The sequence below is a fragment of the Martes martes genome (assembly GCF_963455335.1).
Source record: "Martes martes genome assembly, chromosome: 2".
NCBI lineage: Eukaryota > Metazoa > Chordata > Mammalia > Carnivora > Mustelidae > Martes > Martes martes.
Genome location: NC_137889.1, coordinates 47,298,048 through 47,369,805, shown reverse-complemented (window position 1 = coordinate 47,369,805; position 71,758 = coordinate 47,298,048). Strand labels below are relative to the sequence as shown.

General features: G+C 47.7%; 2 protein-coding genes across 2 annotated transcripts; both read left to right on the top strand.

Moving 5' to 3' along the window:
- Positions 1-25,945: 25,945 nt before the first annotated feature.
- Positions 25,946-29,730, top strand: NKX2-6 (NK2 homeobox 6; the record flags this gene model as incomplete). Its single annotated transcript, XM_080797302.1, has 2 exons — positions 25,946-26,228; positions 29,105-29,730. The coding sequence occupies 2 exons, from the start codon at positions 25,946-25,948 to the stop codon at positions 29,728-29,730; spliced, it is 909 nt and encodes a 302-aa protein (XP_080653428.1).
- Positions 29,731-57,467: 27,737 nt separating this feature from the next.
- Positions 57,468-59,254, top strand: NKX3-1 (NK3 homeobox 1; the record flags this gene model as incomplete). The annotated part of the gene is made up of 2 exons (XM_080797643.1): positions 57,468-57,744; positions 58,836-59,254. The coding sequence occupies 2 exons, from the start codon at positions 57,468-57,470 to the stop codon at positions 59,252-59,254; spliced, it is 696 nt and encodes a 231-aa protein (XP_080653769.1).
- Between the last annotated feature and the right edge of the window lie 12,504 nt (positions 59,255-71,758).

The following is a 71,758-nucleotide window of genomic DNA, read 5'->3' as shown; positions in this document are numbered from 1 at the left end:
GAAAGCTCTACATAGAATCTATAAATTTTTTAAAAAATTTTTTTAAAGATTTTAGTTATTTATTTGACAGAGAGAGAGCACAAGCAGGGGGAGCAGCAGGCAGAGAGAGAAGCAGGCTCCCTGCCCCAGGATTATGACCTGAGCCAAAGGCAGATGCCCAACGGACTGAGCCACCCAGGCACCCCCATAGGATCTACAAACATTTTTTCAAAATTTTTTCAAAAATTTTTAAAGGTTTTATTTATTTATTTATTTATTTATTTTATTTATTTATTTTATTTATTTTATTTATTTATTTGAGAGAGAAAGCACACATAAGCAGAGGGAGCAGCAGGCCAAGGGAGAAGCAGGCACTCTGCTGAGCAGGGAACCTAATGCAGGACTCAATCCCAAGACCCTAGGATTTTTACCACATTTGCTTTATTCTTTTCTCTACCTGTATGTGTGGGGGGGGGGGGGGAGGGGGAGGGGTGTAGAGATAAATAGAGAGGTAGGTAGGTAGGTAGATTGATATTTTTTCTAAACTGAGAAGTTGAAGACATGATTCCCTTTTCTATGTAAATACTTGAGTATATATTTTCCAAGTACATTCTTTTATAAAACCACAGTGAAACTATCAAAACCAGGAAATTACCATTGATATTTTATTCAGATTTCATCAACTTCAACTTTCCCAATAATACCTTTTATAACAAAAGAAAACCCTGGATTGTGTTTGCATTCAGTTTTCATGCCTTTTTAGTCTCTTTTTTTTTTTTTTTTTTGAAGATTGTATTTATTTTAGAAAGAGAACAAACAGGGAGAGGGGCAGAGGGATGAGCAGACTCCCCACTGAGCACGGAGCCTTTCACAGGACTCTGTCCCAGGACCCTGAGGTCATAATCTAATCTGAAGTCAGACATTTAACCAAATGAGCCACCCAGGGGCCCCTAGCCTTTTTTTTTTTTTAAGATTTTTTTATTTATTTGACAGAGAGAGAGATCACAAGTAGGCAGAGAGGCAGGCCGAGAGAGAGGGGGAAGCAGGCTCCCCACTGAGCAGAGAGCCCGAGGCGGGGCTCGATCCCAGGACCCTGAGACCATGGACCTGCCTGAGGTGAAAGCCGAGGCTTAACCCACTGAGCCACCCAGGCGCGAGCCCCCCACCCCAGCCTTCTTTAATCTAGAACAATTATCCAATCTTTCCTTGACCTTCACAATCTTGACAGTTTTGAAGATTACAGGTCTGCAGTTGATTACGTTTTCCAAAAATGATGACAACAATATTCCTAGTCCCACGTGCTCTTCCAGAACCTTCTTACTACTTTCCATAGAGAGGTGGAGTCTATTTCCCTTCTCCTTGAACTTGAATGTGGTTGTTCCTTCTTGAGTCGCTAAAGTATAGCAGAAATTATGCCGTGTAACCTCTGAGGCTAAGTCGTAAAAGGATATGGTTTTTCCCTGTTTCTCTATATATATATCTTTTTTTTTCCTTTCTATCTATCTCCCCAATTACCCTTGGAACCCAGCCAAGAGGCCGCATGGGAAGACCACATACAAGTATTTCTGCCAGCACCCCCAGTCAGAGTCTCAGCTAACAGTCAGCATCTACACCAGGCAGGAAAATGAAGGAGCCTCTAGAAATGCCCAGCCCTCAGGCTTGGAGAATTCTAACTGAGACCCGCACATCATGGAAGAAAAATAAACCATCCCTTTTGTGCCCTTTGTGAATTCCTAGCCCACAGAAACCATGAGCATAATAAAGGATTATTTTACACCACAGAGTGTTAGGGTTATTTGCAACCACTGTAACCAGAACAAAGCCTGTGATTTTAATTTTTTTAAAAAATCCTTTAATTTCTAGTTATCCAGTGTCAGATCTGTTTTTTAATATTTCTATTTTTTTAAAATATCACCTCAGAGGTGCCTAGGTGGCTCAGTTATTTAAGCCTCTGATTTCAGGTCATGAGCTCAGGGTCCTGGGATGCAGCCCACCGCCATCAGTCTGTAGGACTCTGCATTCAGTGGGGAGTCTAATTCTCCCTTTGACTCTACCCCAGCCCCCACTTGTGCATGCATGCACTTTCTCTGAAATATATAAATAAAATCTTTTTAATTAATTAATTAAATGTCTGCTCAGATTCAAACACTTTAAAATACAGTGTGGACCACACAATGACTTTTTAGATAAGACCACCGAAAACACAATCCATGAAAGAAAAACTCATTCAGTTGGAATGGACTTCATTAAAATTAAAATTGTTGTGTGAAAAACTCTGTTAGGAGAATGAGAAGACTAGCCATGGACTGGGAGAAAATATTTGCAAAAGACACATCTGATAAGGGGCTTGTATCCAAAATACACAGAGAACTCTTAAACCCCCACAACAGGAAAACAAACAACCCAAGGGAGGTGGGGGGTTGGGGTAACTGGGTGATGGACAGTGAGGAGGGCTCGGGATGCAATGAGCACTGGGTGTTACATACAACGGATGAATAATTGAACACTGCCTCTGAAACTAATGAGGCAGTATATGTTCGTTAATTGAATTTAAATAAAATACGTTAAAAAAAAACCCAACCTAAAAATGGACAAAAGATCTGATCAGATGCCTTACCAACGAGAATAAACAGATGGTAAATAAGTATATGAAAAGATGCTCCATGTCCTCTCCCATTTGTGAATTGCAATTTAAACCAATAATCATAATACCAGTAGACTGGCTAATTGACGAGAATGAGATACTATCAGAATGGGTAAAATCCAAACTATTGACAACCCCGAAGTCTGGTGAGGATGTGGAGAAAACAGGAAATCTCATTCACTGCTGGTGGGAATGCAGAATGGTACTGCCATTTTGGAAGACAGTTCAGGAGTTTCTTTTTTGTTTTTTTAAAGATTTTATTTATTTGAGAGAAAGAGTGAGAGAGAGAGAGAGAGAGAGAGCGCAGAGAGGGAAGCAGACTCCTTTGCAGTGCAGGGACCCCGGCTGGAGGCTTGATCTCTGGTCCTGGGATCATGACCTGAGCCGAAGGCAGATGCTTAACCGACTGAGCCAATTGTGCTCCTAGGTATTTACCCAGATGAGTTGAAAATTTGTGTGTGTACAAAAACCCACACAAAGATGTTTATAGGTGCTTTATTCATAACTGCCCCAAGCCAGCGGCAACCAAGGTGGACATCAATAGATGAACAGATAAACTGTGGTACCTACAGACAATGGATTAACATTCAGCAATAAAAAAAAAAAAAAAAAAAAAGAGCTATCAAGCCGTGAAAAGACATGGACGAAACTTAAGTGTATATTGCTGTAAAAGGAGCCAACTTGAGGGGCACCTGGGTGGCTCAGTTAAGCATCTGCCTTCAGCTCAGGTCATGATCCCAGGGTCCTGGGATTGAGCCCCACATGGTGAGGGGTGTCCCTGCTCAGCAAGAAGCCTGCTTCTCCCTCTTCCCCTGCTTGTGTTCCCTCTCTCACTTTCTGTCAAATAAATAAATAAAATCTTTTTTTTAAAAAAAGGGAGCCGGGGCGCCTGGGTGGCTCAATGGGTTCAAAGCCTCTGCCTTCAGCTCAGGTCATGATCCCGGGGTCCTGGGATCGAGCCTCACATCGGGCTCCCTGCTCAGCGGGGAGCCTGCTTCCTCCTCTCTCTCTGCCTACTTGTGATTTCCGTCTGTCAAATAAATAAATAAAATCTTTAAAAAAAAAAAAAAAAGGAGCCAACTTGAAAAGACTACCTACTGTATGATTCCAGCCATATGATATCCTAGGAAAGGCAAAACCGTGGAGACAGTAAAAAGATGAGTGGTTGTCAGGGATTCAGGGAAGGGAGGGATGACGGGTGAACCACAGAGATTTTTAGGGCACTAAAACTATTCCATACGATCCTATATGAGTGGATCCATGTCCTTATAAATTTGTCCCAATCTATAGAATACGCTACACAAAGATGAACTTGAATGTAAATAATATAGTTTGTTAATAATCATACATCCATATTGCTTCATGAATTATAACAAAGGTACCACACTAATGCAAGATGTTGATAACAGAGGAAACTTTTGGGGGGTAGTAATTAATATAGGAACTCTGTACTTTCTGCCCCATTTTTCTGTAAACCTAAAATTTCTCATTTAAAAGAAGTCTATTTATCTAAAACAAACAGTGTGCATCAAATATGCCATCTCTGAAGGACCAACATTTAGTAAACTTTATTTAAGAAAAAAATGAAGGGGGATGCCTGGGTGGCTCAGTTGGTTAAGCGGCTGCCTTTGGCTCTGGTCATGATCCCAGTGTCCTGGGATCGAGTCCCACAGCAGGCCCCTTGATTAGTAGGGAGCCTGCTTCGCCCTCTGCCTCTGCCTGCCACTCTGTCTGCCTGTGCTCGCTCTTTCTCTCTCTCTAATAAATAAATAAAATCTTTAAAAAAAGAAAAAAATGAAGGAACCACTATGTGCAGATGACTCCTATTTTCAGAAAAAAAAAAAAAAAAACAATATAATAAGTGGCCATTACAGTAGTTAATGGTTGAGTCAAGACTAGATTTTAGGCCTCTTTGTCCATTTCCAAGTTCTTTCCAACCCACCTTGCTGCAACATTTGGGTCCTCACCCGAAGGTAAGGCTTAAATAAAATCGGGTTTGCTCTGAGCTATATGTTATTACAGGAAAAACTCCCACCTAAAAGAATGAGCACCATCTTCAAAAATGAACTGTTACAAATTCTAATAAAGCACCAAATACAACGATCAGTATGATCAAGAATGCCTTCCCACGACCAGATCTGGGGGGTGTATCCTGGCCCCTGAGTAATCCCACCCTAATATGACATGTTCTCCTAAGGTTGGTGTGAGAAACACAGCTAGCAACGACCTCAGAAACAGTCATTTTTCTTTCTATGCCTTTCTCTAGGAATCTTGATAACTCATAAAAATGAATCATGACCCTTAAGTCATTTCAGAGGGAAGAGCGTAGCTTTTGCTTTAGGATAACAAAGCTTTGGTGCATACATATACTTTTAATATCCCTTTTATGTGTGTGTTTGACCACATCGATCTACTTTTTGAAAAATTACTGCAAATTCGTGGAGAATAAAACACCAACCCTTTATATACGGCCAGGGCTTTAAAAAAGAAAAAAATGTTCTTAAAAAAGAACATTTATGGGGGCTACCCGCCCCTCCCCATGATTTTGCATCAACCCAATGGTAAATTTCACTGTGCCCATTTACAGATGAGGAAACAGAAGTTCAAAGAAGCTGTAGGACTTAGCCAAGTCCCTACAGTAGAGTGTAATACAAATGTATGGCTTGGTCTCCAAGACTCGACTCTTCACTACCTACTTTATTGTCTTTCTAATCAATTCATTAGCAAAAGACCTGCCACGGGCCAAAGCAAGAGGTTGCCCAGCCCCAAATTTTCTGCCCCACCTCCACCCCCTCGGGAGCCAGCCTGGCAAATCAGAAATCCTTTGGACCCTTACTACTCAAGGTGTGGGTCTGAGGTTTCACAACATCAGCATCCCCCGTGAAGCTGCTGGGACGTGTAGAATTTCAGGCCCCACACCACTGAATCAGAACCTGGCATTCTGATAAGGTATTAGGTAATTCACAGGGACACTGAAGTCTGAGAAACTCTGGGACAGACACTCAACCCTTCGGGTAAGCCATGCTCTCCAGTCAGAACTGCCCTTCGTCAAGTGAGCATCGGAATTTGAGAGGCAGTTTGGGCCACACAGCTAATGCCATCAAATTAGCTTGCTGCGTTGTTTTGCGGGGAAGGGCGGGGCATCTTGTGGTAGGAAACAGAGACAGAGCGCAGGGAGGTTGGGTGCTTGAAGACCAGCTCCACTGCTCCGAAGAGTGTGGGGAAGCTTTTAATGCGCGAGGGTAGCGCTGGGACGGAGGTGAGACGCCATCGAAGGACTAGAGTCAAGACAGCAAGCAGGGGGTGCCTCGGCGGCTAAGCGTCTGCTTTTGGCTCAGATCATGATCCCAGGGTCTTGGAACCGAGACCGCATGGAGCTCCCTGCTCTCCGGGAAGCCTGGTTCTCCCTCTCTCACTCCCTCTGCTTGTATTTTCTCTCCATCAAATAAATAAAATCTTAAAAAAAAACAAAACAAAAACCAGCAAGCAGGCCAGGAACCGCTTCCTAAATTTGTCTACAAAACACTAGATTCCGTCTTTTGTGTGCGACCGGATGGCAGGTAGATGGATGGCCTCTTACATGTCCTTCCTACCCCACCCCCCGCTCCAGGGCTGGTGGAGCAGGATGCTCAGTCCGCACACCCGGACGAACTAGAACGCTAGAATGGAGCCCTTCAGCGGTCACCGCAAGATCTGAACTTCCTCGCGCGCGGGGGCGGGGCGGGGCGGGGCGGCCGGAGCGGCAGACCGTGCAGCCGGTGCGCGTTTCTATCCCTGAGAAGCTCTCTGCGCACCTCCACTGTGAAATGCAGCTGTTTTTAAATTGGGGGGCGGGATGGGTAACGTAAATGGTGTCTCTTCTAGAATGCGATGTGCAAATCTCAGATGGTGTAAAATGAGAAATCGTACAGGGACAGAGTTTTTTTTTTAATTGATTATATATTTGGCTAATACAGAGATAGCCCTTCAAACCTTGCTTTAACGGATACTACTATCTAGAATCGGGTTAAAATAAATATTTACGTTTCCGGAAAGTGGGTCTAATTAACATAAACTCTTAAGTAAATAGTAGTACCGAGGGAAACCGGATACTAGTGGGTAAAAAGGACGGGATCGGAGAAGGAAGCTTCGCCCACAGTGCCTTTAAGTGCCCCGGGAGGGAGCGCGCTACTAGCCAGCTTCTCTCCTTCTGGAGTCTGGAGAGGGCCCCCGGTGGTTTTGCGGCTCTGAGGCTCCAGTCGGAGAAACAAGGCGCGGGAGGCTGGATCGGCTCCGCGCGCCCCCCGCCCGGCTCCCCCGCCGCCGCCCCGGGGCCCGGGCGCTCGCCGCCACCCGCCCGGCGCCGGCTGCCGTCAACGGCGCGAGGTGTCGGGTTGCGGCCGGGCTCAGGGCCACAACGGGAGGCTGCTGGAGTGACAGTGACGACCCCCAGGTCGAAGGAAAACTGCCCCCCCCCCACACACACACACCAGTCCCCAACCTGCCGCGCGAGGAGCAGGAGGAGGCGGGGCGCGGCGCAGGGACGCGGACCTCAACCCGGCTGGGGACAATGGGTCCAAAAGGAAGCGGTCCCCAGGGAAAGCGGGCGCCACGGTCTCACCCTTCGAAGAAATGCCGAGTGAGGTGGCCATCATTTCAAAGCGGTCCCTGAATTTTTTTTGTACCGTTCCTGACAGTATCCTATTGGCCGCATCGCAAACTTCGCCATCAGGCCACCGGCACCCTCCCCTCTGCGGGTCTAAGGCCGAAGCCCTGGCCTCCGGCTTTTCTCCGGGCCTCCTGTTTCTAGAAATCTACAGGGTTGCGATCTGAACTGGAAGGAGGGCATGGGCGGGAGCCGGCCCATTTGTTTGGGCTTCTGTTAGGTTCCTATTTTCTCCTGGGTCGGAGGAAGCTAATTAGTGCAAGCCCTGGGAGTGGGGTGGGCGCCCCCCCGTCACGGGAGGAAAACTATAGGTGACGGGACTAGACCTCGCAAACTCCATATGCTAGAGTCGGAAGCCACCCACTCCGCGGACTTCTGGACATCATTCTGGACCGCTCCAAGGTAGTGCACTGTGGCCTTCAAGAACTCAGCTCTGGAAGTCTGGCCGACTGAAAAGGCAAAGAACTTAGGCTCTCCGGCCTTAGTTTCCCCAACTGTAACGTGGAACGTCCAGCTCAAACGGTTCGGAGTGGGATTAAAGACACCAGAACACCACCAGGCACATGTAAAAACTACTGTTAGCAGGAGTTGAAGAGCAAGTTTCTCTAAGATTTATAAAGTAAACATGTCATTTTCCTACAGAACGTTTGTCCATATTTCAGTGTGTATTTCAAGATATGTACTTTAAGGTATAGCTACTCTGTTAAAATGATAATAAATGAAATCTACATGTGAAATTGCAAGCTGTGGGCAAGTTTTATACAAATATTTTTGCTGCCACAACTACCGCTTATCTTAATTTTAAAAATCAAATCATCTAGTAAGTTCTGCCTTGCTGGGAGCCCACTTTCTACATTTTCTGATTCCCTGTCCTTTTGTAATTTTGCTACAGAATTCTCTCCTGGCAAATAGGTACATTCCTAGTAATAAGGCTGCTGTTAAGCAGTCCCCTTAGCTGAGGTTTCCCTTGGAAAGAGGGAGAAATGGTTTGGACAGTCTCCATCTAGGGTTCTCCTGGGTCAGAGGCTGGAACCCAGACAGACAGCTGGCCTCCTAACTCAAAATGCACATGAATAGGGACCCAGGGTGACTGGGTGGCTAAGTGGGTTAACCTCCTGCCTTAAGCTCAGGTCATGATCTCAGGGTAGTGGGATCGACCCCTGCATGGGGCTCTCTGCTCAGAGGGGAGCCTGCCTGCTTACCCCACCCTCACACCCCCACAACCCTCCCCCCGCCTCCCTCTCTGCCTACTTGTGATTTCTGTGTCAAATAAATAAATAAATAAAAACTTTAGAATAGGGACTTATTCAGTCAATGCAAAGGAATAATTAACTTTTTTACTCCGTGAGCTGCTTTAAAATAAAAGTGAGGTGCTGGGGCACCTGGGTGTCTCAGTCCTTAAGCGTCTGCCTTCAGCTCAGGTCATGGTCCCAGGGTCTTGGGTTGGGCTCCCTGCTCAGCAGGAAGCCTGCTTCGCCCTCTCGCCCTCTCCCACTCTCCACTGCTTATGTTCCCTCTTTTACTGTGTCTCTCTCTGTCAAATAAATAAATAAAATCTTTTTTTAAAAAATTGAGGTGCTCTTTTAGGCTAAGGCTTGATAGGTTCATTGCAATCAAATTAAATAGAAATTACTGCTCTTTCCTACAGAATTCAAGTGAGACTTAAGGAATCTCCACTAGGAAATTATGCGATGTCCACAATATGAGGATATTTTGCTTTATTGTGCCTAGCTGAAAACAGCAAGACTTTATCTTCTCACTCCCCCATCCTTTCACAGAAATTAGGGAAGCTCCTCCCCAAATCCTGCCTCAGACAGTCTCTATCATTTTTACATTGGGGGGGGTGGATATAAAAACATGCCCCCAAAAGTGTATTTAAAAACGTGTCAAGCCTAATCAATTGTAAAACAAACACTGGGATAATAGCCAGCCAGGCCAGACTCTCTCTCAGGAGCTCTTGCCAGTCACTTCCGGATCATAGACCTCTCCCACTCCCTCTCTCCTACCAGCAAACACTATCCTGACTTCTTTTTCAAGGTTCATCTCTTGGCCACATATATATTTGTATTACCCAAGGATGCGTGCCTAAACAATATACCATAGTTAAATTTGGCCTATTCTTAAAACTTTGTACAAATGAAATCACTTACGTGTGTGTTCTGTTGTATCTGGCTTCTTCTGTTCAATATCATGTCCTTAAGATTCATCACTGTTGTATCTGTGGTTCGCTGATTTTCATTGTTACGTAGTGTTCCATACCTATCATTTACTTATTACTCCATACATACTCTTCTAGACCATTCCATACTGTGACTCTAACACTGTCTTCGGATGTTTGAATTATTTCCACTTCGGACCTACTACAAACAGAATTGGTCTGAACATTGACAGGTTTCTTATGTTTACTGGCCCTTTGGATTTCTTCTTGATTAAAAGAAAGTTATTATTGATCTGGAAGAGCTTGTCCTGGGAAAATGGCTCAAGATGGCTTGCCTTTTCACTAGATCACAATTGGCTTTGAATGACCAAAACGAAGTCCAATTTCCCAGTCTTTCCTTATATAGATTGTTCATGCTATTATAAGAAACCTCTCCCCACCCCAAAGTCATCAAAATATTTTTCCATGTCATTTTTTTAAGTATTAACGCTTTGCTTTCCACGTTTAGGAACAGCGATGAGATTTCTGAGTTAGTGCTTTAAAACGGTACTTGGCTGGATGTCCTTACGTGTGGCAAGACAAATACCCTCAGGATTCTGGTTACGGCTGCTGTAACCATTGGTTTTCCTTGGCCCCAGACTGCCCTAAGTTCTGGGAAAGGCCCCGGCGGCCGAGCACATCTCATTTTCGAAACTGCAGCGGTGGCCATACAGTGCTCTGCTCTCAAAGCCAGATGAAGCTGACTCTGGAGCTCCAGGGTATCCCCTGGCATATCCCGGGCAATTCTCAGCCACGCTGGGGCCCAGGGTGCCCCACCCGCCGCGCTAGGGTTCCGGATGAACCTGGAGGGGGTGAAGGGGGTGTGGCCATCCCTGCTGCAGGCTGCGCCCTCCGTTCCCAAAGGCAGCTTTCTTCCAGCCCCAGCAGCCCGTTGTAGACCAGGGAACTCTTTGGGAACCTGAATTGTGACCCATCCAAAGCCCACCCTCCACTGTCACTTCTTCATGCCTTTGCTTCTCTCCCACGGGATCATCTCCAAAACTGAAGTCTCCCAGGAGACAAGGAGAAGGAGGAGCCCCAGGAGAGAAGGAGCCTGGTGGTGAGCGGTCCCTAGAGGCAGGCACGCACCCAGAACCTAGTGCTTTGGGACAAGCCCTAGGGGATGGGCGCGGCGGGTGGGGGTGGGGAGCGGAGGTGGGTCGCCGACTATTCTAAGGAAATCTCCTAGTGGTTTCCATTTTTCTAGCAGGATCCGCCACCACACGCCGCCTTTCTGGAAGAACTAATGCCTTCCTTCCTCCCCCGCTCTTCCGCAAACATACTTCTTTTGCCCAGAGAAGAATCTGAGAGGCATGGAGCACACTTATTAGAGGAGTATTTCTAGCAATAGCACTTAATGGGAAAACTTGGAAGAAACCTATATATCCCACAAAAGATATGCAGCTTTAAAAATTTGTCCATATCCATAGAATAAAATATACAGTCATATTACAATTATATAGTATTTACAGTCGATATACAGGATAAACAGTCACTCATATCACGTTATAGAAGTTGTTTATGATGTGCAAAGTTTTTCATAATATAACGTTAAGAAAAAAGCAAGTTAGAAAACCGCACATCCAATCCCTATTTCTTTAAAGGGAGTTTATCACACATATATGAAAAAGAGTAAATAGAGAAAAGTTTTTCTGTGAGTAGAGGAATTAGGAGATCTTAGGTTTTGTGCGTACTTCTTTATTTTCCTTTATTTTTGTTGACTGTATGCTACTTTAAGAATCTAGCTACGTTTGAAAAAAGGTGGGAGGGATTCAAGAAGTTTACAAACCTGCAGTGGCTTGTTGAGTGTGGGGAGGGGTCTGTCATCAAGGCTGGTATCCAGGTTATCAACAAGCGGAGGCCAGAGCTAGCTACATCCCTAGAAAACTAAGTTCAGGCAACTTCTGGTAAAAGCAAAACAAAACCCTGCTGCTTCCTGTTTCCAGAACATGGGAATTTGCCTTTCTCATCTTAACTGTCCAAATATCAAGCCCACATAGCACCAAGATCTGGTGCTGCCCAGAATGGTACAAACGAAGGAATCAAATAAATGTCCTCTTTATTCTAGTTATTCTGTTTTTCCTGCTCAGCTTCGTCCATCTGAATAAATGCATTCCCTACGAAATAAAAGGTAACCCCAGTATTGACTATACTCAGAGGTTGTTTGACACCCTGCCACCCTTGAGAGAAAAATACCTAATCTGCAGGACTACAGTCTAGAGCCAGGAGCCTCCCCTTTCCTGACCTTCTCCCCCTTCCTGGGGACAGCCTCCTCCCCCCAAGCCTCTCCTCCAACTCTCCAAGGCTGGTCCCGGCATCCAGATAAGCAGTCTCTCCCTCCCTTCCACCCTCCCCTTCCCCTCCTCCTCCACCTTCCTCTCTCCCTCCTCCCTCCCTCTCTCCTCTCTGTCTCTGTCTCTGTCTCTCTCTCCTTCTCCTGGAAGCCCAGTCAGAGGGCTTAGCCAGCAGAGGCAGCAGTCACCTTTGAGCTCTGCTCAGCTGTCCTGCCAAGGTCACCACTGATACCGGTTTTAGATCTAAAAGTCACTTTTGTCACTTTACCTGACAACAGAGTTGCATTTTACATCGTTTATGTTCCTTCTTGCTTCATCCACTTCCTCCAGGTGGCTTCCAGGCCAAATGCCCAGTCTGGTGTTTATGCCTTTTCTCTCTGATCTCTCCCTTCTGGTTCCTTCACTTCCTCCAATCTATTTTCCTGTGGCTTTTTTTATGTTGAAATTTTTCAAACTTACAGAAAAACTGAAAGAGTAGTACAGTGAATATACACATATCCTTCCTTTAACTATCCCACCAACCACCGGTAACCCTTACCATTCTGTCACATGTGAACCTTTGCAGGCATAAATTCATTCCAAACACTTCCAACAAAACCACTCTCCTATGATCATGTCTAAGAAACTCACCTTAATTCTGCCATAACATCAAATACCGGTGCAAATTCAAACCTTCCCCCATTGTTCCAAAAATGTCTTTTATGGCTTCTTTCTTACTCAGTATCCAGTGGAAGTGCTGAAATGTACTTGAAATGTACTTGCTGAAAAGTACTGAAATGTACACCAAATGTAATCTGGTGCTAATGTCTCTTTCTTGTCTTTTAATGGAGAACAGCCCAGCACATTCTTTTTTTTAAAATGACATTGACTTTTTGTAGTCTTGCTCTGAATTCCTGACCGCTTAACTGTTGGGTTGCCTGAGAATTTGGTTTTGGACTTCTTTTCTTCTCTATTTACATGCATGCCTTTGGCAATTTCATCCAGGACTGTGATTTTGGATAGCTTATTTATCCCAAATGTATCTTCTCAGCCTGGGCCTGTCTTCTAAACTCCTGACCCCACCTGCTTCCTACTGGTCTCACAGACATTTCAAGTTTTATAACTGAACTCCTGGTCTTCTCCTAAAAATTTCCTCTGCCTATAGTCCTCCTCTTTTGAATTGATGGCAACTCTACCTCTCCATTTATCCAAGCCGGAAAAAACTTAGTATCATCCTTGATTCTGTGTCTCACAGTGTCTTACACTCCACATCCAGTTGTCTGGAAACCCTGTTCACTCAACCTTCAGGATATACTGGGAACCTGACCAGTTTCCCCAACCTCCTTTGCTTCCACCCGGGTCCCCGGTCTCCATCCGTGGTCTAGATTTCCAGCTAACAAGTCCTCCTAACATCTCCGCCACAGCCTAGTCTGAACACAGAAACCACGCAGCTCCTTTACAAACTCAAGTCCCATTATATTACTCCTCTACTCAAAACCTTCCGATGTGCTCAATTTCTCTCAAAAATAAAAGCCAAAGTCCTTCGCTAGCCTCGAAAGTCCCCGTTACCTCTCTGACCTCATGCCTAGGGACCCCTCTGCCCCCTCCCTTTCATTCCTGCCTCTCCACCTGTTCTCAGCACACCAAGCCTGATCCTGACTCAAGGTCTTTGCACTGGTTGTGCACGCCTTCCAGATCCGCGGGACTCACTCCCTCGCCCGTCTTGGGCCCTTGCTCAAGCAGCATCTTCTCAATGAAGCCTATTCCAACCACCCTTCTCAAAATTGCAATGGCCCCCCTGTGTGTGCCAGTTTCGCACACACAGGCACACTTCTGATCCTTTTACACATTTGTTTTCTTCACACCTATTTCCTCCATATTGTATATCACCTTCTTTTTAAAAAAGATTTTATTTATTCATTTGAGAGAGAGAGAGAGAGCACAAGAGCATGTGTGCACAAGCAGGGGGCAGGAGAGGGGGAAGCAGACTCCCTGCTGAGCAGGGAGCCCAATAAGGGATTCAATCCCAGGACCCTGAGATCCTGACCTGAGCCAAAGGCAGACACCTAAGGGACTGAGCCACACAGGTGCCCCTGTATATCACCTTCTAACATGTTCTACAATTTACCAATGTATTATATTTCTTTATCTTCTCCACCCTTCCCTGAATGTTAGCTCCCTAGGAGTGGGAGTGGAGGTGACCTGAGGACCTGAGCAAAGACCTAAAGGAGCCATGAAGACATCTAGAAGAGGACAAGGGGTGGGGGTAAGAAACTGTACACATATATAAGAAAAGCCCATATCAGGAAAAGTACTGGCAAGCACTGAGTATTTAGCTATTATTAATATTTGTCCATCCTTCATTCAAAGTAGAAAAAATGATACTGAGAATATAGTGAATGGTTTATCATTAAGCCAGCTATAGTTCTTAAAGGCTACTTGGCAAGGAGGCACTGGATAAGGGGGTAAAGATCACAGGCTGAGAGTCCACAGACATCGAATCATATCGAGTGGATTCAGTCAGGTCTCTGGCTCTCCCAGGCTGAGCAGAAGTCCTGCCCTCTTGCTTCTAATACGTGTTTGCAGCCACAGTTTTCCTGGGTTTATCTATAAAAATGAGGGAGGTGGTTGATAAAAAGAACAGCCTAGAGTTTACTAAATTAATGGTCAGTTAGCTTTGGATGCAGGGACCCTCCTGGGAATTGGACAGAAAATAGCAATGACTGTTAGGACTGGCAGCTTCATTCTCTTTGTCAACTCAGTTTGACACTGTCTGCTTTGTATTATAACAAGCACAATTTTGGCACCTTCCTCCTGTCTCTGATGCTGGACTCCCAGAGAGATCAAAAGGAAATACAAAGCAAAACTTTTCAAAGATTTGGATATCTAACAGTCTCATTTTAAACATTTTTTTAAAATATTTTATTTATTAATGAGGGAGAGAGAGAGAGACAGAGGGAGAAGCAGGCTCCCCGCGGAGCAGGGAGCCTGATGCGGGACTCAATCCCAGGAACCTGGAATCATGACCTGAGCTGAAGGCAGACACTCAACCAACTGAATCACCCAGGCACCCAACAGTCACATTTTATATCCTTTTTTAAAAAAAATCTCTTGTTCTTCAATCTCTCCAAATTGCCTGGACTTGGAAAAGGAGAATGTATTACCAGCTTCTCATGGGATAAATTTATTTCCCACACATCCTCTACTTTATTCCAAATAAGCCCAGAACCCTCTGGCTACAAATATACTCCAGCCCTGCTCCAAGCAGGCAAGGAAGCCCACAGTATCCAGGTCCTGGAGAAAAACCCAAACGACAGCAGAGGGCAAAAGGAACCCTGCCAAAGGACACTGGGTGAAGGGCTCTGGGCACAGTGACAGCCTTCTGGGCATATTCTCCTATGTAAAGTAGACCTGCTTAAAACATGAGACCTCTCCAAAGTCAGCTTTAAATGAGCCATCCTACTCTCTAATGCATCGACCCAGCGTCAGACTGTCTGGGGGAGAGGCGGAAGGGGAAGACGCACTTGGTTATCGGGATAATTTATCTACGTGGCACCAAATTTCAACATGCTGGCTGTGCCTGTGTGCTCTGTCTTTGTCCAGGCAGCTGTCCCTTAGCTGCCACGTATGTATGGAGAATGCCCACTGGGGAAAGGGTGATGGGCTGTGCTCCTGCAGCCCCAAAGATCCTTGAGCTCTCCCCCCAGCACGTGTACCCTTCTCCTAGGTTCTGAGGGAAGTATCCACAAGTTTCCTTGGGGGAGATCTCAAAATATTTTGCATTTTCTTTAGCATCCACCCTGGGCTAAGAAGCATGGAAATCTGTAACTGTATTACAAATCAAGTTCCTTATATGCAAGGCACCCCGCAGGAGCAGGCGGCCCTACAGATATCTGCGGACATGGCCCTTGCCTCAGGGGGAGACAGATGATGAATGTCTTAGGACTCAATTCTAGAGAGGCAAAACATTCTGAATGACAGCATGGTGCCCATTCACATTTCCATTCCAGCAGAAGCCGGAGAATCTGGGACTGATGGTTTTTGTTTTTTTTTTTAAAGATTTTATCTATTTGACATACAGAGATCACAGGTAGGCAGAGAGGCAGGCAGAGAGAGAGAGAGAGAGAACGAGAGTGGAGGAAGCAGGCTCGCCGCTGAGCAGAGAGCCCGACGGGGGGCTCGATTCCAGGACCCCGGGATCATGACCTGAGCCGAAGGCAGAGGCCTTAACCCACTGAGCCACCCAGGCACCCCCTGATGGTATTTAACTATAGGCTCACACCACAACTATTTCCTTCTGGTCTAGTCCTTACCCGTCAACACCTTAGCAGGTTGCTAGTTTTTCCTAAAGGAAGTAGTCCTTCAGGGTGCCTGGGTGGCTCATTTGGTTGAGATACTGACTTTTGGTTTGGGCTCAGGTCCTGATCTCAGGGTGGTGAGATGGAGCCCTCCTCCAGCTCTGTGCTCTGTGGGGAGTGTGCTTCTCTCCCTCTGCCCCTCCCCCAGCTCTCTTTCTCCTTCTAAAATAAATAATTCTTTAAAAAGGATGTGCTTAAATTGTCTTTTAAAAATTGTACTCATAAACCTAATTCATTTATCTGGGCTGGCTCTTGCAGGCAATAGAACACTCCTGGAATAGGGTTGAGCAACCTGCAATTACTTTAAGGAAATAACAGGTTTAGGCGTTTTGTGAAGGTAACTTTTTCGTAGAAAGATTCTGCTTGGAATATTTACCACTTTGGACACCCCACATACATACCTTCAGAGAACAGGTGGCCCTATATTCTGTCTGTGCACATAGAAATGTTGACATCTTTCACGTTTGCAGAGAATAACAATAATGAGTAGAACATCATTTATGGTTAATTTGCACGTTGGCAACCTCCTAAGTAAGATACGACATGGAACCCTGGCCTCGGCCCCCAGAGTACTGAGTGCCAGGTCTGTCACTGCCCCCTCACTAGACGAATGACTATAAACAATTAGGGGGACCCCTCCGCATCTCAACATCCCATCCCTGGAACTGAGATAATGACATCTGCTTACTTATCTCAAAGGGACATCAGTGAGATCATGGATCCCCAAGCTGAGCAAGACACCAGACACTAAAAACTGCCGAAACGGGTCTGTCTGACCCCCAGGGTCAGTGTGCGTGAAACTCCTCTGGGCAGGCTCTGGGGACGCTACGATGCATCTGATCCCAGCCCAGGTTGGAGGCTATCGCGAGGGCTCATCGAGACGACGGGCTGCCCGTTTATGACAGAACAGCTGCGGTCTGGCGGTGCGCGTCTGGGCCGCCTGGGCTGCTCCCGGGCTATCCGGCTTCGCAGTACCCGGCCCCGAGCCGGCAGGAGCGGTCGCCCCACCGCGCCACGGCGCAGCCCCGGAAGACCCCCTCCCGGGCGCGGTATTTCTTTGAGTCTGATCCCGGCAGGCCCTACGCACACCCGCATGCACAGACGCGCGCACGCACGCAGAGTTGCCGGGGCCGAGCGCGTATTTTTCCGGCGGCGGGGGGTGGGGTGGGGCGCTGTCAGTCTGCGGGCGAAGGGGCTGTGCTGGGTGAAGGGGGCGCGCCGGCGGCGGGCGCCGGAATGTTGATTGAAACGGAGCTGGCAGCGCGGCGCTGATAAGTGTCGCCGAGCAGCGCCGCGGCCCCGGAATCTGTGCGCCCGCCGCCCGGCCCCGCGAGGCCCGTACAGAGGAGCCCCCCCGACCCCGGCCCCAGCATTCGCCGCTTTACTCCGGACGTGTGGCCGGCGTACGGCGGCGGCTCTCGGGCCCCCGCGGTCTGGCGGGGAGACTAAACTGCCTCCGCCGCGGAAAGGCGGAGACGGGCGTGGTGGGGAGACCACCCGGAGAAATCGAGAAGCTGGCTGTTTTGTGTATGATCAGCAAAAGACAGCTCTTCGCCCTCTCCCCTCTCCGCTCCACGCAGGCTCTTCCCCTAACTCAGATTTTCGCGCGGGTGTTCGGGGGTTCGCGGAAAGCGTCTCTGAAAGTGATCTCGGGCGGACCGTTAACGTCGCCCCAGGATAGCCGTTTGGGAAAAGATAGCGTTCGATCCTTAGCTCACGCTGTACACTCGAAATACACACTCCAACTAGATCGAAATGTAAATGAAATTGTGCAAGTACTAGAAGAAAATATGGGTGAATTCCTCTTTAATCTTGGTGCAGGGAAAGGTTATCTCACTTTGTCTCAGATCCAGAGACAACAAGAGATAAATCGCAAACGATTACACATTAAAATGCATGACAAAAAGCACTATAGAAGGAGTCAGAAGACCGCTGGCAAACAAGAATAAAATATTTGCAGTATGTAGCACAGATAACCCAGATCCATGACACATAGAAAACTCTCAAAAATTGATAGAATAGGGGCGCCAGGGTGGCTCAGTAGGTTAAAAAGCCTTGGCCTTCGGCTCAGGTCATGATCCCAGGATCCTGGGATCGAGCCTCACATCAGGCTCTCTGCTCCACGAAGAGCTTGCTTCCTCCTCTCTCGCTGCCTGCCTCTCTGCCTGCTTGTGATCTGTCTGTCAAATAAATAAATAAAATCTTTTTTAAAAATTGATAGAATATGGAAGAAAGATACAATTTAAATAGGGGTGTGTTTTTTATATTTGTATATCGTTCATGCATATATATATCTACATACATAGACATGTAAATATCTTTTAAAAGATAAATAGATGTTCTGTCTCATATTTAGAGAAATGCAAATTAAAACAACACTGAGGGGCTCCTGGGTGGCTCAGTGGGTTAAAAAGCCTTGGCCTTCGGCTCAGGTCATGATCCCAGGGTCCTGGGACCGAGCTCCCCATCGGGCTCTCTGCTCAGCAGGGAGCCTGCTTCCCTTCTTCTCTCTCTGCCTGCCTCTCTGCCTACTTGTGATCTCTGTCAAATCAATAAATAAAATCTTTAAAAAAAAACACTGAGATATCATTTCTCACCTATCAGATTGGTGAAAATTAAAAGGTATAATACATTCAGTTGTCCAGGCTGGTACCAGAGAGGTAGGCACTCTCATACACTGCTTGGGGAAGACGAGCCTGTGCAACCATTCTGGAGAGGAATTTGACAATGCCTAAATAAATTATATATGCATTTACTTTCGACCCATAATCTACTTCTAGATATATCTCAGAAGATATACTTCTAGCAATATCAAAACGCATAGCAACAACTATTACATCATTCATAATGTAAACTATTGAGAAAATCTAAATATTCACAGGAAATTGGTTAAATAAACTAAGGCACATTCACATACAATGAATGACTGTAAAAAAGAATAAGGACAATCTCTCTGAACCAGTAGGTTCAGGAGTGTGGTCTCCAGGATATACTGTTAAGCGAAAGGAGCAAATTCTAAGAGTATCTCTAAGAGGAGATGGAAGCTGGGAGCACCCCTGGTTCTGGGGAGGAGTCTGTGCTAAGAGGGATCTTCAGGTGTGTGGCTGCAGGTGAGGCTGTGGAAAAAAGGATGCACCCATCATCAACCAGCCTCTTAAATATGACAATCGGATTCACATCATAGATCTTGAGGATGACACTAGAATTAAAGTAAAAAATGTCTTCCTTCATCAGGCAGGTGAAATTAAGCCCATTAATGTCAGTCCACCAGATAAAATTGTGCTGGCAACATTCTATTATAAAAGTTCACTTGTCTTCTCCCCTACTGGACCGGATACTCCTGGAGGATTCTGGAATGTGTGCTATGTATCTTTGTGTCCTAAGACGTTGCTAACTGCCTTATATATAGGGTGACCAAATGTTGTGGTTTGTTTGGAACAATTGTGGTTTGTGCCTGACATCCCATCCCATGAGTGTTTCCTTCTTTTTACAAATGTCCTTGGTTTGGAAGATTGATTTTATGATTACCTTCCCTTATGTAATAGGCACTCAAAGAATATCTACTGAATCGAATAAAAAGGATTCAGAAAAAACTGAAGTAACAGCTTCAGTGAAATTTTAAAATGTGTAGTGAATTTTTCTTAGAAACAAGGGTGCTAAGAAGACCTGAGTGAAGAAGTAGGGAGACACATAAGAAAAGACGATTACCAAACAACTGCGTCCGTCTTAGCACGTGTGCTCTAAGGGAAAAAGCTCCCTGCTGAAAATGAGATATGTGTGGCCCCAAACAGATCTCTTAACCTTTCTTTGTCTTGGCTTTCTCTTTTACAACCTGGAAATAATAACTGCTTTACACACCTCTCAGAGTTATTTTCAGAATAATCTGAGTTATTTTTCAAATCTTCATTCTACTCCGGGGGAATCCGAGTGTGCGCAAGGAGAGAAGAGGTAAAGGGCAATAGTTTATGTTTGTGGCGTGGCTGGCCCTGTGGTAAAAAGACCCAGGATCTCCCTCCAGAGAAATCTGGATCCTGCCCAGCTGTTCGGTAGCTGTGTGGTTTGGCACCATAGGTAACCTCGGTGTTCTTTACCTTGTAAAATAGAGACTATTAAGTTAAAAGAAAAAAATGAGAAACAGTCATTTTTTTTTTTTATGAGAAAATTTAGGAGTTCCTGGGTGGCTCAGTGGGTTAAGCCTCTGCATTCGGCTCGGGTCATGGTCTCAGGGTCCTGCGATCAAGGGGAGCCTGGGGCCCTCTGCTCAGCAGGGAGCCTGCTTCCCCTCCCCCTGCCTGCCTGTCTGCCTACTTGTGATCTCCCTCTGTTTCAAATAAATAAATAAAACATTTTTAAAAATAATAATAAAAATGAGGAAATTCAATGAGTTGTTTTGAAAGGATTTGCCTTAAGACCATAGTTATGCAATCTGTTGGCGGGGGGGGGGGGGGGGGGGGTAGGCTATGAAGATTTGCACCAACAGTCAGGAATAGTGTGAGATTTTCAGTGTCATGGGAATATTGTAGACATGGAACAGCTTATTTTGAGCAAAAGAAAGCAGGTAGAAATGGCACAGACACTGATATTACAACAAAGACATCCTGTGTATAGAGCAACAGCCACCCACGGGTAGCAATGAGAAGCATAATATCAATACAAAAATCTTGTTAAGTGCCACTACCTCATAGCAACAAGAAGGACTACCCATATTATGCTACCTTGTCAGGTAAAGAAGGGAAAATTTTTTTTGAAAGAAATACATGTATCTGATCATTTATGGGGGGGTGGGGAGCACAAAAAAAAATATAGTGATGAGATCGCAAGTGTGTAGGAACCGGGGAAGGATGGTGAGTGGTCATGAGAATAAGACTAGAAAGGGTAAAGGTGTAGTGGTCACATCCTGGAATACACATTTTTGCATAACTCTGGCTTTTAGAATTATGTTAATGTTTCACATATTCAAAAAATAAAAAGTACTACAATATTTTAAAATGCATCCCAGCGAAAGAGACAGTGGCAAAGCAGAAATTGTAACAGTGGGCAACTCAGTTTCCCCAGCCCTGGGTGGGCCTGATACCTCTGGACCAGTCCCCAGAGTATGCTAGAGACTATCCCCTGCAAACAGGGCAGATTTCTTTATCCAACAAATGTTTTTTGAAGACCTATTAAGTATACAGTTACTAGCCTAAGCCCTGGAGGCACACTGTGGAACAGACCTAGACCAGAGCCCCAGTCTAGTCTAGTCTAGTCTAGTGGGGATCCAGCTCCCCTTGAGAAACCTCAGTTGATTTCCTGCAGGCCTTCAAGGCCCCCAGCACCTGACTTCACTTGGAGTTGCCTGTTGTATATAGGATTTTAAAGATAGAATCCCTTCATTTTAGGAAGGTCTGAAAGAAACTGGTGGTGGAGGGCGGGGCGGGAGGACTCTTTAACTGTGGATGGAAAGAGGTTCAATATACATCATACACAAATGTTCTATGATTGTGCTGAGGATCACACTCCATGGAAATAATTTAAAAGTCTGGCTCCTGTGCAAGACTGGGATGAGAGAAAAGGGCTGAGGCTGCTCATTTCCTTAGTGTGCTCACAGCTTGGACTGAGCTGGCCCAGGATATGCACTTCACACATGTTTATGGACCTAGTTTGGTTTGCTAGCATTTTATTTATTGTGCAACCTAAGTGTACTAAGGCAGATCCTCTCACACCCCTGGCATGGCTGGCCCCATTTCATCTTATTTTATTTTATTTAAGATTTTACTTATTGGGGCGCTTGGGTGGCTCAGTGTGTTAAAGCCTCTGCCTTCGGCTCAGGTCGTGATCTCAGGGTCCTGGGCTCGAGTCTCTCTGCTCAGCGGGGAGCCTGCTTCCCCCCTCTCTCTGCCTGACTCTGCCTATTTGTGATCTCTCTGTCAAATAAATAAATAAAATCTTTTTAAAAAAAGATTTTACTTATTTATTTGACAGAGAGAGAGTACAAGCAGAGGGAGTAGCAGTGGGAGGGCGAAAGCTGGCTTTCCGCTGAGCAGGGAGCCCAACTTGGGGCTCCACCCCAGGACCCCCTCCCATCATGACCAGGCCAAATGTAGACCCTCAATCTCATTTCAAGAATAGAGATGAGGTGAGGCGCCTCGGTGGCTCAGTCAGTTAAGCATCAGACAGACACTTGATTTTAGCTCAGGTCTTAATCTCAGGATCTGGAGTTCAAGCCCCTACTCCTCCTCCCTGGGAGGCCTGAAGCCTACTTAAAACAAACAAACAAATAAAAAAAAGAATAGAGATGACGACTTCTCTGCTCTTGAGCTAGGAACGGGGACACACACACACACACACACACACACACACCACCCCCAGCGCACTGTCAGGACTGTGCCCGGCCCAGTCTAAGAGGCTGGGAACTCCCCACATTTTCTGCTCCTGACGCCCGTCCTAGCTACTCCTTGCCCCTCCCGGATGCCCTCGCTTCGGCCTGTGGCCAGATCGCTCGCGTTCCCCTTTCGCCGCGGGGCAGTGGTTATTGAGGCTGCAAAGGACCGAGCAGGTAACATGAACGTTACGAGTTCCACTCTCCCGAGGGGACGCTCCCAGTGCGCTGTAGCGGTAGAGGAGGACGAAGGGGTGACGCCGAGGCCCGGGCTGTTTACCGCAGCGTCCCGGTCCCGGGGCGGGGCCGTGGGGTGTCCTGGAGGTGACTTGGGGAGAGCGAGACCCGGGCGAGCCGAGAGCAAGAAAAGCGGAGACCAGTACGTTTGCTCCGGCCGGGCTGCGCGGCGGGGACAGGCGAGGCAGAAGGACAGCCTCTCTCCCCACCGCAGTTGGGCAAGAGCCGTCCGCACACCTCGGTCCGGGTTTGCTTTGAGTGTGAGGGAGCCTGAGCCCAAGCCGCTCTTTCCCTAACGCAGACTCGAGTCTGCACGAACTGCCAGGGATCAGAAAGACTGTTCGTGCCCCAGATCTCTAACAAACCAGGAGGGGAAAACAAAGCTGGAACCCGAGAGTAGGATTTGAACTCAGGGCTTTTGATGCCAAGACCCTCTCAAGGTGTCTTTTTTTTTCCCCTCCAATGTCCTAGAGCGTGATAGTCCACCGGGAGAATTCCACCCTGGAACAATGTGCTGGCCGGCGGTCTACGCTTGATGTCTTTATCCCAGGTCACCCCCAGCCCTAGCTTGAGAGGACACCACTGAGCAAAGCTGCTGGAGCCGAGGGGGCGGTGAAATGTTGTGAACATGGAAATGTTCTAAATTCACCCACTTTCGGGTGTCTGGGAAGTCCCAGTAAATAGCTGCAGAGAGGAGGATGCGATCATACTATTTTTTTAGGAAGTCGTGGGATATGTTTCATGAGCATTAAAACATTTGATTCATTAATATTTGTTCTAGGTATTTATCCTGAGGAGATAATCCAAAGCGTTGACAAAGTTGAAGGCATGAAGTCCTTCTCTGAAGCTTTAATGAGTGACAGAAAAACAGCAGATACAATCTAAAACTATAAGCACAGTCTATTATGAATCATCCATAACATGGACTATTATATTGTAATTTTAAAACACATTTGTAAAAAACTCTTTAATGAAGTCCTGGACATGCTTACGATGTAAATTTAAAATATACAAATTCGCATATAGCCTATGCAAAGATATAGAAAGAAGGAAGAAGGTCACCTCTGGATGACTCTTGTTTTCTTTTCAACTTTTCTTATTTTATTTTCCCCCCAAAGGGTGAATAATGACTTTTATAATCAGAAAAAACAATTAAAGAAACATATGTGTTATCACAAGATTTCGAGGTCTCTGGGGGGTAAAGCCATATCTCCTTCAGACAAAAAGTTGGGGGGTATACTGTTTCCGCAAAACCAGATTCCTGGTGCGCCCTGCTGTTGGAGAGCTGGGCCACCTCAGAGCTGCTTAACCTCTCTGATGGTGACTCCTCACTGAAGATGACAAGAAGGAAGAAAGGAAGAAGGGAGGAAGGAGAAACTGGGAACACTTGGCGTATAGCTTTGATGTAAAGACTAAATGAAATGATGTATAAGAAACCATTAGCTGGTTGTGCTGCAATTTCGTGAGAAATTTTGTGCCCATAGCCTAGGGAGATGAGTTCAACTTATCTGAAATTTCAGGTAGTAATAAAGCCCAGACCGTTCTTGTAATATTGAATTCTCTCAAGAAGATCTATTTAAGAAATAGTTGATCTGAAATCCCAAAGAAGAACTCTAGTGAGATCTCATTTTGATTAAAAGATATTTTTAAACTCCCTAGAGTCTGTGCTAAGACTGCCGACCTCAAATCATGTTTTCTTAACTGAACCAAGGTAGCATGAGCAATAGCAGTGGACAGCAATAGCAGTGGACAGCCATTGGATAATGTGGTCTCATACACATTATCTCCGTTCTCACAATCATCCTATGATGGGCTTATTCTTATCTCCATTTTAAAATTAAACCCAAGTTGACAGAGGTAAACTTTGGCGGAATCCCACAGCTGATGTGTTCCAGAGCAAGGGCTAGACATTTTGACTCCACCCCCACGTTCATAGCCACTGTACACAGTTTCTCCCTTTCTCTCTCTTTTGAAAGATTTTATTAATTTATTTATTTGACAGAGAGATAGAGAGCCAGAGCACAAGCAGGGGAGCGGGGAAATGGCAAAGGGAGAGGGAGAAGCAGGCTCCCTACTGAGCAGGGAGCCCCAAGCCAGCTGGACCCTAGGACCTGAGGTCATGTTTGGAGCCAAAGGCTGATGCTTAGCCCACTGACCCACCAAGGCGCCCCCACACTCTCTCTTCACTGGGTGCCAGCCTTGTGAGAGGAGGTTTTCTGAAGATCTAATGCTGGTCAAAACTTCCCACCCCTTGGGGGTGGGGGAAAGGGGACACGAGGACACACACATGCTCGCTGAAAACAATCAACTTCAGGGAGAATAAAGAGGAGGGAGAGAAGGAACTGAGGACAAGAAGGGCAAGGTGAGCCCCTGTCTGGCACCTTCCAGAGGGCTGGGGCTATTACCTTTCCGCATCCAGCCGTAGAGCTGGCAAAGAGGCGCCCCCCCCCCGCCAGTATAGCTTCCTAGCCCTTTCTTCACCCCCCAAGCTGAGAAGCTCCTCCTATGAAATGGCTGATCTGGGATCCCCAGACCCAGATTCTGCTCTAAGTGAGACGTTTCCCGCTTAATATAGGCATCGACGGTGAAGACTAGCTTGTCCGCCGCCCAGCCTCGGCTGCCTGGACCCGGCTTCCCGCCGCGGGGGGGCCCCCACCATGCGCCCAGTAAGACTCCAGCATGTTCCTTCAATCCCATGGGTGCCCAACTGTCTCCACCTCAGTTTTCCTCCATGGAAGATTGGAGAATTGAGTTAACGCCGGGCCGATGGGTAGGTTTCGGTTGTAGAGCAAAAGTTCCACCCCCCAAGCCCTTAAGTCCTCTAGGAGAGCCCCCTTGGGCAGGGGATTGACCACGGCCGCTCCCACCTGAACCGTGTTCACCTAGAGTTGGGCCGCGCACAGCACTCTCTCCTGTTTCCCCTGCTTTTGAGAGCCGTCAACACAAATCAAACCTTTCCGAGGGTGGCTGGGGGTTGGAGTGGAATTAGTAGGGCTCGGGAAGAAAGCTCCTGGGGGAGGAGGGTGCGGGCTTGCACGTGGTTTCTGCCCGGACCAATGAGAGTCGGCAATCTCGTCACTTGGCCTCGGTCACCCCGTCTGCAGGGATGGCCCAGAGAAAGGCGCAGTGCTGGATACTTGGCGTCTGCCCCAGACCTCGGGTCTGCGGTGCCTGCAGCGACAAGACGGGGTGCTCCGGGCGCTGCGCTCCTGGGGGACGGGGGCCACCTCACCCCCACCTCCTCCGCCTTTGGAATGCTGCCGAACCCTGTCGCCTCCACCCCCTTCTCGGTCGATGACATCCTGAGGCTGGAGCGAGAGCAGATTGATTCCGAGTCCTTGCAACTCCGGGGGACACGGAGGATCCCTGAAAGCTTTCAGTGTCGGCGATTGGTTCCAGAACCGCGAAAGGCAGAGGTTCCCAGCACCTGCAGGGCAGGCGGCGGCGGCAGCGGCAGAAGGCAGGACGAGTCGGGGTCTCCTGGTGGTCCCTGTGAGACAGTCACGGACATGGACGCAGAACGGGTTGGGGAGCCAGGTGAGTACGTGTGCTCAGGTCTTGGCTCCTACAAGGAGATCATGGCTGTTAGGGGCATCAGCACCACCAGCTGACGCCTGCGGGTTACACGCATCTCCGGGTCTCTTCTGCTCCAAAGGCCTAGCCCCATTTTCTCTTATTAGAGGATTCCAAATGGCAGATCTCTCAGACCCCTCTTCCCATCTCCTCCAGACACCCAGTATGCTTTCCGCGTCCCTAACAAAATAAGTCCCGCATCTTAGGGGTTCATAATTTCCACAGCCTGTCCACTGATTCCCAAAAAGGCATCATGTCCTTTCGCAGCCAGCCACACTCCCCAGAAACTCCAGCTCCTCTTTCTTACAGCGAAGCCCTCTACAGTATCTTAGCTGTGCTCCACCACCACCAGACTTCCCTGCCACGTCCGCGTCTCTCTACCCTAAAGCGTCTGCCAGAACTGTAGCCATCACAGCAGCCGACCGCCTGGGAGTGGAAACTCCACCGGCTCCGCTGGGTCAATCGCAGCCCTTTCTTGGGGCTTGCTAAGTGGCCTGGCCAGCGCAGTCAATCCTCCGCCCGGATTCCTGGTCCGGACAACGAGAGTGGCGACCAGATCAGTTAATATCTGAGTCCCTAGGCCTGGAAGGCCAATCCTCTGCGTCTGGGAGCATAGAAGGGGAGCTCCGGTTTCGCTGCTCTGGGAGAGTACTCCGGGGACTCTGGGCACCCCCTCTCCGAAAGCACAACCCCGGGGGCACGGACAGCGAGCTCCAGGCCCCTGCGTCCATCCGCAGGAAGGGAAGGAGCAGGCAGTGAGTTGTGTTGCCTTGTGTCCTGCGACCCAAGAAACTTCCGCAGGGGAGTCTCGACATTCGGAGGGATGAAAAAGCTACTCTACCTCTGGACAAACCTCTGCACCTCGGTCTACAGTCTCCTGGTGCCGGTTGGGGAGCCCCACGGAGGCCTCGCAGATCGGCCTTCCCCTGCCAGGCTGTGCCACCGCCCATCCATTCAAGGCGCAACAAATAAGTAAAGGGGTTAGTTTGCAGTTGTTCCTCAACTAGTAGCCTCGTTATTCATCAACTGCAGGAGCCTGGAGAACATTGGACTTTGCTGTGTTCGCAGAGAAGTCTGGGGGTGCTCTGCCATGGACTGTAAACATTAATGCCTTCGGAGATGCTCATCCAGATCCGCATTCACTCTGGCCTTGCTGAGAAAGGGTCACAGTCCTCGGCCCACAGCTGTCACCTAGCAGCTGAAGGCTCACACAGCGCCTTCCTCCTCTGGCGAACTTTGGGCAGCAATTCTTAAGCGGATGCCCGCCCTGGACACCTAGAAGGGACCCACGCCCAGCTCCAGAAACCAAGCCCAGGGCCACCGCAATGATCGAACCTTCCTGGTAAGCAATGCACTCATCTGTTCCCAGCCAAACCACCTTGCTTTCAAGGACACAGGGCGAGAGGGGCTCCAGACAGTGATCAGGAGGGCGCCCCATGGCCTGCCTGGTCAGCGACTCTCAAATGGGATCCTGCTAGTTCCAAAGACTTGCTGAAGGTCAGCTGTTACTTTTCCATTTGCTAAGAATAAAACCCCAGTGCGTATTTTTCTTCTTTGAGAAAAGAGATGGCCTCAGTTTCTCTGAGCACTGGCTTGTCTGAAGAAAGTTTTCATTTCCTCAAACTTCAAATACCAAAGAGCCCCATCACCTGCTCATAGGAAATTGTGCCACTGGGGTTGGGGATTTGAAGTCAGGTTCCAACCCACACCTTCTCTAATTAGGTGCTTCACCTGACCATGAACTTACAGCCACTCCACGTTCCTGGTTTCTCCTGGCGTGCCTTCCCATGAAAACTCAGCGTTTCCTCTCTACCCACCCTTGGGTTAAAACACAGCTTAGCTAAGACAGAAGAGAGGTGGGAAGAAGGGAAGGAAAGGTTGTATTTCGGTGGGCTTCAGACACAGCCACCTCGGGGTGACCAGGTAGGACACCACCTCAGGGAAGAGGAAGTCAGCGAAACCAACGCCACCTGCTTACCAAAGACAACCCAAAGGAGAAAGAGGCTGCTTTTTCAAAAGCCAAATGTGGATCTAAACTTTATATATGCCTCCAAGGGACACTCAGTTTCTGAGCCAAGAATTAGGAGTCAGAAAAATATTTCGTTCACCTTTATTTTATTTTGCTAATTTGGTTTACAGAGCATCACGTGCAAGAAAGATGGGACGGGTCCCTGGTGACGGTGCACTTGATAACCAGAAAGACAAGGGTGTGTGCAAAGGTGGGGTGAAGGTGGAAGATACTCAGGACACCCACTCCTGAGCTTGGATGGGAATACCTGGTGATGCGTGTGGGACCACCACAGATAACCAGGCAGACAGGAACCCACGGGCAAGGGCGTCGCCAAGTTTTAGCGCTTTCTCTTTCTATCTCGATCTCTCCCCCTTTCTACACCCCTTCTTTCCACCAAGGGCAGTCCAAGGTCAATTTCCATCTAAAAGTCCCCCACATTTGCACTCGGTCCTTGCGGCAAAAGCTCTCCCAAACTCGGCCACACTTTAGAATCGAATCACGGCGAATCAACCCCACCCCACCTATACACATAGATTCTAAGAAGAAAATGAAGTTGTTTTAGATCAACTACCTTTTGGGAAACGGCTGCACACCGGAGACCCTAGAATGTCACAATTTACGTATGTGCCTGCAGGGACAATCGTGACAGGGCTTGGGGGAAAGGAACCTACAGACCCTCCTGGGACGGGGGGAGGGGTCAGCAGAGACGACCAAAGGGGACGCGACGCGAAGGCTACCAGGGGAGAGGGGAGTCCCTGAAAAACGACGCAACACTTGCTCAGGTAAGCCTGAGGCTGGGCGCTGACGCTGTTCCTTCCTGTGCTTTTAGAGCCGGGCCTCAGCGCAGTCCCGCCCCTCCACGGCGGGACCAGGGGGCCGGAGCGCTGCGTTGGCGACGTTGGCATCGGCACGCCCGGGGACAGCACCGAGCAGCCCAAGGCGCGGCAGCGGCGGAAGCCGCGCGTGCTTTTTTCGCAGGCGCAGGTGCTGGCGCTGGAGCGGCGCTTCAAGCAGCAGCGGTACCTGTCGGCGCCCGAGCGCGAGCACCTGGCCGGCGCGCTGCAGCTCACGCCTACGCAGGTCAAGATCTGGTTCCAGAACCGGCGCTACAAGTGCAAGAGACAGCGCCAGGACAAGTCCCTAGAACTGGCGGGCCACCCCCTAGCGCCGCGCCGGGTGGCGGTGCCCGTGCTTGTGCGGGACGGCAAGCCCTGCCTGGGCCCCGGCGCGCCGGCCTTTTCCGGCCCCTACAGCGCGGCCGCGGCGCCCTATTCCTGTTACGGCGGCTACGCGGGCGCTGCTTTCGGCGCCGGCTACGGTGGTGGCTACGCGGGTGCGCCCCCGGGTCCCGTGCCGCCCGCACCTCTGGCCCGCGCCGGCTTCGCTGGGGGTGGCCCCAGCGCCAGCCCGCAGAGCCCTCTGCCCGCCCCGCTGCAGGGTGTCAGGGCCTGGTGAGGCGCCTGCGCTCCGTCCGCCCACCGTGTCCTGGGGCTCCGTCCCAGCCTCTCCGCACACCGGCTTCGGCCTGGATGAGCGGCGGCGGCGGAGGGAATAGGCGACCCGATGGTACTTCTCCCTGAGCAATCCCTGAACTGAGAATTGCCCCCAACAGGCCATCCCGCTGAGGCACTGGGGACATTCCTCTCTCCGGGGACCTAAAGTGCGCGGGGCAGCAGGGGGAGGAAGGAAAGTCTATAGGATGGTTGGCAGTTTCGGGCGTCGGAGCAGTAGCGAGGCAAGTGACTGTCGGGCCTCAAACCCAGGGTTTGCTAATAGGCTCTTTAATTTGTGTGCAGCAGCCTGGGGGCCTGGCCCGGGGGAGGGGGGCTGTGAGTGGGGGTGGGGCTCCCTAGAGGCCCACGATCCTCCATTAGAGGCAAGAGGTTGGGGAATGAATGTAAAAAGTAGCGGAGTGAGGTGTGGGAGCTGGAGTGAAGAGCGGGCGTGGGGCGGGGGGAGAGGATCCTAGAGGTCTGGGAGAGAGACTATTGTGTGAGCCGAGCCCTCCCGGGAGAGTAAGCCGCCCCTCCCCCCTCCTCCCCTTTCCTCTCCCCCTCCCGCCTTCCCCTTTTTCTCCCCCACCCCTCGCCCCGGGGCCCCCAGGCTGCTCTCCGAGAACTCCGCCTTCTTTCTCCCGGGACGCCGTTGCTCTCTGGGAAGGCATCCTGTACATTCTGGTCCTCCCCTTCAAGGTCACTGCATTTTACCCCGTGTACACACCTCAGCACCTTGGGTAAATATCCTACATGTATTTGTGTGTGTCCATGTGTGTAGGCCACTATAATTTCTCCACCTCTACTTACCTCCTACACGACGGCGAATTAAAATAAAAAATGAAGCCCAGAAGTTCTGACTCCTCGGGACACATCGGATTCCCTAGGGAAACGAAATGGCTGGAGCCCTGGAGATCCGTTAGCTGATTTCTTCTCTCACAGCCCCCTCTCCCTCTGTAGGGTTTCTTTCAAAACATAATCCTTGTCTTAATTGCGCATCAGGAAAGGAGGCCTCCCTGTGTCCATATGTCAAACACCAGGGGTAGGAAGCCTGAATTTTAGGGGAAATTATGACTTCCCTCCCCAAATATGTTTGAAGTTATGCAAATTGAAGACCGAAAACAAGCTCATTTTATTAAGGGAAACAAGGGATCAAATACATTAATCTTTGGCAGGCACTAGTAGGGAAACCAGGCTTTTTTTTCCTCCTGGATAATATTTTTAGATGATGAAAACTCTGGTTCTTCACCCCTCCACCACTAACTCACCAAAAGGTAAATTCTATTTAATAAATTTGAATATTTAATCAAAATGTACTCGTCCCGCATTTGCTCATTTCTGAATATGTCCTGGTTGTTTTCACCAATGTGGGAAAACAGACTCCTTGGTTCTTTGTAAACTACACCTAACTATGGAAAGCTTTCATCTCTTAAATCTACCATTCTTCTTCCTTAACTACCATTTCCTTACATTTCCTCTCCTTTTCATTCTCACCCTTTTCTCTATTATTTCTCTGTCTTTGCTGTTAATAAAAATATGGTTAGAAATACCCCTACAGTGTCTTGCAATTATAGTTAGTGCTATGCTCCTGAGGTTTAAAAGGGCAGTATGTAGACTTTATTATTTTTTAAAAAGATTTTATTTATTTATTTGACACAGAGAGAGAGACAGTGAGAGAGGGAACACAAGCAGGGGGAGTGGGAGAAGGAGAAGCAGGCTTCCGGCAGAGCAGGGAGCCTGATGCAGGGCTCAATCCCAGGACCCTGGGATCATGACTTGAGCCGAAGGCAGACGCCCAACGACTGAGCCACCCAGGCGCCCCAGTATGTAGACTTTAAATCTGGAACTCTCAATAAATATTCCTTCGTCAATTAAGATAAGATTTTTTTAAAAAATAGTGGTTATAGTTAAAATCTCCATCACGAGGGAAAGACCATCCCTCTTTCGCTTTGAGATGGCATTCCTTTTTTTTTTTTTAAAGATTTTATTTATTTGTGAGACAGAGAGTGAGCAAGTGAGAGAGACAGTACAAGCTGGAAGAGGGGCAGAGAGAGGGAGAAGCAGGCTCCCCACTGAGCAGGGAGCCAGATGCGGGGCTCACAATTCCAAGACACTGGGATCACGACCTGAGCCCAATGCAAAGGCTTAAGGACTGAGCCACCCAGGCGCCCTGGTGTGTGTGGGGGGATATTCTTTACAAAAGGAAGGTGTCTGTGACCACCAGGCTTACATTTATGACAGGTGACTCTATGTTCAGTGCTTCTACTAAGTAACCATCTGCCTAGCTCTCAGTTGTTAAGTGAGTTGTGTTACATTTTTCCGAGATCAGATTTTTTTTTAAAGATTTTATTTATTGATTTATTTGACAGAGACAGAGACAGGGAGAGAGGGAACACAAGCAGGGGGAGTGGGAAAGGGAGAAGCAGGCTCCCCACCAAGCAGGGGGCCCGATGTGGGGCTCGATCCCAGGACCCCAGGATCATGACCCGAGGCGAAGGCAGAGGCTTAACTGACTGAGCCACCCAGGCGTCCCAGATTCTTTTTTTTTTTTTAAGATTTTATTTTTATTTATTTGACAGAGAGACACAGCGAGAGAGGGAACACAAGCTGGGGGAGTGGGGGAGGGAAAAGCAGGCTCCCCATTGAGCAAGGAACCCAACGTGGGGCTCCATCCGAGGACCCTGGGACTATGGCCTGAGCCGAAGGCAGATGCTTAACAACTGATCGACCCAGACGCCCCCAAGATCAGATTCTAAAGTACTACATGGTAATTTTAAAAAATCCTTTGTTGCTGTTCTTTGGGTAAGGTCCTTACCCCCGAAGTGTAGCTCATCACCCACAGATCTGGCCAAGTCCCGGGTACAGAAGTAGAAAACTAATAAGTGTTAGTTTCTTTACCCGTTTGCTCCTTTTAACATAGGAAAGTAACCCAAGAGGCAGTTGGCAGACATGTGATGTTCTGAATAGGCCTTAGTTCCCACACTCCCCTCGCACTTTGTACAGCATGGAAAAACACAGGAGGAAGAGCCAGGGCTTGGTTTTAGGCTGTGAGTGAAGGGGAAGGGGACTTGGCTCAATCGTCAGGTCAGTAACTCAGTCATCGCCAAACATTTCTGGAAGGGCTACAAGAGGAAGTAAGATTTGCTGTTGCCCTTAAAAACCGTATTATCTAATTGGATACCGGAGACTCACATGAGAAATGTATCTAAAAATACACGGTGGTAGTTGCTGCGTGTCAACTAGGACAGAAAATATGCCCCTCTAGAAAGATGGAGAAGTGGTGGCGGGGCGGGGGTGTACTGGGTGCCCGCAGGAGGTGATTAGGCCTGGCGATTAGTTTGGGAATGACACTGTTTCCTGGGAGAGTTTCCAGGAAAGGTCTAAGATTTAGGAACGGAGAAAAGTGAAGTGAGCACGTGCCAAAGCCACGTTCCTATTTTACAGGAGTCTCGGAGACAATTCAAGGCTCGCTTCTGGGAATTTGTAAACTGCATCCAGTTGGCTGAAGGCATGTGGGCGGCGGCCGGAGGGTTCCTCTCATTTATGCCAAGATCCTTCAGAGGTTCCGTTGATTTGTGACATTTTCTGTTCTGTTCTCCAGATATTTGTAGCATCCACACTTGCTGGTCTAAACGAATAAACAAACAAACAAACAAACCCAGAAAACTAAACTAACAAAACCTTGTGCATATGCATGGCTTTCTCTTCAGAGGAGAGCCTGGACGTTTGAGATTCTCCGGGCACCGAAGATTTCTTTCCAAAAGGAGAGGGGAGGGGAGGGAAATGCTCTCCTCCCACCTCTCCACTTTCTGCCTGTCAAGATCACTTTAAAACAATCCCTCTCTCAGCTCATCACACCCACCCCACCCCCCAAGCTGCCCATCTTCCATCGTGTAATCTCTCCTGCGCTCTGAAAGCTGCCCCTTTGTGTGTGCGTTTTAGGGTCCCCGGCTTATCCCAGGCCCGGCTTTCACCCGGGAGGCGCTCAGTAAGCAATCAGCTCTTATCTCCATCATTCAGGCCCGTCACTCCAGTCACCTCTTAATGTTCACAAATTTCCCAAATGGGAAGTAATTGACCTCTAAACAAAACAAAAAAGCTCTCAGAGAGATAGCAGAGGTCCCTTTCCCGACTGTCCCAGGGCTAGGGGTCTCACCTAGCCCAGGTGGATAAGTCAATAAAATTGCAGACTTCCTGGCTCCCTGTCCTTCCTGTTCCCCCCTCCCCAGCCCCTTCAAGCCCTTCATCCTGATACCATCTGTAAATCAGATGGAGCCGGAGTGCAACTCTACATTTCAGAGTGGCCAGAGTTCTCTGGTATTTGTTTTTTTGCAATGTTATCGCCACAATGATGTGCCTTTGGAAGGACATATTGAAATCTTTTAAAATTCCATTTGGAAAAGTGTCTGCAACTGCCGAGTTTATATCAGCTCTTCATTATATCAGCCTACTAACTCACCTTTTTTTTTTTTTCTTTTTCCCAAAACAAGGGAACTTCCAGGCTTAAAAAGCCGTCCCACAGAGAAGACTCTTGAGAGAAGCAGAAGGCAGTGCAGGAACACTGAGTTAAAAGTTGTTGGACCTCATTCTAGTCCCGCTTCGTCGAGTGACACATTCTGTGACCTAGACCAAGCCTGTAAGTCTTCCGGGCTTCGGTCTCCTTACTTATAAAATTGAGGCAGTGGATCTCCGAAGCTACAGTTTTAATTTTGGGTGGCTTCCTGTGGATCTCAGAGACATTTACATTTTTTAAATTGTGGGATGGATCATATCCAGAAGACTACATGAAACGTATATGTACAATTTAAGGGAAAATTGTAAAGTGAACACAGATGGAACCCCCTCTCTAGGCAAGAAACAGGGGGTGCCGGTTCCCCAGCAGCCCTTCCCGCAGGCCCCTCCCAGAACGCAGACCCCTCTCCTCCCTCTTTCCCCAAAGATGGTACCAGCTATTCCTACTTTTGTGAAGCTAATTTACAGGCTTCTTTTTGTGGATTTACCCACAGGGACTCATCCCTCAAGGATATGGTTTCGTTTTGCCCCACTTTGAATGTCGCATAAATAGAATCAGACCGAGTGTATTCTTTTCTGACTTGTATTTAACTTGATGCTTGGGAGATTTATCTATGCTGTTGTGTGGAGCTTTAGTTTGCTCATTTTCTTCTCCTCCTTCTAGTATTTTAAATTTAATTTTATTATTATTTTTTTAAGTAACCTCTACACCCAACTGGGGCTTGAACTCCTGAGTCCTAGATTCAGAGTCCCAGGCTCTACCAAGCCAGCCAGTCCTCTGAGCTTTCATTGCTACATCGTATTTCATTGAACGCATATACTTTGGTGCATGTATTTACTAAAAAAATAAATGGTTTCCAGCTGGGGATTGTAATGAATGCTGCTGATCGCATCTTTCCCACAGGTACGGCTGGTTTCCCTAGCTGGAGCTTGACCTGATCTCTCTGGACTGGCTTGCAGGGCAAGGATCTGTCCTCTGACAGATTGCCGTGTAGGTTTCATAAGTCTACCAGCCTCGCCCGGATGGACCCCCTTTCATTTTCGTATAATTCCATTGCCTATTCATTTGGGGCAAAGCGCATTCCTGTGCCCATTCCACAGAAAGGCTCCAAGGGCCAGAAACTCAGACGGGACCCCAGACCTCCTGCCCTCTGCTCCTGGGTGATTCCTACTGAATATTCATCAGGAGTTCAGGTCCTTACACAAATCAAAAAACTATTGAGGGACACTGCTTTCTTTATCCCCTAAGGGGAAAATGCGGAGGAGGGATGGAAGCCCTTTAGAAAGCTTCCTAAGGGGATAAAGAGGAAGCAAAATGCCAGAGAGAGTGGGAAGTGGACATGAGAGATACAACCTCTCAGTCACTTGTGGGCAGATATTATAAAGACTCTGGCTGTGACAGCCCCTTGGCCCTTTTTTTTTTTTTTTCGACATCTCTCCCCTACACTTTGAACCCCCAGAGATGCGGATTCACACTTTCAGGCGGCCAGCGCTGGAGAGTGAGAATAATTCAGTCCTGAGCTATTATTATTCCTTAGGTCCACTTCCCTCACTAAGGGGAGAGCTTTCTGGAAAGTCACTCTGCCTTTCTCTCTGACTCTCTGTTTAGACTCCAGCAAGTCTCCCCGGCCTCGGCCCAAGAGAAGGATGCGGTCTCAGTGACACAGTCCAGATTCCACTAAAAGAAAAGCAGATATACCCAGCAGCCTCGGCTGCAAATCTCAGAGAGCTTGCTAGTCCCTCTGGGGCTTTCCTTATAAACTGTTCTCAGCCAGACCTGCTTGCTTCCTGTCCATGCCTCAATGACTCCACTTCCTCCTGTCACCAGCCCAGCTTAATCGCTTGAAACTCTAGGGCCCAGGAAATTGGAATCTGAAGTTAAGACTTCAGTGGGCCAGAGGTGAACCTTTCCTTTGATGGCTCCTGTCTTCCGTCCTACTCTGGCCCCCTGCTGTCTCCCCTGGGCATTACCTGTGAGTCAGGCCCCCAGGTACCTGCTCCTGGGGCATCGAGGACTTCCCCATCCTGATACAGGTACTCTCTGAGTGTCTTGTCACACTCAGACAAGACACAGACATGAAACTCTGGGCCAGACAAGCACCTATAAAACCAAATATGCTGGGGTGCCTGGGTTTCTCAGGGGGTTAAGCCTCTGCCTTTGGCTTAGGTCCTGATCTCAGGGTCCTCATAGGGCTCTCTGCTCAGCAGGGAGCCTACTTCCCTCTCTCTCTGCCTACCTCTCTGCCTACTTGTAATCTCTCCCTCTGTGTCAAATAAATAAATAAAATCTTCAAAAAAAAAATACACTACAGGAGAAACTTAGAGTGGGTGCATTATACACATAAATTATTCATTGAAATATTGGACATTTACCCTTAAAATTCCTACCCAAAGGATGCTGATAGTGGGGAGACATGTGGCAGAGACTTCTAGCTATCATCCAATATCCATTTTCCCCTCTTTTCTTTATTCTTGCAGATAAAGATTCTATTTCCCAGACTCCTTTGCAGCTAGGAATGGCCAAGTAAGTAAGTTGTGGCTAAAGGGATGTAAGAAGTGACGTGTGCCACTTCCAGGACACAGCCTCGCAGGGAAGGGACCTTCTCTTCTCTTCCCTTCTCTTTCTGCCTGTGGCTTATGCAGATGGAATGGTGGGCACAACAGCATGTATCTTAGATTATGACACAGCAACAAGATGGAAGAAGCGTGGGGCCCCAGCATCTTATTGGCTCTGCTCTGCTTACACACCGGCTATTATAGAAAAGAAAATTCAGCACTGGTCTTGTTTAAGCCATTTTGTTGGCTTCTTATTTGGCTGCTGTTATCTGTAGCAACTCAGTGGGCATCCCGTGTAGCAGAGGACACAGGACATGAGAAAGCTAGCTGACACAGTTACAAGAGATGTCTAGGAGAGAAATAAACCAAGCTAAAGTCATTGAAGAAAAATTGAGGAAAGAGAAGGAGCTTGCAATAAGCCCCCTGAAAGGGTGAACAAATTTGGATGGGGTGGGTGTGGGGGTGGGAGGGGGCGGGGCGCGGGGAGCCTGGGGAATGTAGAAAGGAATGTACAACACAGAGTGTGTGGAAACCAAGGGCCCTGTGAGGTGATGTGAAAGGCTCTCCTCTGGGTTGCCCACAGTCACAGGGTTAAACTCACCTGCCCTCTCCCCAGCTGCTAGCATCGACTTATGATGGCTTAGCTGCCATTCCTGTGCAGGGAACTTCCAAATCTCACTTATACATCTCCAGCTCTACCCTTATCCAGAATTCCAGATCCAGATCTCCTGTCCCTTCTTGGGCATCTCTAGCTGAGCATTTCCCTTCAGCTCAGGTCATGATCCCAGGATCCTGGGATCGAGCCCCACATCAGGCTCCCTGCTCAGTGGAGAGCCTGCTTTTCCCTCTGCCTGCCACTCCCTCTGCTTGTGCTCTCTCTATCAAATAAATAAATGAAATCTTTAAAAAAAATACTGTGTATTCCTTGATGAAAAATTCACTTTTGAAACACAATCTACACTCTATAACCTGATACATGAGAACCTCCAGAATTTAGCTTTTACCTACATTTCCAGCCCTATTTCCTGCTGGGTTCTTCCACACACCTTCTGTTGCACTCAGCCAACTAATCTAGCGTTCCTAGGTATACTAGGCATGGGTCCCCTTTTGGTCTCTGAGGTCTAGCTCGAAAGCCACCTCCTAGAGGAAGTCAGGGCCCCTGGTCAGGATTTCCTAGCTCTCACAGCTCATGGTGTATTCTGTTGAGTAACACTCAATTTGCAGCTGGTTGTTTCTTTAATTGTTCCCTGATGAGAGCATAAGGCTCTTGATTGAAGAAATAAATTTTACCCGGTTTATTTTATTTTTACAAATTTTTATTGAAGCATAACACATATAGAGAAAAGTGCATGAATGCCATACATACACCTTAATGAAGTTTCACAAAGTGAATTTCCCATGTAATTGGTGCCCAGATCATCAAACAGAACATTAACATTCCCCATCTCTTGCCCGAAGCTCTCTTGTATCCCCTTGGTGTCACTGATCCCAAAGGAAACTACTAATTTTACTTCTAACTTCATGTATTAATTTTGCCAGTTCCTGAACTTAATCTAAATGGAATCATACGGTGTATATTGTTTTGCCTGCTTTTCTTCACTCAACGGTATGCTTGTGAGATGCGTTCGTGTTGCTGTGGGTAGTGGCAGTTTGCACATTCATATTGTTTGGTTTTCGATGGTCTGGGGATTTCTTTAGTCTATTTTTCATGGACATTTGGGCTATTTCCAGTTTGGAACTACAGTTGACCCTTGAACAATGTGGGCGTTAGAGGCACTGACCCCTCTGCATAGTCAAAAATCTGTGTGTAACTTTTAAAAAATGGTTTATTTATTTATTTTAGAGAGGGAGAGATGGGGCGCGGAGCGGAGAGAGAGAATCCTAAGCATGCTTCATGCCCAGCGCAGAGCCGGATATATGGTCTGATTCCACAACCCCAGGATCATGACTTGAGAAGAAACCAATAGTTTCTGTCTAACTTTTGACTCTCCCCAAAAGTTAACTACTAATCAGAAGCCTTACCATTAACGCACATAGTCAATTAACATGTATTTTGTATGTTATATGTATTATACACTCTATTCTTACAATAAAGTAAGCTAGAGAAAAGAAAATGTTATAAAGAAAATCCTAAGGCAGGGTGGGGGGAGGGGAGAAGTAGGTGAAGGGGATTAAGAACACACTAATCTTGATGAGCGCTGAGTGATGTAGAGAACTGTTGAATCACTGTCATCCATCTGAAACTAGCATAATGCTGTGTGTTAACTATACTGGATTTAAAATGAGAATTTAGAAAACAGAATCATAAGGCAGCAAAAGCACACTTGCATTACTCTACCGTAAAGAACCCATGTATTAGTGGACTCCCCCATTCAAACCCAGGTTGTTCAAGGGTCAGCTGTTTCATAATTCCAGCTGCTTGTCTTGTACATGTCGTGTACATGTCTTTTGGTGAATATGCAGCACATTTCTGTTGGGTATGTTCCAGATGTGGGCATTCTAGACCAGGAAGTGTGGATATGGGCACGTTTAGTAGAGTGTGCTATTTATCCAAAGTGGCTACGTTAATTTACATTTCCACTAGGAGCGTTTGAACCTTCTGGTTCCTCCATCTCCTCAACACCTCTTGTCAGTTTTCCTCTTATGCTACTTTTTTCCTCTTGTCCTCTACTTCCTTGTCCAGAACATGGCTGTAGAAGCCGGGAAGCTGTGTTCTATGAATATTTATGTGGTGGTATGCTTGTGTGGAGCCACTGGGGAAGTGGAAGGCAAGTTGAAGAGGTGCGTGGTCACTGGGCAGAGAAGCATAAAGATCGCCTATTAAGCCCACACTAAGTGCTCACCCTAAATGCTTGGCAAGCATTATATCATTGAACCACCATAATCGCTCCCTGAATTCTGGCTTTCTAGGAGTCCTGTAAGCTCCCAAATTAGTAAACTTACAAATTAGGCTCAAAGTGATTTTAAAAACTTTATCCAAAACACCACCACTAAAGAGAGCGGTAGAACTTGAAAACCTCCGAAGGTCATTTAATTTCTCTTTTATGTTGTTGCCATTTCAGCTGCATTTCTGGCCCCTGTGCCTCACTGTGACTGAACTATCTAAACAGACTGAGCGTCTAGGACATGCTCTCTGACCCATCATGGTGTCTCTCTGAGCCTGATACTTCCATCCCAACCTCACCCAGCGTCCCCGGAGGGAAGAGCACCTTCAGATGTTGGAGATGTAAGAGATCACAGAGATTCCTTCCCATGGGGTCTTGCTTTCCACCGAGGGACCTTTGCATTTCGGAATCAGTCCCATAAACACATTACATAGAAGCATTACCTACAACCCAAGAACATCTGGAGCCAAGGGCCCCGTGGAGGAATCCACCGCATTTGCTTGCAGCACTCAAACTGTCCACCAGAGGACACCATTGCCTCCAGTTTCCCCATCATGGGGGAAAAAGCGAATTCCCCAAATTCCTTGGGCCTCCACCCAAAGCCTTTGCTTTCGGCTCTAAGCAGTGTTTCAGATTTCTTTTTCAGGTCCAGCCCTTTGCTTTCTTGTTTGGATATTGGCAATTGGGAGTGGACAGGAGACCGAATCAGGAGACTGAGGGCTCCAGAGACACTGACTGTTGGCCATGGCTTCAGTGTGACAAATACGAACGCTAGTGACGCTGGTGGTTGTGAGACGTGTGGAGTGGTTTCCACGCACACGTCCTTCAGACGAGCCTGCCACCCTGCCTTCCTTTCCTCCTCCCTGGGCTCTTATTCAGAGCACCCAGAGGGAAAGTGGTCTGATTGGTTCCTTCAAAGTGAGCGGTTCTGATTCCCGAGCAGAGGTTCTTAACTCTTCCTGAGTTGAGAACTGCTTCCAGAAGGCACGCAATTGAGCTACTAGATGCTGGTTTCGCTCTGCCCCCGACCCACTCAGCAATGGAGGGCGAGGTGCCTTCATCTCTCCCGGCTTCAACCTCATCTAGTGTAAAATGGAGTTCTGTGACTTTCTGGCGTGTAAGTGATAGGAACCTAACTCATATGAGCATGAACAACAACAACAACAACAAAACACCAGATCAATGCAGTTTCTTGGCCCACGTTGCCAAATGGCAGGAAAGCTTAAGGTGAAGCTGGCCAAACCCAGGCCCTTGAGCTCATCCACCACCCGCCCCCCCAACCCCCCAACCCCTGCCCTCCCCCTCTCATCTCTGCTTCCGTTGGAAGCATGTTGGACTTACGTGGGTTTCATGAAACAACTTGGGTTGTCTTCTTGGGCTGGCTGAAACCATGTCTGGCCACCCAGCCACCGGCACCTGAGAATGAGAGAGCACAAGAAGGGGGAATGGCAGAGGGAGAAGAAGCAGGCTTCCTACTGAGCAGGGAGCCTGATGCGGGGATCGATCCCAGGACCCTGGGATCATGACCTGAGCCGAAGGCAGACACTTAACCCACTGAGCCACCCAGGTGCCCCACGAACATTTTCTTGAGGGTCATCCTACCCTAGGGCAATTCCCTTGCTGGTAAGCCTCAAGGGCAGATGTCAACCGTTCCTCATGACAGTAGGGTCTGCAGGGAGAGGGGAGACTGGCCGAGCAATGTGTTTGCCTCTCTCTTCCTAGGCCTCAGCCTGCAGCATGAGGAGTGTGCCTCCGTGGGTCCCTAAACACACTCCAGAAATCTAAAGAAAGTGACCCAGATGGATCCCTCTGCAAGGTGGGTATCGCTTTGCCTCATTTCCTCCTGTCCTTCAGGGTCGCATTATCACCTCTGAGGCAGCAAATGCAAAGCAGAGGAATAGGGACACCCCCCACCGCAGCCAGCTCACCACTAACGCCACCTTGGTGTTGTGTGACCTCTGCTGGAGAAGGAGACTCACCTCTCCTCAACATCCTTGCAGACTATGGATCTCGTAACCTGTCACCCTCTCACGGGATCCTATTCACCACAGCCCTTTAAAGCAGTGGCTTTTATCCCCGGGGGCAAAGAAATGGGGCAAAGCAGCTCTTGGCACTTTTCTGCTTTCCCACCTAATAGGGAAAGAGCGGCCTGACCTGGAAATAGACTTATCCATGCGGCAGGGCTGAAGCTCCCCAGTGGGCCAGGCTGTGGTGCACCTGTAGTCTTGTCCCCCAGGCTGCAGGCAGTGGGAACCGAGCAGTGACATGGAGGGGTCCTAAGACCCTCTAGGAAAAGGACATGCCTCCACCCAGGAAGATCAAAACTGTCAGTTCAAGTGCATAAAGACCAGTAACTCACTCCTGGCCTGGGCAAGTGCACACGCCCGCTGTCCCTGGGGCATGGCGGAAGACTTCCTGATACCAGCTACACCTCCGGGCCTGCAGTGGTCCTCTGCTGGCGACTGTAGCCTCTGTTTGACCTGACCACCCCTCTGTATCCAAGTGGCGGGGGAAGCACACACGCCAGCACTAACTTCGGTCCATACCGCCTGGCCAAAGCTGCTCCTGGGCTGCCGGCTTCTCTTCCCCTTGGCAGCCCCTCCGAGCCCCAAAGGCTAAGTAAGCAACAGACCCCCCACCCCAACAGAGTCAGGATGACTGTGCATCCAGAGGCCGTATGTTCGGTACTCATGCAATGATGCTATCCGGATAGAAATTGACTTCTTCACACAGATTCCTTCTTGCTCCTTAACACTCTTGGCTTCAGGGTCAGATAACGGAACTGTTGACCAAGTTTTTCTTTTCCAGGCTGAGCTGGTAGAAGACCTAGCCTGCTGTCTCCTTTCTCTGTCCTGATGGGAAATGTGACACGACTCACTAGAGCGTCAGGGATGTTGCCTGGTGCTCTCCTTGATCTGGATGCTGACCTGACTGCTTCATGTACATATCTGCATGTAATATCATGTAAATATCATGTAAATATCTGCAAGATATTTCTGCATGATACCCAGCTGGTAACCACTCCTATTTGCCAGAAGAAGTAACTTAGGCCAGGAGAGGCTAAGAACCTGCACCTCACAGGGGCGGAACTGGGATTTATACTGGGCTTCTTGGAGCCCAGATCCCACCCTGCAGCCTCCTACCCGCCGTTTCTTCGCAGTTATCTCCTACGTGGACCCCCTTCTCTTGCTTCCCTCTCGCTGGGTCAGCCCTGGAACTGGCTTCCTGACTCCCTTCTTGCACCTGTCACTGTTTCCACGAGCACTTTTTTTTTTTAAATTTTATTTAAATTCCTGTTAGTTAACATACAGTGTAGTATTAGTTTCAGACGTACAATACAGTGATTCAGCATTTCCACACGCCACCCAGCGCTCATCACAGCAAGGGCACTCCTTAATCCCCATTATCTATCTCACCCATCCCCCACCCACCTCCACTCCGATAACCATCAGTTCATTCTCTGGAGTTAGTGTATTTCTTGGTTGCCTCCCTCTCTCCTTTTTCCCCCTTTGCTAGTTTGTTTTCTTTCTCAAATTCCACGTGAGTGAAATCATATGGCATTTATCTTTCTCTGATGGACTTACTTCCTTTAGCGTTACGATCTCTAGCTCCATCCATGTTGTTGCAAATGGCACGATTTCATTCTTTTTGATGGCTAAGTAAATATATATATCTACTTAGCCATCAAAAAGAATATATGTGTGTGTGTATGTGTATATATATGTGTGTGTGTGTATATATATATACATATATATATATCTCTCTCACATTTTCTTTACCCATTCATCAGTTGATGGACTCTTGGTCTATTTTCATAGTTTGGCTATTGTAGATAATGCTGCTATAAACATTGGGATGCATGTATCCCTTTGAATTAGTATTTTTGTATTCTTTGGATAAATACCTAGTAGGAAATGGCTGGGTCGTAGTGCAGTTCTATTTTTAACTTTTTGAGGAACCTCCATACTGTTCTCCAGAATGGCTGCACCAGCTTGCATTCCCCCCAACAGTGCACGAGGGCTCCCCTTTCTCTGAAGCCTGGCCAACATCTGTTGTTTCCGGTGTTGTTGATTTGAGCCATTCTGACAAGTGTGAGGTGATATCTCATGGTAGTTTTGAGTTGCATTTCCCTGGTGATCAGTGATGTTGAGCACCTATTCACGTGTCCGCTGGCCAACTGAATGGCTTCTTTGAAGAAATGACTACGCAGGTCTTCTGCCCATTTTTAATTAGCTTATTTGCTTTTTGGGTGTTGAGTTCGATAAGTTCTTTGTATATTTTGCATACTAACCCTCTATCAGACACGTCATTTGCAATTATCCTTCTCCCATTCTGTAGGTTGTCTTTTGGTTTTGTTGATAGCGCTGTCTTTCTGAAACACGGATTCGAAAATAATGACTTCCCTCGACTTTAACACCCTCTGCAGCTGCCAAGTGCCTTGTTGTGTACAGACCCTCCTGTGTGGTGGTCAAGGGTGCTTCCCTTACCAGCCAGACCCTTACTCCTCTGGTCCGCTTACCTCTGGATGTGTCCAGGCCCTTTTAAAGGCCTGCCTTCTCCATGAAGCCTTCCATCCTGAAGCTGCCAGTCTTCGAAAGAGAGTTGAAGAGGCCTAGTGGTGTAGAAGCCAGGTTCTGAAACACTACAGGGGTTCTCAGGACAGCACTGAGACAAACGCATGCTGGGCCTGGGCTGGGGAGGGGTCATCGGCTCCCTGCCTCTGCCCAGCTGCTAGAGGTTCACTTTTATCTGTCAGGTATCTGGGATCCTCGGGAAATGTCATTTGTAAAGGGTCCTACTGCTAATATACTAACATATACGTTACAATGATACAGCAGTAAGAGCATAATAAATACTATCCAGCCCAATTTTCTAATTTTACAGATATGGAATTCCTACTGTACCTGATGGCCACTGTTGGTCTGACACCTGGTATGTACTATCCCTTGTGAGTGTAACTGTCCTTTCCTGTAGGCATCTGTTTCTTCAACTAGCACATAAACTCCTCACGAGCCGGGAGCAGGTCTTATATTTGGTTATTTCCAGGGACTAACATGGTTTAAGAAATGTTTATTTGTGGGCTCCTGGGTGGCTCAGTGGATTAAGCCTCTGCCTTCGGCTCAGGTCATGATCTCAGGGTCCTGGGATGGAGCCCCGTGTTGGGTTCTCTGCTCAGCAGGGAGCCTGCTTCCTCCTCTCTCTCTCTCTGCCGGTTCCTCTGCCTGCTTGTGATCTCTGTCAAATAAATAAATAAAATCTTAAAAAAAAAAAAGAAATGTCTATTTATTATGACTGTTTTCTGCTTAAGATATTTCCCTAAAAACATAAAACTAAAGCCCCCCCATACCTCCCTCTTACTCCCTCCCCAGAGGTAACCACTCCCCAAGTTAGTGTGAATCATTTCTCTGAGTTTTTAAAATCGCAGATAAAAGCATTCTCATGCTATATGACCTATCCTTTCCTGAGTCTCAAGGGTAATCTCAGAGACACGGGGGAGATGAAGGCTGTTTTCCCACGCTTACCCTGTTTCCCAGTTGGATTAGAAGTTTCTAGAGGGCACACAGCATGTTCTATAACTCCCTCCGACACACACTCCTCTCTTCCCAATTCACGGCACAGGCTAACTCCAAGGACAATTCCGACTCATCCCTGTGGAAGTGGCATTGTCTCCTCCGCAGGGACCCTGGCTGGGAATGCTGCCAGCCAGAGTTAGTGTCCCCTATTGGTTCACCACCCAAGATCCCAGGCCAGCCCACCTGGTATGTATCTTGGCTTTGTCACTTTTTAGCTGAGCGTCTGCGGTGAAGTTAGTCAATTTCACTGTGCCTTGACTTCTTCTTCTGAAAAGGGGGGAGAGGAGGGTATAATAGTATCTGTTCAGAAAACTAAGTGAGTTAGTATAAGAAAAGTACTTCAAACAGCACACCTTAAGCGTCCAGTAAGTGTTAGCTACTATTGTTTTGGTGCCAAGCCAAAGATTTCTGTATTGCTGAATGCCACTTGTTTAGAAAGATCTACCTCACTCGGTCCCCTATGCAGTGCCAGGTCCCATTAAAATGGCTGGACATTGAATGGGCCGACCTCCCGCCTTAGCACTGAGCCCTCACTGGAGGGACTGGGTATGTCTGTCTATCAAGACCAGGTATCACCTGGCCTCCTTCCTCTCTTGTTTTCTTTCCACACTTTGTCTCCTGCTTGGAACTCAGACGGCACCAAACAGCTTCCATCCCGGTATGAGGAGATGGCCATCAGGAATGTGCTGGACCCCCACCGGGCCAGAGAGCCTAATTTCTCAGGGGCCTTCAGACAGACTGCAAGCCCCCTAAACCCAGCCTCATCTCTTAGAACTCCTGGTTGGACGGGCTCCTTTGCCACCCCACTCTGCCCGCTGCCTTCCCATGCCTCCTCACGCCCCGCCCTCCCTGCGCCTCGGCCAGCTGGGGTCAGTCCCATCCAGAGGTCTCTAAGGAAGAAGCAGCGTCATGCTTGATTTGACCCATCAGTTTTTCTACTTACCAATCAGCTACCTTCCAGCTCCCACAAGAGGATACATGAGCAGGTTTTCTTTAAAGGCTTTAACCTATCCATTAACACGTCACAGAATTAAAACACTGGCAAGGGGGCTTGGGTTATACCTGTAATGTTTTATTCCTTTTTACAAAATATATGAAATAAGTTAAGTTATAGCAAGTCTCTCTGCATTTTTTTGACTGTTTAAAATATTACATAGTTTTTAAAAAATCACGTGTTTTAGGAGACAGAAATAAAACTGACCTACACATTGAGAGACAACCAAGTTCTGACTTGGTCACTAATGTAGAATTTTAGATGAAATTCAGATGAAAGCCATTTACATTCTCCACAACTCAGTTTCCCCACTTATAAAATGCTGGTTAATGTCTCTTAACACCCAATTCTGTGAATTTTTAAATAGGAATGCCACAGTGCCTCCTGGTTCTGGACGTTTCTCTCTCTAGCATACTTGTTTCCTTGCCTTCCAGATTGTTCTCATTTTGTCTCTTTCCTCTCCCTGTGCCTCTTCAGAGGAGATGGAAACCAGGATAAATACATAAATGGAAGAACAGCTTTGTGGATGCCTATAGAGGCACAGTGGGGTGGTCTGGAAGATTCTGCCTTCCTTCCCAGCAAGACCCAGGTGGTCATTTCCCTTACGAACTGTGAAAACACCAGGACGGCCTTGCCTTCCCTGGGGGCAGGACTTGCCTCAGGCCAAACTGGAATGCCTGGTTGAGTGATTTAATCTCTGCTCAGTGATCCTGGCTTAATTGTCCCAAATAATCTTCAAGAAGAATTTTCAAGAGAAGCTCTGGTCAGCAGGTCTGGAAGAAATCAGACCCACCCTTTATGGGTCCCCAGGCCCTGTCCAGTCATGGGGGTCAGGAGACCCCTCTGGACAGCTGAACAGAGTCTCATTCCCAGAAATCGGCTCTGCCTCCTTCTCCTTCCATCATTGGCCCAGGATACCATCACTTTGGGGCACCATCTGACAACCCACTCGGTTTTATGGGGGGCACGGAGAGCTGAGGGAGTGCGAGAGAAGAGGTCTCAAATTGCTTCCGGCAGTGAGGGGTATGGGAAGGTCAGAGCCTCCCTCCCTAGACAAACAGCCCCCCGCGTGTCTCCCCGTGAGGGCCTCTGTTGAGCTGTTGAGCAGACCAGGCACAGAGGGACCCCGGCCACCCAGTGAGTGGAAAGGGAAACTTCTGCAGACGCTGCCGGGCAGCCCCCGACTCTCCAGAATCAGGCCACCACGCGGGGGGCACAGGGAAGGTGACCAGGGTCACCGTTAGCAAAATACTCCTGGCTTCCCATTGCCCAATAAATCTTCCCCGATGGCTTTGCTTGGGCGATAAGCCCTGATGAGGGGCCTAACAAGGTTGAGTTATTAGCTGCTAGCTGCGTTTCCCTGAACCCTAATCCCTTTTGCCATACAGAAAAGCCTGGGGGGAACACTGCCATACCTAGCCACAGAGTTGGGGGAACAGACCTTAAAAGGCCTGAGGATAGCCAGAGAGAGCCCTTTTGCAGGTCTGGGATTTGCAACCTGAGTGGGCTTGAGAGTGGGATAAAGGGCACAGGCATATGCAAGGTTTAGAGTCCCTCAAAGGAAAATGGAGCAGATCACCTGGGTTCATAGTGGCTCCCACCTCTCAGAGAATCTCCCCCTCTCCTGCATGGAGCTGCTCAGAGACCCCCCAGCTCTTTGCTACTCAGGGGATGACGATGGGGTTTGGATCAGTAGTGGCATGACTTGGGAGTTTGTTAGAAATCCATTGTTGGGGCGCCTGGGTGGCTCAGTGGGTTAAAGCCTCTGCCTTTGGCTCAGATCATGATCCCAGGGTCCTGGGCTCTCTGCTCAGCAGGGAGCCTGCTTCCCTTCCTCTCTCTCTGCCTGCCTCTTTGCCTACTTGTGATCTCTGTCTGTCAAATAAATAAATAAAAATCTTAAATAGAAAGAAAGAAAGAAAGGAAGAAAGAAAGAAATCCATTGTTACGGGACACCCAGACCTACAGGGGCATACCTTGCATTTTAACAAGAGCCCAGGCTAATTTGTGTGCACTTCACAACCTGAGGAGCACTGGTCTGTCCGCTCAGAGGACCGGCCCCTCCCCCCACCCATCACCTCAGGGCGAGTTTTCCTGGGCTCCACACTGCTCTCCTTACCTCTTCCCTCACGCCACCTCTCTCACACCCTGAAGCTCTAGCTCTGTACACTGACAGCCACCATTTGGAAAATTAGAGTCTGACCCATTCATGCCACAGTGTAACCTAGAGTAGCTTAGTGTCTCACCAAACTCACCTAGCATTTTCACATTAACACTTGAAATTCATCTTTTTTAGGGCACCTGGGTGGCTCAGTAGGTTAAAACCTCTGCCTTTGGCTCAGGTCATGACCCTGGGGTCCTGGGATCGAGCCCCGCATCAGGCTCTCTGCTCAGTGGGGAGCCTGCTTCCTCCTCTCTCTCTGCCTGCCTCTCTGCCTACTTGTGATCTCTGTCTAATAAATAAATAAAATCTTAAAAAAAAAAGAAAATCACCTTTAAAAAAAAAGATTTATTTACTTATTTATTTGAGAGAGAGAATGAGAGAGAGAGAGAGAGCAGAAGAAGAGGAGGGCCGGGGGAGAGGGGAGCAGACTCCTTGCTGAGCAGGGAGCCTGATGCCGGACTCGATCCTGGGACTCGATCCTGGACTCCAGGATCATGGATCATGACTTGAGCCAAAGGCAGTCACTTAACCGACTGAGCCATCCAGGCATTCCGCCATGAAAATAATCTTAATGCAAACACTACATAGAAAAATGTAGGGTGCCGAGTGGTATCAGTGGGGTGTCAATGCCTTTGACTCTGGGGGCAGGTTCCCACGTCCAGGCTCACCTTATAGAGGGTGGTTTAATTCATCCCTTTGCCCCTCTTTTCAGTGCCTCGGCCTATAATGCTCCCGCAAGAGCAGAGAGAGAGAGAAGCTGGGGAATAGGGTAGGAGGGTAAAGATTCTGGAAGAGGCCAAAGAAGATGCTGGAACCAGGGGCTACATGGTTATTAACACCTGCTATGTGCCTAAGGCATGGGCTGCTGGGGAAGGCCCTGGCTTTGGAACTGGACGAAGCTGGGTTAGCTCTGAGAACCTGGGCATATTACCTTCAGTCTCTGAGCTTCAGTATCCTTATCCGTAAAAAATGACCCCTGGGGGGTTTAGTGCAGATTAAATATCTATAGTGAGCTAGCCCAGAGTGAGCAGTCAGTGTCTGCCCATTTGCTCCCCATTTTCCCCACTGTGTGCAGGAAAAGGAGGAGCTGAGACATGGCCTTGACCTTCAATAAGGCTAAGATAAAACCCGTACACATGCAATGATAAAATACTTCAAGGCAACAGAGGGTTAAATGCTCAACCGAGCAGCAGAGCCACCGGGGCGAAGACTGGAGAGTCCTACACAAACTTTTGGGTGGAAATTGAGCCAGTGAAGTTAAACAAGAGACGAAAAACGTACACAGAGCATGCATAGGTGCTTGGAAACAGGGCTGGGCCGGACGTGAGTGGAAACCCTGCCAGGAGGAGTCAGTAGAAGCGGAAGAGTGTCGGGGAGGAGGAGGGGCAAGACGAGGCAAGGAAGCTGGGCCTCCGTGGAAGGCTCTGGAAAGCCGGGATAAAGAGCTGGGGGGTTGCGTTTGTGTGATGCAGAAGGTGAGGTGGAGGAGAAGTGCCCCAGGACTGGACGTGAAGCCGGATCATTGATTCAACACACTCTCCTGCACCTCTCTTCCTCAGCGTTATTAGCGACTCCTAGGTCCAGGGTGCCCCTGTGTTCAGCCTCTTTGCAGTGTGCCCGGAAAAAGCAAATTTGATATATCACAGAGGTGGGTCTAGAACTGAACACAACTAGTAGAAATGAGCTATTCCTGGGCACTCTGCGCATGTCAACCTCTGAGTTCTTCATTAGGAAAGGCCATCTTGGGGCAGATGAGTGGCTCAGTCGGGTCGTGATCCCGGGGTCCTGGGGGGTCCTGGGATCGAGCCCCGTGTCAGGCTCCCTGCTCAGCGGAAAGCTGCTTCTCCCTCTCCCACGCTCCCTGCTTGTATTCGGTCTCTCACTGTCTTGTTCTGTCAAATAAATAAATAAACAAAATCTTAAAAAAAAAGAAAAAGAGAAGAAAGGCCATCTTACTCCTCTCACTAATCCTTAAGGGGGATGCTGTTTTTGCACCCAGTTTGCAAGACAAAACGAAGGCATGCTCTGAGAGGTTAGGAGACTTGCCTCAGGCCCCACAGCTGGAGCCTACTCCATTAGCCACTGACCTCCTTCCAAAAAAGGCAGCCCCCCCCAAGCTGTTCTAGGGTCCTAAGACACACTGGAAGCTGCTTCTAAACAATTCCTGTCCCCCACAAGGGCAAACAAGTCTTTAGTTATACTGCAGGGAGGACATGAGGATGGGGAAACAAACAGGACCCCGCCCAGTAAAGATATGGACCCAGCATTTTCATGTTCCCTTCCAACCCGGAAGTATACTGAAGGCAAAAGTCTGAAACCAACTTCACTGAACTTCCAAGAACATGGAGGAAATTGTTCTCCCACCCCCCCACCCCCACTTAGAGCCTATGGAAGAATGGCTGGTGCTGTACCAGGAAGGCCTGTTTTTTTTTTTTTTTTCGTTTTTTAAGATTTTATTTATTTGACAGAGATCACCAGTAGGCAGAGAGGCAGGCAGAGAGAGAGAGGGGGGAAGCAGGCTCCCTGCTGAGCAGAGAGCCCGATGCGGGGCTCGATCCCAGGACCCTGGGATCATGACCTGAGCCGAAGGCAGAGGCTTAACAACTGAGCCCTCCAGGTGCCCTGAAACATATATATTTTTTAAGATTTTGTTTATTTATTTGAGAGGGGAGAGAGAGAGAGCACGAGCAGGGGTGAGGGGCAGATGTAGGAGGACAGCCTCTCTCAGGGTTAGCTAATTCCTAGGAACTGCAAACAACTTGCCCATGAGCATGAAATGCAAACCAGCCAATCCTGAGCCCATACCCACAGTCACCTCTGTAGTCCTGCTGTCACTCACCAAGCCAATATTCCCCCTGCCCAAATCACTCCAGGGCCAGGCACCAGACAATTCAAGACCACCCTTATAGCCCAGAGCCTGCTGAATTTATCCAACCCTAAGCCTTTTCCATTGCTTCCCACAATAAGCACATAGAGGCTGGATTCCAGACTTTGCCCTTGCCCATCCTGCCCCCAGATGCTGGTGCTTCCCCAGGTGTCTTGCCTCTGCTTCTAGGGATCCATGAGTATCAACTTGCTCCTTCACGACAGTCATTTCTGTGTCTGTGTGTGTTCCCATCCATACTCGCTTGAAACAAATCCTGGGTGCATTTTTTAAAAAGATTTTATTTATTTATTTGACAGAGAGAGATCACAAGCAGGCAGAGAGGCAGGCAGAGAGAGAGAGAGGGGGAAGCAGGCTCCCTGCTGAGCAGAGAGCCCGATGCAGGGTTTGATCCCAGGACCCTGGGATCATGATCTGAGCCGAAGGCAGAGGCTTCACCCACTGAGCCACCCAGGTGTACCCTGGGTGCATTTTAAAACACATTTTGTGCAGGACAATTCTATAAACCCTGCTCCCACTTTGCACTCAGGAGGGTAGGCACAGTGGCAGGTTGGGGTGGGCAGAGGGATGGGAGGTGACACAACAGAAGTGTTTGCGCCAGAACTTTGTGAGCCTGGACCCCCAGGTATAGTCCCATCGTCTCTGGAAACCTCAGCTTCTTGCTGAGATCACCACAAAATTATGTTAGGTGATTCTAAACTCTCAACGTCTTTAGCTCTAAAAGGCTCTTAAATTAAAGGAGCAACATATGAATGCTTATGCTGTAAGAAGAAGTTGGAAAGAAGAAACAGGATACAAAATTATACTTATCCTACAATAGACTATGGATGAAAACTGGAAGAAGTTTTTTGTTGTTTTTTAAAAATTTATTTTCCTGTCAGAGAGAGAGAGAGAGAGAGCGAGAGCGCACACACACAGGGGGAGCAGCAGGCAGAGGCAGAGGGAGAAGCAGCCTACTCGCTGAGCAGGGAGCCTGATGCAGGGCTCGATCCCATGGGATCATGTCCTGAGCAGAAGGCAGATGCTTGACTGACTGAGCTGCCCAGGCTTCCCTGGAAGAAGAAAATTTTAATAAAGGGATGGAATTATGGGTCTAAATGTATGTTTCAATTTTAAAAAATGTCTCAAAGTTCATATTAAAGCAGAGCTGGTAATCCTCTCTCCATTTCTGGATCCTTTCATAAATGCCTTTGGATTCATTTCTAGGTGGTAGAAGTCCAGAATGAGTCTAATGGGGCTAAAATCAAGGTGTCAGCAGAGCTGTTTCTCTCCTAGATGCTTTAGGGGAGAATCTGCTTTGTGACCTTTTCCAGCTTCTAGAGGCTGCCTGTGTTCCTTGGCTCAGGCCCGCCCACTTCCATCTTCAAAGTCAACAAAGGTCAGGTGAGTCTTTCTCACTTCCCATCGCTTCTCTGGCTCTGTCTCTTCCCTCCTTCTTGAAGTTGTAAGAACTCTGAGATTACACTCGGCCCACCTGGATGATGCACAGTAACCTTGCCCTCTCAAGGTCAGCTGATTAGCAACTTTAATTCCATCTGTGACCTTCACTCCCTTTTGTTATCCATCTAGCATGCTCGTAAGTTCCAAGGATCTGGAGGGGGACATCTGGGGAAGGGGTGTTATTTTTCTCTGAAATTCTGTTTCATCAAAAGAGGCCTCCTGCCTTTCCTTTGGGTCTTCCCGATTGCCTTTGCTCCTTGTCACCCAGTTTAAGCTGCACAGACATGGTGAAGAAGGGTAGACCTTGCACCGTGATTTGCCTTGGGACCTTATGGTCCCTTATAATGCTGCCAGCCTGGGAGATGTCTCTGGTGCCTAAAGCTGGACTTCCAGCCAGCTGACATTTATCGAGCACCTTCCGTGTGTCAAAATCTAAGCCATCTTTTAGGGACAGTATAAATACGAGGATGACGTAGTCGCCGCACAGGGAGCTCACAGTCTAAGAAAGGAGAGTCCCCGTCCACATAAACATCCCAGATACAAAGCATGAAAGGAAGACCACGTGAAGCGAGGTGAGGAGAAGTGCTGTGAGCCGTGTCCCCATTAGGAAGGGACATCTGAGATCTGAGGTCCTACTGGTGGAAGAGGTGAGCCCAAGCTCAGCTTCCGCTCTACATTTTTAATTTTTTGAAATTATAACTTAGCACAAGAAATTGCTCCCCTGTTCCACTCCCCTGTCCTCTGGATCTGCTGTTTCCTCCTCACTGATCACAGGTAACTGCTCTAGTGAGATACTTATATCCTTTTAGATATATTCTATATGTGAACATGCTCACCAGTAAAATATAGATAACTTGTCACTATTTTTATTCCATAACATTATTTTGCACCTTGAATCAGTCTCTGACCAAAGTGAGGATATTTTCCCAAGTAGTACAACATATATTTGTATATATCTAGGGTAAGTCTCTAAGCATGAAGTAGCTGTGTCAAAAGACAGGCCCAGTTTTCATCTTGACAAGTTGTCCTCCCAATATATGAAGCCGATTTCCTCTCTCTCCCACTTGGTATGGAAACCACTGTTCCTTCACACCTTTCACTGATGCTGGATGTCATCCCTTTTCTTAACTTCCGCTAGTCTGATAGGTGGAAAAGGGGCATCTCAATCTGGCTTTAATTTGCATTTCTCTAATGATGAATGTAGGCAAAACTTACTTTAAGATTTTATTTATTTACCTGACAGAGAGAGACACAGTGAGAGAGAGAGAACACAAGCAGGGGGAGTGGGAGAGGGAGAAGCAGGCTTCCCGCTGAGCAGGGAGCCCGATGCGGGCTCGATCCCAGGACCCTGGGATCATGACCTGAGCCAAAGGCAGCTGCTTAACGACTGAACCACCCAGGCGCCCCCTCCTTTTTTTTAATGCCTGATCATGCTTTAAATCTTTGAGCCATCTGGGATTTATTTTGTTATAAGAATAGAACTTTATTTTTTCCAAATAACAATACTAGTTATTAAATAATTCACATTTCCTCCACTGATTTGAAATCCCACCAAGCTCTAGATTTTAAAAAGTGAAAGGAGGCCACCTCCACCTCCACTTCATACCATATGCAAAAAATAAATTCAAAAGGGATCCTGCATCACCCCAGTGGGTTGAGCCTCTGCCTTCGGCTGGGGTCGTGGGCTCAGGGTCCTGGGATTGGGCAGTCCGCATCAGGCTCTCTGCTCAGTAGGGAGCCTGCTTCCCCCTCTCTCTCTGTCTGCCTCTCTGCCTGCTTGTGATCTCTCTCTCTGTCAAATAAATGGATAAAATCTTTTAAAAATAATTTTTAAAAAAGTAACATATAAAACTTCTAGAAAACAACACAGGAGAGCCTCTTCAGGTAGTAGGGAGAAGCAAAGAATTTTCAGGCCTGACACCAAGAGCAAAATATGTAAAAATAAAAATTAATTGGACTCTACCAAAATTAAAAAGTTTGTGCTGTGAAATACTGTTTAAAAGATGACAAGACAGGGCGCCTGGGTGGCTCAGTGGGTTAGAGCCTCTGCCTTCGGCTCAGGTCATGATCCCAGGGTCCTGGGATCGAGCCCTGCCTGGGGCTCTCTGCTCAACAGAGAGCCTGCTTCCTCCTCTCTCTCTGCCTGCCTCTCTGCCTACTTGTGATCTCTGCCTGTCAAATAAGTAAATAAAATCTTAAAAAAAAAAAAGATGACAAGACAAGTTGGGAGAAAAATCTATGCAAACCACACATTAAACAAAGGCCCACATAGAGAATATATGAAGAATTATTAAAACCCTAAAGAACTGAACAGATATTTCACCAAAGAGGACATGCGGATGGTGAAGAAGCACATGAGATGTTCAATATCATTAGCCATTTGGGAAGTGCAAACTGAAAATATAAGACGGCAGTGAGATATCACTATACACCTCCTACAATAACTAAAATGAAAGACAAGGATAATTCTAGATGCTAATGAGGATATGGACAAACTGAAACCCTCAAATATTGCTGATGGAAATATAAAATGGCACAATCACTCTGGAAAACAGGTTAGCAGTCTCTTAAAAAACTAAACATTCAATGACCATATGGCCCAGTGATTGCACTCCTGGATATTTACCACAGAGAAATGAAAACTCATGTTCACACAAAAACTTGTATGTGAATATTCACAGCACTTTCTTTCTTTCTTTCTTTTTTTTAAGATCTTATTTATTTATTTGAGAGAGAGAGAGTGAGAGAGGGCACACAAGCAGGGGGGAGCTGCAGAGGGAAAGAGAGAAGCAGGCTCTCCGCTGAGCAGGGAGCATGACAGGGGGCTCCATCCCAGGACTCTGGGATCATGACCTGAGCTGAAGGCAGATGCTTAACTTCTGAGCCACCCAGGAGCCCCAGCACTTTCATTCATAATAGCAAAAAGCTGGAAACAGATCAACTGTCCTTCAGTAGGTAGATAGTTGAACACACTCTAGTGGGTCCATACAGTAGAATACTATTTGGCAATTAAAAGTATAAGTATCAATACAATCTCAGTGGAACTCAGGGGCATCGTGCTTAATGATGAAAGCCAATTCCAAAAGGTTACATACCATATGATGTTTGATTTCATTCTCTGAAATGGTAACATTCTCTGAATGATAAACCTATAGAGATAAAGAACAGATTAGTGGTTGGCAGGGGTCAGAGATGGAGAGAAGGGGCTTGGATACACAAATACAAAGAGGTAGCTCAGGAAGTTCTTTTTTTTTTTTTAAGATTTTGTTTATTTATTTGACAGAGAGAGACACAGCGAAAGAGGGAACAGAAGCAGAGGGAGAGGGAAAAGGATGCTTCCTGCTGAGCAGGGAGCCCGATGCGGGGCTCGATCCCAGGAGCCTGGGATCGTGACCTGAGCAGAAGGCAGACGCTCATGGACTGAGCCACCCAGGTGCCCCGGAGGAAGTTCTTTTGTGGTGATAGACCAATTTTGTATCTTGATGGTGGCATTACAAGAATCTATGCCTGTGATAAAATTGCATAGAACTATAAACACACATATAAATGAATGCAGGTTTTGAAAATGAAAATAAACTCTGTAGTATAGTTAACAGTATTGTACTGAGGTCGATGTCCTGGTTTTTACATTGTACTGCAGTTAGATAATATGTCATCATTGGGCGAAATTGGGGGTACTAATTCCACAAACTCCCGATAATCTAAAAAATGTTTAAAATATGTTTTGAAATGAAAAAAAAAATGAAAGAAGAAAATCACCTTTGCCAAAGATCTTCCCACCGTACATGGCACGTCTCTTTGGTTGCTTTATCCACAAGAACCTACTCCCTCTCTCTCCTCCCCAGACACACAACATGACATCCTTTTGAAGTTTCCAGTGGAATGCAAGTTGCCTTAGACTAGGAGGTACAGGAAAGTTGCATATATGAAAATAGTTCAAAAGAACACCAGCATATCAGATTCACCAAGTTAATATTTAACCAGTTCATTTTATCACATGGGATCTATCTCTCCATCTCTATCACTGTTTCAGAATCATGTGATGGTAAGTTTCATCCATCCTGAGCCTCTGCCCCTAAGTACTTTAATGTTTATTTCCTAAGAACATTCTCTTACACACTCACAGTACTGTTAACTTCAGTAAATTTAAACACTGAGTCAATACTTTAATCCATGGTTCCTATTCCACTTTTATCAATGGCCCCAGTGACATCGCGCACATAATGGAGCCTGTCGACCGTGTCTTTGAAAGCCTTGGTAGATCCCGTCTGCTACCAATCTCTCCTCCTCACGAGGACCTCGGAATTCGCATCTGTAAACTGGGATCTAGTCATCCCCCCACCCTTTGTGAGCAAAGGCGCTGTTAACAGTCTACGCGAGCTAAACGGAGTATCTCTCTTCTGCATCATTATTCCCCAGAGGGTCTAAACTTTCGTCGTGGGTCGGAGCTGGAATTTAGGGAGGAATCCTTCAAAGAGGTGACGGAGACCGTGCGAGGGACTCCCCTTTCCACCCCCCTCACCTGGAGCGCGGGCGGCCAATCGGCGGCGCGCCCCGGACCCGGCGGCCAATGGGAGGGCGGCGCGGCGCGCTCCCCCAGGGCTATAAGTGCGCCGGGGCGGCGGAAAGTGAAAGTGGTGCGGACGCCGAGGACGCCGCTGACGCCGCCGGCCTGCAGCCGAGCCGAGGGGATGCTCAGGGCTCCCGCGCCGCGGCCCGGGGAGGCGGGGGCGGCCACCCAGTCCAAGCCGCTCACCTCCTTCCTCATCCAGGACATCCTGCGGGACGGCTCGGAGAGGCGCGGCGGCCACACGAGCAGCCCGCAGCCCCCGCGCCAGCCGGACCCGCCGCGAAACCAGGAGCCGGAGCCGGAGCGAGGAAGAGGCGGCGCCGGGGCGCCCGAGGATGAGTGGAGCGCCCGGCCCGGCGCCGCGCAGGAGGCCGACGCGCCCGCGGAGGGCGAGCCAGGTGAGCCGGCGGCGAGGCTGCGGCGGCCGGGCTGGGCCAGGGTGCGGTCCCAGAGGAGGGGCGGGCCGGCCTGCGGGCTGCACCGGCGCGAGGCCTCGGAGCTCCGGCTGCAGGGATGCGGGGCCCCGCGGCGACAGGCCAAGGGACCTCACCTCCTCCCGCCGCGGGCGCGCCTCGGAAATCAACCCTGAGCCCCACCGTCAGGGTGGCGCAGGATTTGTACCTGGGCTGGACTCGCCGGGCACCGAGCTCTCTGCTCCGCGGGCGCTGGCTCCCGGGGCTCCAGAGCGAGCGCACACGCGGCGCCCCGAACCCCAGCGTCCCAGGTTAAGACACCGCCACGCGCTGCCAGCCCCCGCGGGACCCTCGATCCGCGCCCGCCCCGCGCAACCTCTTCGCTGTTACAGTTATATGTAACAAGTAACTGATGAGGGTTTGACAAGCGAAGACTCCCTCGGCTTCCCAACTCCACGGGCAGTAAAGCTGCATTCTGAAGGTCCCTGCGGCCTTCAGGAAATAGAACACCGTTAGAACGTTTAGAGCAGATTTCTTTCCTTGTCCTGTCACTTCGGATGAGGTGCCCTAACAGCTTGTTTAGAAAAAAAAAAGGGGGCCTAAAGCCAGAGAAGGAACTTGCCCTTTGCCTGCACCGCCTTTCCTATAACACAAACCCTCTCCCGACACCCAAAAGTTGATGCTCATGCCTTTGGGTCCTGCTTTACCAGCAGCCTGATTTCTGTGTCTTCCCTGTCTGGCTTCTCCTCTGGCTTCACTACTCCCACCTCTTCTCAGCGCACACACATCCAGGACCCTAGTGAATTCTCCTGGACGATATGGCAGGAAGCTCTACCCCGAGAAGCTTCTAACTTTGGGTTCTTGATGACTGTTAGAAAACTAATACATAATATACATATTCACTCACTCCCCACTCAGGAGAGTTCCTTAGTCATGTGAAAAAAGTGAAATGTATCCAAGATGACAGTGGGCTGTTTGTTCACTCACTGAAGAGATAAGGGCGGCTTGAATCCTGCTCTCTTCCCTCGAACATGTATAACCTTTCCCTTCCCATCCCTCCTCCTTCTCCTTTCCAGATAGACACTTGGAGACTTACCTGTTGGACTGTGAAAACAGCGCAGACTCCTCACCAAGCCTTCCGCAAACCTCGAAACAGCCGCAGAAACGCTCCCGTGCTGCCTTCTCCCACACTCAGGTCATCGAGTTAGAGAGGAAGTTCAGCCACCAGAAGTATCTGTCAGCCCCTGAAAGGGCTCATCTTGCCAAGAACCTCAAGCTCACGGAGACCCAAGTGAAAATATGGTTCCAGAACAGACGCTATAAGACCAAGCGAAAGCAGCTCACCTCAGACCTGGGAGACCTGGAGAAGCACTCCTCCCTGCCGGCCCTGAAAGAGGAGGGCTCACCCCAGGCCTCCCTCATCTCCATGCATAACAGCTACCCTTACTACCCCTACCTGTACTGCTTGGGGGGCTGGAACCCACCTTTCTGGTAACGCCAGCGCAGATGACAATCCCAAGTGGTCAGACACTGCCTTCCCTGGGTTGCGTCTCTGGAAAGCAAAAGGCCAGGCTCAGGGAGGCCTGAGGAGCAAGAGGCGTGCGCACTGACCCCGCCGGAGACTTGCATGGACACCCCCGATTCTTCCTTGGTGAGCCAGTGAAAGATCTGCGATAGCGAATAATACCCAAATAGATCCCCGCAACACGTGATACGGCACTTTGTTTGCTCTTAGAGACCTCCGCCTAGTGGGGAGGGATAAAATCAAGCACTGTTTCTAGCACTTCCTATGATTTTGTGTGAGTTGTCCCCATCGCCCTTAAGGATGCTGATTCCACTCCACCCTCTTGCGTCACTGAACATCGACCCTGAAAGTGCAAACCTGAAGGGGAAAAGGATGGCCAAGACAAGGGTGTTCCCTCCCGAATTACACTTCACTTCACAAACCTCTCACGGGCCTTGGAATGCGGTCAGGGTTCCTCTCTGTCCCCATAAGAGAGAAGAAGGCAGAGGCTGTCCCAGGGAAGCCTGTCTGCGAGGCACAGACTGGCATGGGAGATGGGGATGGGTCAGAGATGAAAACGTGAGCTGCTTCTTCCTTTTTAAATAACACACCAACCTAAGTATTTACAGGGTGGCCCAAGCAGAACGAGAAGCACTCACTGTGGTTCTGGGACAAGCTATATAAACAGAAGTTGTACTGCATTCGGTGGGCCCGGGACAGAAGACTCTCCGGGTGTCCGAGAACGGCCTGAGGAACCTCTGCATTGCGGCTGGGCGGTTGGGGGGCGGCACATGATTTTTGTTAATAAAGGTAAAAAAGCTTCCTCTGGACCTTTTTGCCCTGGGTCTGAGAATTGGAATGAGTAGTTTGCTGGAGTTTTCAGGCTGTAATTCATACTAAACCGTGACAGATCACATACTTCTCTCATGTAAGCTCCTGCCTTCCATCCTTTTATTTTTTTGTCCCTTTTCCACAACAGTCACCCGCCGAAGGGCTTCTTTTCAACCCAGACTTTTAGTCTGGCTGCACCTAACATACGCCTTCCTTATTTAGCCTGAGATCTGTTTCTCACCCCCCCCTCCCCGAAGCTTTATCTCTCCTGGGTTTAAGAAAAAAAAAAAGTAGGGTAGCGGGAAGATTCTGAATTGGCTAAAAGACTTTTTTTTTTCTTCAAACTAGCAATTCTTATATTTTTTTCCTTTAAAAACGTACATTAAATCCCAAATCCTATTTAAAGATTTGACAGCTCAAAAAGGTCACTGCTGCTTTTATAAGACTTTCGGTGTCTCTGTTGTTACAGTTCAAAGTCAGACAACCCTCTGGGATCCCTGCAGGCCGAGGAGTTTAAGAGGTATCGGGCTTTCACACACGGAGAACACAGGGCAAAAAAAGAGTCGGGCACCACGAGCTGTCCAGTGGAAATGCGGGGTTCGTGGTCAGGGCGGAAAGAAAAGGCAGCCGGGGCCTCGGGGGGCTGGGTCCCTGGCTGCAACCTGAGGGGGGCTGATAGCCCTTGGCCAGCAGGGGTTAGGGAAAAGGAAACCCTTTTCAAAACACATTACTGTGGCATCCATCACCAAACCAATGAAAACACTTCGGGAGCTGTATTTAATGCTCATTAACAATGAGTCCCCTCGTGACTTCAACGGCAATGAGAGGAGACCAAAGGAGAAATCCGGCCACACTTCGCTTTCTACCCGACTGTCTAAGGTGACCCAGCGGAGGGCAGACATCAGAGCAGAAGAAGCCAGTTACTAATGAGGGTACCCCAAAGCCTGGAAATCTCTTGATCCCACTACTTAATTCTGTTTAGTGAGAAACCTTTCAATTTCCTCCTATTAAAAGGGGTGATTTACTGTTGGTGGCAGAACTGCCAGAGTTGATAGAAAGTTGGCCCGTTTCACCCCATTTTCTCCTGCTTGGGCTCCCCATGGAAATACTGTTAGACACTCAGCTGCTGACACCACCAGGGGCGCTGACGGCAGACTGGCCTAGATCTCTTGCTCCTGTCACAAGGCTTTGAAGAGAAGCATTCCGTGCCCACTCCCCGCTCAGTACCCTTTCTCACCCACCCTCTCAATTTAAGTCTTTTCACCTGCCATTCTGCAAGTATTAAACATTTTACCGTGATGTGTGTGTTGTGTTGCCAAAAAAAAAAAAAAAAAAAAAAAAGTCTTTGTTTAAAACTGCTTGGTCTATGAATCCATCTCGCTCTTCCTCCATTGGAGCTCGTTACTCCCCCATCTCCAAACGGGTAGAACAGCACTGGAAGAACTGGTGTCTGGGTATCTGATAGGCGAACTAGAGGGTGCCCCGACCGCCTCACCCCGGACAGCCTCTTTCCATTCCATAATTCAGTCTGGGTTCTCCACCTGCCTAGCAAACTCTGCTCCAGTCTGTAACGTGAAAACCTGTGACTTGAAGTTTAGTAATGAACTCCAACCAAACTTTATTTTTCTAAGTATTTTTGGCAATGTATGAGTGTTTTAAAAATAAAGCACTGTGACTTTATTAGACATCTTTGCGTATGGTTTTTTGTTTCCTAAAAGCTGCGTGCTTTTGAGCTTACCTATTTCTGGTTACCATGTTCTCCCTCCCTCAGCCTGCCTGACTTGAATCTAAGGAAACCAGATAGTCAAAAGCAGTAGCTTACCCAGTGCCCAATGTTGGTTATTCTTTTGTAAAAGCACCGTCCCCCCCCCCCCATTCCTGGTAAATCTGTGCAAGGGAAAGAACTTTCTGCCTTCATTTTAAAAATCATCTCCAGCTCCTGCCCTTTTGTTTTTAAATAGAGAACATCAGGTATTTTCCTATATTTCTGGAAGATCCTGATGGGAACATGGAGAGCACAGCAATACTTCTAAGATTCCCCTTTCTGGGGCACCTGGGTGGCTCAGTCGGCTAAGCTTCTGACTCTTGCTTTCTGCCCAGGTCGTGATTTTGTGGGGGTTGTGAAATTGAGCCCCACGTGGGGCTCCGCACTCAGCAGGGAGTCTGCTTGAAGATTCTCTCCCTCTGCCCTGCCCCCCACTTATAAGCGCTCTCTCTTTCTCTCAAATCTTTAAAAATATTTGAAAAAATAAAATTTTGTTCCATCTCCCACCAGCCCCTCCCACTGCAACCCTCCCCTGGTCCTCTGGTGTGTGCAACTCCCTGGAAATGTCACCTTCATTCAGGGCGGAAAGACCTTTTGGAAGCAACACCTTTGAACTGGGTTCACCAAATATTGAAAATGGGTTTAAAATAAAATATATAGGGGTCCCTCAGTGACTCAGTCGGTTAACCGTCTGCCTTCAGCTCAGGTTGTTAACCCCGGGGGGCTTGGGATCAGGCCCCACATTGGGCTCCCTGCTCAGCAGAGAGTCTGTTCCTCCCTTTCTCTCTCCTTCTGCCTCTCCCCTGGCTTATGCTCACACACTCTCTCTCAAATAAATAAAATCTTTAAAAAAGAAAAAAATATATATATATAACACATCCTTCATCTGCCTGCACTTAAACCCTCATTAAATCCCACAAGCAGGGTGTCTCATGCACCTGATTACCTGAGAGAATTGGTGCCCCCCTCAATCCTTCAAGGAAATAGAAGCTTAAAGAGTAAGGTGCTTACTCAAGGTAAAACATATCATAATTTCAAAGTTTGCTCTAATCCTTTAAGTACATTGTACACACAGGTGGGGCCTCCCCTAGCATGTTCACATCATGAGATTTAACTCTTTGCACAAATCCATAACCATCCTCCCCTCCCCTGGAAGGCCATTAGCTCTCAAATTACAAAGGGCTCTTGCAGTAAATTAACAGATGTGGATTTCTTTTTTTAACCTTTAAAAGTAACTAATCCAGGAAATTACACAAAAATGTCTCATCTCTAGAGACACTTCCCTGCCTCCTCTTCTTTGTCGGTTTTCCAACTTTCCCTCAGTATCCCTACTAATCTCACACCCGTGGGCTTCCAGCAACTCTCCTGAGCATGCCACATGTTTGTGGTAGCAGGAATTCCTGGGCCATCTCCCTCTCAAGTTCCTTCAGGTGCAGACTGCTAGCGTCACTAGCTTTGTCCCTGGTGGTCCCTTTGGTCCTCCAGGGGCCTCCTTAGGAAGGCCAGAACTGCCAGAAGGGGAAATGAACGTCAGAGATCTACACCTGACAAAAGCGTGTTCCTTTAACGACAGAGCACGTCGTCTTTCCAGGGTGCTGCTCGGATCACACATCCTAAAGCTGGCCTCTGAGGGGCCAGTGAAGAGAAAGTCATTTAGCTGGGATCCCCGTGACGGAGAGTTGCAAGCAGAAAGTTCACTGAGAATGCACTCAGATTCCCGACCCAAGAGGAAGCGAGGATGGCGGAGAGAGGAAGCTGACCCTCAATGCAGGTGCGACTGAGGCCTCAGCCAATATATATATTTTTTAATTTTAAAGAGTTTATTTATTTGAGAGAGATCGAGAGAGAGTGTGTGAGAGCACGCACTGGCGCACGTGTGAGACGAGGGAGGGGCAGTGAGGGAGGGAAAGAATCCCGGACAGAATTGTTGCTGAGCTCAGAGCCCCATGCCTGGCTAGATCTCATGATCCTGAGATCATGACTTGGGCCACACCAAGAGTCAGCAGCTCAACCAACTGAGCCACCCAGGTGCCCCTCACCCTTAAGCAGCTCCAAGGTCAATGTGTCCCGGATTGAGGCGAGAGCATGGGCCCGTGTATCCCAGCATCAGCCACTTCCTGAACGTGGAGTAATCCTGGACAGTGCAGTTCTTTGCCGGGTATCGCACTGGCCGCTGAGAGACACAGTGTGTGTCACTGGCATCGATATTCCCAGCAGCTATGGGGGTGCATCTCTTGGAAACTGGGGGCTCGGCGGAGCACTCCGGAATTCACCGTGAGACACGGGAACCTTTTTTCGGTCACTCTCGGGGCCAGAGTCACCACCACTCTTTGCAATGAGGAAATCCCGGTCGAAAGGTTCAGACAAGGCTGAGAAGCACCGAGTTCTCCACGGAGACATCCGGACTCTGCTTCTCCCACAGCCATCACCAGTGTGTCACCAGGGCTTGTTTTTCAAAGCCGAGGGTTATTTACTGCCCAAGAAGGGGGCAGGAACGATAGTCCCCGGACATGAAGAGCTCCTAGTTTAGTCACAGACTTGGCCTTCGGGCAAACTCCCAGACAGACGACCCCATCAAAAGTCTGCAAGGAAAAGCAGAAGAATCTGTTTCCATACCGTGTCCTCCTCTCACCTCTGCAAAGGCTCCAGATGCCGCCTTGACTTATTTCCTGAGCTTGCTCTGGGCCTGAGTTGGGGTTCAGGAGAGATTTGGGATAGATCCCTCCATGTCCCCTTCTAACTGCACAGGTACCACCTGTTCCCAGCCAATCCAGGGACAGGCATAGCCCTTACTGGGGAGATCATGGGGTACAGAGGAGGGATGACACAGAGGAAAGTCCCGTTTTCTCCTTGGAATAACTAAAGAAACTTCTAAAAGTTTTTTTAAAGGCGTAGAGATCCTTGGCAGCGCCTGAGAGGTAAACGCTGATTTTGCTCTCCTGAAGGCAGCACTGAGTCTCAAACAGCAACATCCTCTCGGTCTCAGTCGCACCTGCTCCTGGGCCTGTGGTTGTCAGCATCGGCTGCATGGTAGAACATCCTGGGAGTCTTTATAAAAATACCAATGGCCCAGCCCTACTTCACCCTAATTGCACTGTAATCTCGGGAAGTAGGGCTCGGCATCAGTGGTTCTGAGCACCAATGTCCGAGGTTACAAACCACTTACTTAGCTTCTTTTCAGCCGGATCTCCTCCTCAGCCTCACAGGTGCCGGGGTGACAGAAAGCTGACTGAAGGAGGCAGCCAGGAGGGGAAGAGTGGTTTGGTTGATTGGTTGGTTTGTTTTCTTGTTTTTTCTTTTTACAGAGAACAGATGTTCAGCTTTTTCTTACTTTCTTCTGAAACCTCCTCCTCTTGGAATTTCTGACATCATCAAAAGACCCTCCATAATCTGAGAAAGCCCAGCTCATTCCAGTTAATCCTTCACTCAAAGCCGAAAGTGTTTGGCTCACCTGGCAATCTGCGAGCACTTATTACCCATCTCAGCCCAGGTCCACCCAGCATGACAGCACGCTCTGACCGCGCATGGAAGACAGGAAAGAAAAAATTCCAGCCTCACCTCTTGCCAAGGAGACTTCCCCTGTCCTGGAAGCACACAGCCTTATTTGTGCGCCGTGGGGAACTCTGGGTGTCATGTAACATCTGTCAGCTCGCGTCACACTTCCCTGACAACCCATCTATTAGGATTAAGTCGTGCCTTAACCCTGACATAACATTTACACTTCCTTCTGCCAAACTGGTAATATTAAGCTTTTTTTTAAAAAAGTGTGTGTGCCGAGATGGATAAGGTGGAGGATTGTTCGAGGATGAGGGAAGGAACATGCCTTGCGACAACACGGCTTTTGACTTTGTGTGCCATAAATGCACAGCTGGCGTCAGAACTCCAGCTCCAAGCCAGGAGAGCTTAAACTTGACCTAAACAACATCTGAAAATGAGAGTTGGGAAATGAGTTCACCCTGCCGAGTTCTTTTATGGAGAAGAATGCAGGGAATATGCAGAACATGAACTTGGGGGGATGGGGAAGAGATGTCACTCCCATGGAAAAGTTTGGAATCTCTCCCTTACTCCATGCCGAGGGTTTGTTTATACTTAGATCCTTGATGATTTTTTTTCCCTTTCGAGGAAGATCTGACTCATCAAAGGCTCATCCGTGCGGTTCCGTGACTTGCAAAATGAGGTATGGAGTGGGTCCGGACGATTGCTATGGGCAAAGGAGAGGCCCTCATTTGGCTGTCACAGAGCTGTAGTTGCAGGGACCACAGCTTCCTGCCACAAGACCTGGCATCACCGAGATGGCAGCAGGAGAGGCTTCTGAGTGGGATGAAAGAAGTGAGACACTCACGGAGGCCACAGACTTGACTTTTGTCGCTCCTTCGACAATAAAATTGGTTAAATTTTTTTAATAGGTAGGTGAGACTTGTTGTCAGTGTGCAAAATGCATCAAGAAATTCCACCGGAAGGAACCCTTCGGATAGAGAAGGGAACAGGAGCCGGGAAGGGCTGATGGCGAGCATGAGCAAAGACACAAGACAGACTCCAGTGGTTCCGCTGTCAAAGCGCTGCAGCCTCTTATGTCCAGAATCCCAACTCCAGAAATGTCTTTTAGACCTTGACTTAAATTGTGTGCCCTGTTGCTGAGCTGTTGCCTTTTCTCCTTCTGAGCCAGGTCAATGGCGAGTGAAAAGCAAAGGCGAAGCGGGGAGGGAGGGATGGCAAAGAGTGGGAGGCCGCGGCAGGGGGAGGGGGTGGCTGGGCGGGTAGTTTTCCATGGCCTGTGGAAGCAACATCCTGCATGCGTGAGCTCCTCACCCCTCTCGTTGGCTCCCAATTGACCCCAGAGTGCAGAGATGGCTCCATGTGCTAGAGATGAGATTTTATTGCAGAGACAGACTGGGAGCATGTCAACTTTGGCATCACAAAGGAACAAACCTGGACCCAGATCTGAAGAAAGATGTTCTCATTATGACCCAAATAGGTTTTATAAAAGCTTGTGCAAGCACACACCCCAGAGTAACAGCACGGGTTTCCACACAAATAGGGCCAGCTTCCCACACGGAGGAGCAGCTTGATGGAGAACGAGGCGCATGCTACAACAGGACACCATGGGAAAGCACTTGAGAAAACTAGCTGACCGTAAGCCCTAAAAGCCAGAATGAATTGGATTTTGGGCAGCAACCAAAAATATATTGTGTCCAGGGCAATGGAGCTCAGCATACCTCCCTACTCTGTCCTGAGCTGAGAGAATTTGACATTGATCAAGGATATGTCTGCTGAGTGGAGGAGCGAATGAATGAGTCCAGACTTCACCCCGAGTGCTAGGTGTGGTTCTGAGCCCCCTACTTTGAGGTAAACTGTAGCCAGTTCCGAAAAGCATAATTGAGATGATGGAAGGGTTTGAAATGTCACAGAAAGTGGAGTTAAGGAAACTAAGAATATCTAACCCGGAAGAGGGAAGTCAGGTCCAGGGTGGTCAGAGAAGAGGAGAGAAGGATTAGACGTCTTCTGTATTGTCCTAGGTGGAATCTTCAAAGCGACACAGAGCTCAGATCAGCGATTTCTGAAAGATCCCTGGGCTGACGTGGACTGTCCGTCACTGGGGAGGTGACAACCGTTTGGCAAGGAGGTCATAAGGAACATGGATGTATGTGATGCAACGCTAAGATCCTTGCCAGCCCTCTGGTTCCACAATTCTAGGGAGAAGTACTGGGTTCTAGACAGTCCATCACCTACTAACTGTGAGGTAAGGGCCAATCTCCCAGCTCTTCTGGGTTTCAGCTGCTCCTTTATCGGATGGAGAAAATTAGTCACATCAGGCCCCATCTCATAAGGGAGAAAAAACACTTGTGTGATTTCAGGGGCAGTGGAAATCTATTGACTGATGCTTGAAATTGATATCTGAAATTCCACCCTCCAAGATTCATCCCTGAACCTCAAGAACCCACCTCCAGCTAAAATATGAATCTTCCTGGGGCATCTGAGGGGCTCAGTCAGTAAAGCGTCCAACTCTTGATTTCAGGTCAGGTCATGATCTCAGGGTCATGAGATCGAGCCCCGCATCAAGCTCCGGGCTGGGCGTGGAGTCTGCTTAAGTACCTCTCTCCCTCTGCCCTTCACCCACCCCTCAAAAAAAAAAAATATGAATCTTCCTGAGAAAACTAATGAATTAAACCTGATGAATTCTTAACCCTCACATCTGAATATGTTTATTAATTTCAACCAAAAGAACTTGTGACACTGAAAAAGAGAGGAGAAAGCATAAGAGAATGCTAGAGGCTTGAAGAGAAAAAAATAAATCCTATTACTAAATTTCATCTAAGTTTAGCCTTGCCCACACTGATTGCTTTATTGCTCTGTCCTACATCCAGGACTTAAACCACTGCATTCCTTTCATGGAAACCTTCTGACTTTGGACCTCAGAGAGTGTATATTGTTTCCTGGGAAGTGAATGTCCAGAGAAAGGTAACAGTGTTCTAGAAGCAAAAGGACAGAGGAGAGATGAGTTGTCTCTGTCATAATATTCATGTTTCTCCTTCCCTGAAACTCAGCCATCAGTAATCCAGTGAATATGGAGGGAAACGAAAACATCTCCATATTTATTTCAATTTTAATTTTTAACCAAAAATGTCATAGCCTTAAGCCCTTTACCTAAATCAATAATTGTTTATATTTCTCTAAATGCAGCGTGGTATAATAAATGTAGCATATATTTTAGCCTTAGGACTGACCTGTAACTCTGGTTGTATCTTTGTATTAGCTGTATGACCTTAGGCAAGTTATTTGATATTGGTATGACTCAGATTCTTCATCTTTAAATGGAGGTAATAATGCCTCATTGACAGGGCAGTTCTAGGATTAAGTAGAATAAATTCACCATACATTAGGTCATCAAGAACTGTCAGCTTTCCTCTTTTTGGGAATACATCTAGACTCTGATCGAATGTATGCATAAAATTTGCATACTATAACTAAGTATATGCAATGGTCACTTAACATATTTCTTTTTTTTATTTTTAAGGATTTTTATTTATTTATGAGACAGAGAGAGAGAGAGAGAAAGAGCATTGAGTGGGGGAGGAGAGAAGGAGAGGGAGAAGCCAACCCCCTACTGAGTAGGGACCCTGGGATCATGACCATGATTCTCCAAGGTGTAGTCATTTCTCCTAAACTGAGCTACAACTCCAGGGATTCCACCAGAGTTCCTGGGCTTATATCATTAGAGGTGGAGAACTAGTGACCAGGGCTGTTCTCTTCCATGCCCAAAGCTGGATTGCACAAATACAGACAAAGAAAATAAATCAACAAAAATAGCTAAGAGGCATTTTTAAACATGTCCAGTTGCAAAAATTTATGGCTATTAGCTCTTGGAAAAGGTCATTTCAGATAAGCCAACTATTTATACAGAAAACAAAAATGAAACTTATATTGATTGGTTTTCAGTTGACTCTCCCTGGGCCTGGGAGAAGCACCGAGTGGGGAAAAAGCCAACCTCACCACCTTGCTCTTAGCCAGTGCCTCATTCACAAAAGCCTCCCCAAATCTGGACAAGAGAGAGAACCTCTGAGAAAGCTGAAGTTCAGTGTTTTATGGCCATGAAGGCTTTCCCTCACCCCATTTCTTTTCATTTCTTTTGAAAAAGAGAGAAAAGAGCTAGGTAAGTTCTCTTGCATGCCAAAGTAGATCTCTGAGTACTGAAGGGGAGGTGGCCCACGGTAGTAACTCCGTTAGCAAGGAACATAAGACTTCCTCTTTGAATAGACCCAATGAATGAATTTACTTCTCAAAGGCTGGGTGCCCTTAGGAAAGTCATTCTCTTCCATTTACTTTGATGTCCTCCTCTGTACAGTGCTCTTTGAGGTCTGTCTACATTTAATGATTTCGCTTCCATTTTTGAAGCTATCGGACCCTTCCCATGACCGTAAGTTCAAATAAATTAAGGTGTCAAAATTAAGTTTGCATATAAGATGTCATCCAAGCAGATTCCCAGCAATATGTCATAATGTCCAGCTTCATGTACGTTGTGTTAAATTCTCACAAACAAACAAAAAAATTGTTTCACATGACTGTCGATAGAACCAAAGAAAACAATGCTGCTAGGGTCATTTGAGAACTATAAAGGAATCCTTCCTGTAATATGTGTAATGCAGATGTTAGCGTACCTGGGATCTCCTGGCCCCTTGAGAGCCGGATAAGCTGAGCTCAAAGTCCCATTCATGCCCTGTCAAAACCCAAACCTTCAGCAAGATGGTCGCTAATTCCTAGTGGGTTCATTTCATTCTCAGTTTCCACAGGTGCTATGTCTATTCACTACAGACATGAAACGCAAGTTCTTTCTTGAATCCCTAAACAAAGCACAATTTTCACACAAAGCATTTCTAAGTGTGGTAGGATGCACTGAAAATGAGTCGAGGTGATGGGGGACCAAATGTGAGTGTTATTCCATAACAAATGAAGATTTTTCAACTAAACATCTGAAATCCCTCCAAAATTGTGGAATTTCTACTAGTTGTGTTATCAAATGTGGACAGCAACCTCATTTCACCTACTAATTCCTCCTCTCTTTCTCTTTCCTTCCCTCTCTCTGGATCCTCCCTCTTGGAAACAGAGAGAATCTTCTTGTTTCAACGAGGACATACTGCCACAATTTTTGTTGCCTTGTCTCATGCCTTCATGTATTTTTTTTTTAATGGCGTATTTTTCCCTAAGAAGAATTTTGGTGCCCAATAATGATAACTATCCATTTGCATTACATATATAATTCACAATGTTAGAAAAGTCTCAGACAGAAAAGTTTAGACAACTTAAAAGTAGAATCTTTTCAAGCAGTCTTAAAATGGCTTTAGCTGTACCTAGGGGTAGACAAACAAGGAACAATTAATTTAGAACCTCTGATTATATAAGGCTCTGAGCTAGGCTTTATTAGTCAAAAGTTTGAAATACAGTATGAAGGCAAAAGACCCAGAATAGCCAACACAATCCTGAACAAGAACAAAATGGAAGGACTGATACTATCTGACCTCAAGATTTACCATAAATCTGCAAATAATCGAGATAGTGTGGCACTGGCAAAAGAATAGAGACCTAGATCAGTGGGACAGTATAGACATCATAGACCTAGACATATACAAACATAGTCAGCTGATCTGTGATGAAGGAGCAGCAAAGGAAAGCCAGTGGAGAGAGAACAGTCTTTTCAACAAGTGATACTGAAAAGATTAGATGCTCATATGCAGATAAGATAAAATAAAATAAAAGAAAGGAATCTAGTCACAGACCTTACACTTTTCACAAAACCTAACTCAAAACTGATCATAGATCTAAATACAAACTGCAATACTGTAAAACTTCTGAAAGAAACCATAGGAGAAAATCCATTTGACCTTGGGGTTGAGATAAGATTTTAGATACAACACCAAAAGAATGACCCCTAACAGAAAAAGTTGATTAGTTAGATTTTATTTAAAAATGTGTGCTCTGTGAAAAATATTGCTAAGAGACTGAAAAGACAAGCTACAGACCTGGAGAAAATATTTGCAATCATATATTTGATAATGGACTTGTATCCAAAATACACAAAGAATCCTTAGAACTTACCAATAAGGAAACAATTTAAAAACGGACAAAATATTTGAACAGGCACTTCACCAAAGATATACAGATGGTAAATAAACATACAAAAAATGTAAACATCATTTGTCATTAAGGAATTGCAAATTAAGATGAGATACCACTACACACCTATTAGAATTGCTAGAATCCAAAAAACAAGACAATACCACATGCTGCCAGGGATTTGAAACAGTAGGTAGGAACTCTCATCCACTCTTGGTGGCAATGCAGAATGGCGCAGTTACTTTGGGAAACAGTACGGTAGTTTTCTTGCAAAGATAAATGCAGTCTTA